General features: G+C 41.6%; 2 protein-coding genes across 2 annotated transcripts in view; both read right to left on the bottom strand.

Moving 5' to 3' along the window:
* The window catches only part of LOC144604482 (uncharacterized), a 14,155-nt gene extending 8,035 nt beyond the window's left edge, over nt 1–6,120 (bottom strand). Inside the window, exons 1-2 of the mRNA XM_078418955.1 lie at nt 6,015–6,120; nt 4,703–4,798 (exon numbers count right to left, since the gene is read on the bottom strand). Coding sequence (XP_078275081.1) covers nt 4,703–4,798; nt 6,015–6,039 — 121 coding nt within the window. The 5' untranslated portion in view covers nt 6,040–6,120. The remainder of the gene's footprint in view (nt 1–4,702; nt 4,799–6,014) is intronic.
* Nucleotides 6,121–12,448: 6,328 nt separating this feature from the next.
* LOC144604678 (ankyrin repeat domain-containing protein SOWAHC-like) lies at nt 12,449–66,567 on the bottom strand. The gene is made up of 8 exons (XM_078419321.1): nt 66,291–66,567; nt 49,376–49,437; nt 47,345–47,662; nt 41,844–41,987; nt 32,729–32,791; nt 25,422–25,523; nt 24,305–24,316; nt 12,449–12,604 (listed from the first exon to the last, which is right to left on the bottom strand). The coding sequence occupies exons 1-8, from the start codon at nt 66,430–66,432 to the stop codon at nt 12,464–12,466; spliced, it is 984 nt and encodes a 327-aa protein (XP_078275447.1). The 5' UTR covers nt 66,433–66,567; the 3' UTR covers nt 12,449–12,463.
* Between the last annotated feature and the right edge of the window lie 5,522 nt (nt 66,568–72,089).

The raw sequence follows: 72,089 nt of genomic DNA, 5'->3' as shown, positions 1-72,089 counted from the left end.
CCGGACCGATACCCGATTCCGCACATTCAGGACTTCTCAGCTAGCCTGGAGGGGGCTACAATATTTTCAAAAATTGATTTGGTGCGGGGATACCATCAGATCCCGGTCCACCCGCCGGACATTCCAAAAACGGCTACCATTACTCCGTTCGGGTTGTTTGAGTGGTTGCGTATGCCTTTCGGCCTTAAAAATGCAGCTCAGGCATTCCAGCGTCTGATGGACCGGGTGGGTCGAGGGTTGCCGTTTGTGTTTATTTACCTTGATGATATTTTGATTGCCAGCCGTTCGGTACAGGAGCACTTGGTCCACCTCCGCACGGTGTTCCAGAGGCTGCAAGACCATGGCCTGATTCTCCATCCGGACAAATGCCAATTCGGCCTGTCAGCGGTGGATTTTTTGGGTCACCGGGTTACTCCGGCCGGTGCCACTCCTTTGCCAGCTAAAGTGGACGCGGTCCGCTCTTTCCCTCGCCCGACTACCATCAAGGGCTTGCAGGAATTCGTGGGCATGGTGAACTTCTATCATCGGTTCGTGCCTGCAGCAGCTCGGGTCATGCGCCCCCTTTTTCAATGTCTCGCGGGTAACCCCGCTGAGTTGGTATGGTCCGTAGCTGCAGAGACGGCTTTTGTCGCGGTCAAACAGGCCCTCGCCAACGCCACCATGCTGGTGCACCCGCGCTCCTCCGCCCCCACGGCTCTGACGGTGGACGCCTCAGACGTGGCGGTGGGTGGGGTTTTGGAGCAGCAGGTCGACGGTAATTGGCAGCCCCTGGCGTTTTTCAGCAGGCAGCTCTCTCGAGCGGAGCTCAAGTACAGTGCGTTTGATAGGGAGCTCCTGGCCCTTTATTTAGCAGTCCGCCACTTCCGTTATTTTTTGGAAGGCCGTTCTTTCGTGGCCTACACGGATCACAAACCTCTGACATTCGCTTTTGCTAAGGTTTCTGATCCGTGGTCGGCTCGCCAGCAGCGGCACCTCACCCTGATTTCGGAGTTTACCACCGATGTCCGTCATATTGCGGGTAGGCTGAATGTCGTTGCTGATGCCCTGTCCCGGCCGGCCATTCCCTCCGTAGCCGTGGTGGGTAAACAGGTGGATTTCCAGGAGCTAGCGGAGGCTCAGCGCCTGGAAGGGACTGCCGCGGTGTACGCCTCCACAGCCTCGGGACTGCGTTTGGAGCAGGTGGCGTGTGGCCCCACAGGTACCAAGTTGTGGTGTGACGTTTCCCTCCCACGCCCTCGCCCGGTGGTGCCTGCCGCTCTGCGGCGTAAGGTTTTTGAGGCCATTCATGGCCTGGCACATCCGTCCATCAGGGCGACTTCAGCCATGGTGGCTGACCGGTTTGTCTGGCACGGCCTGCGGAAGCAGGTGGCAGCCTGGGCACGCGCCTGCATTCCGTGCCAGACCTCCAAAGTTCATCGCCATGTCCAGCCCCCATACCAGAGATTCGCGGTTCCCCTCGTCCGTTTTTTCCACATCCATGTGGATTTGGTGGGTCCATTGCCCTATTCTAGGGGTTATACTCATCTACTGACGGTGGTTGATCGGTTCACTCGTTGGCCGGAGGCGCTCCCATTGTCGGACACCTCGGCGGCCTCCTGTGCACGGGCCCTGGCGTTGCATTGGGTGGCCCGCTTCGGTGTCCCGGCTATCATTACCACAGATCGAGGAGCACAGTTCACCTCGTCCCTCTGGGCCGCGCTGGCACAGCTGTATGGTTCTCGCTTACAGCAGACCACCGCCTATCATCCCCAAGCCAACGGGATGGTTGAGCGCTTCCATCGTCAGCTGAAGGCGTCCCTCTGTGCTCGCCTGACCGGCTACGATTGGGCTGACCAGCTGCCTTGGGTCCTCCTCGGCATTCGTACGGCCCCGCGGGCTGAGCTGGGCACATCCTCGGCCGAGCTCGTCTACGGTTCGCCCCTGCGGGTGCCGGGTGACATTCTCCCTTCCACTCCCGCCTTGCCGCCATCCGTCAAGTCAGTCTTGGGCTCCCTCCGGGCACGGGTGGGTTCTCTGGCTCCAGTCCCGACCTCCAGTCACGGAAGCACAGCAGTTCACGTTCCGTCGGACTTGCGGGGCTGTGATTTCGTGTTTCTTCGGAAAGATTCCCACCGCCCCCCTCTTCGGCCGGTTTACCAGGGCCCGTTCCAGGTGCTCAAAAGAGGGACTGTCACCTTCACCTTGCAGGTGGGAAATCGCCAGGAGCTTGTTTCAGTGTCCCGTCTCAAGCCGGCCCATTTGGACCAGGACCTCCCCGTGTCGGTGGCTCAGCCGCCGCGCCGGGGCCGGCCTGTGGCCGCTCGACTGGTCCTGCCAGCGGCTCCCTGTTTACCACCTCTCGGGCCTCCGCCGCCTATGGTTGGGCCCGGGCCGCCGTTGCCGATCAAGTGCCCCCCGTCACCTACACCCTCCGCTCCAGTGGACCCCCCATCGCCTCCAGCGGCGGCGTCCACCTCGCCTCCTGTCACGCTGGGGGTATCAGTTTCCCCCCTCCGTACACGTTCTGGGCGGGAGGTTCGGGCGCCCGTGAGGTATGGTTTCGAGGGTTCTGGGGGGGTCATGTAGGGACATACGGATTGGCCAGGTAGTCTAGAACCCTCGGTTGGTTTACGGTCACGGGGTGAGGGAGCGCGAGGTATTTAAATGCCTGGCGCCAAACTAGAGTTAGAGATTAGATTAGGGAGCGAAGTTAGTGTTAGTCCAAGAGTAAGTGCGTTGCGTTTGCCACGGGTTTTACCGACAATAAAGTATTTGAATAATACCGCTCGTTTGGACTCACTACAGCTACTTATTTTAGTGATCCCTAAAGCTATAAACAAGGTTTAAAGTCACTCAATGTAAATTAAATCAACACAGAGGTGCAAGAGAATAATTTGACAAGTCTACTCTAGTGAACAAAAAAAGATTGATATAGTGTCCTTCACGTCCCATTCATTGCGTTCCTAAACTCTTGTAGGAGCCATTTTGCATTTATTAGTTATTTTAGTATATTATTACATTGGTTTGTATCCTGCTATATTTTTGGACACTAAGAGGTTAATGTTATGCTTACGTATGGGCTGGGAGGAGCCAGAGAGCCTCCAGCTTCGACATTGATCAGCAGTTCAAGCCAAGAAGCGGCTGATAGAAATTCAGCCGAAAGTAGCTGATGTGAATCGGCTAAAAAGCCTACTGACAAGAAATCAATGAAATCTGAGCTGGAGATAAGATCTGGCAGTTTGTATAAGTTACGTAGATTACGGTAGGATAATAGATTTTTACCAAGCTAATCAATAACAAGTCGATGACAAGAGATATGCCAATATGTTATATTGCAACTTCAAATAAACAACTAACTGATTTAAATGTCATGGAGATCTCTGTTGTTTTGCTTGCGTCAAGAAATTATCGTTCCAACTAACCTATGTCAAAATGGCAGCTTGGAGCTAGATAAGATAGACGAGAAGCTGGCCATAATATCTCTTAACACCACCGGGTCAGACATTAATTTAACACCAGAAACACAACAAAAATGTCCATGAGGTTCCACAAACTCAGATTTGATTTGGTTATATTATCTGAAGGACAAGTATTCTGTTCCTTAAGGTCACATAAATGAATTTAGACTTCATTAAAAAAAATTGGCTTTTGGGACATGGGAGGAAACCAAAATAACTAAAGGAAACCAACATATAAACTCTCTTCACACAACACTCATACCCAGGTCGGTGGAGCCATGAGGCAGTACCATCTGTTGTACCATAACAATATTGGCTGAAAAGTACATTTGGGCCTGGAAGTTGGGGATAACGCGACACTTTTCTAAGAAATAGTACCATTGAAAGTTTACATCCATTTACGAGTTCAGACGGGAACTTGAATTAACATAACCTCTGACAGTACTGTAGCCTCTCAATATTGTAATTACTCATCAAATTAATTTTTTGTGCTCAAGTATTTTGAGTGAAATTTGAACGCCCAGCTTTCTGATTGAGGCAAGAGTCTCACCAGCTAAGTCACAGGTGTCATTTGGCACCTTTTACTTAACTGGCAAGTAGGAAGGTGGGGTGTCTGTTTAATTTCCCCATGAGATAAACAACAATTTTAACATGCAGAATTCTAGCACTGGCAGGTGAATTTCATACCAAGTGCTTGGGTTGGGTACTGAACATACAACATAAACAAGAACGTACATCTGTTTCACAACCGACACAAACTTTTAAAATGCTCCCGAATGCAACATGTATTTTTTAAGAAAAGCTGATAGTACAAAATGTCACTTAATTAGAGGCAAATTCAATCAATTTTATACCAAAATAAACTCTGAAACAAGCCAACCAATGTAGGCTTGAACATTACGTATGCTTGTGCTGACTTGAAATTGTTTTCCAAAGCATCCAGCACATAATTTACTTGTAAACAAACTGCAAGTCAAGAGGTGAAAAAAAAAGGGGATAACAGGGTCAAAGACCTCTTCTGGGGCTTTGCTTCTTCAGCCACTAGTTTTTCCTGGGGGTCATAAGAATTGTTTTCTTACCCATTCCACAACCTTAATGGTGGGAATGATCAGTAAAGTAATCAGGAATTTGGTCTTGGCAGCAGAGCAGTAAAGTATTTTGTCTGCATTTTTAAAAAATGGAAGCACATTATGAAATGAAGCACACACCCAACAAACACAAAGGATCCAGTAATTATCAGCAATATTACGAGAAGTAAAGCTTACTTGAAGAGATGTTAGAACAATCTGTAGGATCATCGCTGTCTTTTAGATAGTGGGATGCAAACCGTCCACTATAGTCTCTTACATTTGTTTTTGCACCTGTTGAAAAATTAAGAAATAATTATTATACTGGTTATTTTATCTAAATTATATTTGCATTAGATTTTACCCGTAGATAGTTATAGCATCAACATATTTTAACATGCTAAACAAATTTGAATCCGTTGATAATGAAAGAAGTCAAGACACGACAGAACAGTAGGACAGATGGCATCTGAAAGAAGAGGAACAGTTAACATTTCAAGTTTGAGATCCTTTATCTGATGTCCTGACATTCATAAACTTGATAAAATGTGAAAACACAAACAATAAAACACATTTAAGCTAACTTACCCCAAACCACCCCCCTCCTGTGCAGCCATCTAAGTTCCTCCTTCTATTTTGCTCAATTAATCTATTAGAATGTCTTTGACATAGAGGAATCCCAAGCCAGTCAGAGGAAGTATTTGTAAACTCCACACAGATAATAAGGTCAAGATTGAACCAGGTTTTTGGAGCTCAAAGGCAGCAACACCAACTGCTGCATCACCATGGGACAACAAAGTCCATGGTCAGAATAGAAATACAGCAGAGTGGTGAAACAGAACTCAGAACCTAAACAAGTCATTTTAATAAAGCAAATGGCTCTACAAAACAGGATCCATCCTCAACTCCCACTTCATCTCCCGAATAATAAGAGTCTGAATTACCCAGTTGTCTGGTTGTAATTAGGGGCATTTCAATTGACTATAGAGCCCTTAGCTCAAGGAGGGGCAAAACAGACAAATACAATTGTTAACTATATCCTTTAAGCTTTGCATAGAGGTTAATCTTAGACTACATTAGAATCAGGCTCAATTTTAATTTTGAACAATAAGCTCAATCCTCATACTTACCTCCACTTCTGGATACATGAATACAAAAATTATTACTTCAGTCTTCCAAAACCAATGCAATATTTTATTTTATATTTATACTCAATTAGTTTCACACCCTTTATATAAATCCATTGTTCACAATATATTAACAACATTATTCTTGTTACTACTAAACTTATACAGTCCACAAAAGCTGTCCATACTTTAATTTAAATACTGCAAGATTCCAGTTCTTAATCAATAAATTTTGCGCCGTTTGTTTACCAGCTTTAAAGATTTTTCCACTTCAGAATTTGGGATTAAATGAACAGTTTTTACATGCACATTTTTGAATATCTATCAATGAATACGGCAATGAAATATTACTTGAAAAGCATTCAATTCATCAGGCATCTCACCATAGTCATGAATAAGAAGATCCATAATGTCTATGTGGGAGTGGAGTGCTGCTATGTGCAACGGTGTGTACCCCTGAGAAAACAGTTAACCAGTCTTACTTTAAAATAAGATGAAGCTTTGTGGGAAGAAATACCAAAAACTTGATACAACTGTTAAGCAGATGTTTTTGTCTCATCTATTGAATATAATAATAAATCAAGGAACTAAATAATACCATCTAAAAGCATTGTGTTCAACATTTTATCAACATTTAACAATATATACAGAAAATAGCTATGAGATATTAATTTCTCAAAAGCAATTGCTTCATCACACAGTCAACTTAACACATATTGCAATTTCTATACCATTCAATTTCAAATAGATTAAAACCCATTAAGGGTTGTTTGTTTTCTATCACAGATCTTGCCAAATCAAAATAACAATATATTTGTTTTTAACTCAGTTCTGGATTATTTCACTTGTGTACTTCAGTGGGAAAACAGACTACCGTGTTACAACAAACTTTTGGATGATTAAAGAGACTATCTGCATGTATTTTCATAATATCGCTACAAACATTTAAGAATAAATTGTTCATTTATTTAGGGTTACAAAATAATTAAAAAAGATTATCCCTTAGAGAAATGATCACTGATGGAAGAATAAACTTAATTCTACCAACTGAGAGTCAAGGTTGAATTTTGTTACTGAAGTGCTAATTGGACTACTAAAGATATATCATCTTTGTTGTGGTGTTTGGTAATCCTCTCAATTGCTTACATTACAACAAAGCAGTATTGAACTATGTTAACTTTTAAGCAACACATATTAGACATTTTGTCTGTTTCTGCCCCCACCCCAAGGTTCTGACATACTTCAGTGCATAATAAAGTTAAAGATTGAAAATAACTACTTTTTTGTCCTAAACAATGTAACTATTTAAAAAAAATCCTGAACAATGTACAGCCTCACTTTTATAGGTAGGTATAAAGCTTTAAGATACCGATAGTGTGCTACTTGCACATAGCATCATCAGTATTAGATCATAAAAAGCAAATTAAAGCCACAAACCAATGCATATAACTTATCAGGCAAAGGAAAATAATTAAGAAGACACGCAATACTCACTCCCTGGAGCAGAAGGCAATCACCAAAAGCAGAGAGGAAAAAAAAGTTTAATCAAGCAATGATTATTCAAGGATTTCATTTACAAAAAATATTATTTTTAATTGTCCCACCTCCAAATCTCAGAATTTGCCACCTATCAGAATCATTCTACTGTACTGACTGATAATCTTCATCTTTACTTGAATTCTATAATCTGTCTCAATTAATAAATAATATTGATAGAAGATGGATGGAAAGTACACATAACTGAATTTAAACAATTGGTTGTACTAATTCTAACAGTAGGGTACCAATTTAAAAAGAAATGAAGAATGGTGAAGAATAGGGATAAAAGTATCTGGAGTATCAAACCCTTGCCACAAAAAAAAAGACTGGATTTCTGATATCTCTAAACAAAACTATTGTCATTTAACTGTTCAAACTGCAGCAAGACCTGCATGTGCATGCATTGCTATCAAATATGCATCCAAAATTTACAGACTGATTTAATGTTACAACTGATAAAAGAGCTGCCATTGGAAATCCAGGATGGGTTCCTCAGCATTATACTTGAGCCCGACCACTAGGGTGTCCTTGTTGCAGAATCCAAGACTTAAAAAATATATATACTTAATTGTTTAAAATTGTGTATAGATCATTTCAATTTTTAAATTTATATTAATCTGCCATTTTTAAATGTCTCCAAACATCAAAAGCATCACAAATATATTACAGCTTTTGAAGCCCACAAGGCTTTATCAGTTGTGAAACCTTTCATGGGTATCGAGAAATATTAAAAGTGACCATCAGTAACCAGGAAGTTACAATCTTTTGTGCAGATATTGTAATATTGCATGATTTTACAATACAAAAAGATTTTTTGATATTTTAATTTTCTTAAAATGTGAAATTGAAAGATCCTAAATATTTGAGGCAATTTTGGGGGAATTTTGATAATGCTTTTTGACATAAGAACAGGATAAACTTGGGAGAGAGGAATGTAGCTGCTCACAATTATCTTCACAACACTGCCAATGTTGCTTTCTAGGCAAACAGGTGCTTGAATACAATGGAAAATGTATCTTTACCTAATTTTTATTCAATTAACAAAAGTGATTTGAGGTATGATTCAATTAAAAAATCAGAACCATATTTTTCTTCTAAGTGAATAAGTAATCAGCTTGTTTAAACAATATTCCGTGCCACCAGTATATTCCGTGACAGCACTATAACTGTGGTAAAATCTGAGCAGAGATGGCTGTAGTTGAGTGCTTAAATTGACTCAATTTGCTAGGACCCAAAAACAAAACAATGTTAGTCATCCTAAATTCCAGAGTCTTGCTAGTACAAATAGCAGAAAAGCAAAGTTCCTCATTCAATACTGCCAAAGAGGTTTTTGACACTGCTTGTAAGAATAGAAAAATGAAGTTGATATGTATAAGTGTGTTGACCAAAGACAAAGTCATGGTCGACAAGGAGTCAATGCTTTTAAGGAGAGGAAAGGAAAACGAACAGAAAAATGGCAATTAAAAAAATGAAAATACACCTTTCAATAATAGCATGTCCAGATTAACAGATTTAAATTTGGAATTAACTAAACTCTGCAAAGTTGTAATCAAGCCTCCAGTGGCCATTTATTTGCGCCTTTGCTGAATCATCTGAAATGTAGTTTCATCTAACAGAACACAATTGCTCAAAACAAATGTTAAAACAGCTTGAACTTACATGCTATGTTTATCCATCAGTTGGCGAAAAATAGTGAAAGAGGAAACAAAAAAAAAAAATAATCTTTAGTTACAACTTACTTCAATTTTACTAGATGAAAATTTAGTTAACAAAAGAGGTTTGAATATCCAAAGTCAGATGATCATATCTACATGTTGCACTTATTCAAGAGTTCAATATGTAATACTGTTGTTCACTCTGGATCGGCCTCCATAAAAGAGGCAATAGTACAACTAATTAACCATCCTCCTTTGAGTTTGCCATGCCACTTGAATTTTCTTTTTTGGAACATGTAAAGCAGCTGTAAAACAAAGGCAGTGGTTCAAACCAGCCAGATTTTTGCAAGGCAGTAAGAAAAATAAAGAATTAAGTATAATTCTCATCAGAATAAATGATGAGCTAAAACACAATTCTACCTTTTGTTCTCAGCAAACTTAATTGTGCTCTATAACGAGGAACAATGACAGAAATTATTGTTTCTTTGTACAAGAAATAGATTAACCTGTAAATTCACTTTTAGATCTTCTATTCCACAGAGCAGTTTCAGCAACAAAATATCAGCTATTACGTGAACGCATGAACAATGAGACAAAACAGATATGTTCAGAGTCACTACCCATGCACTATCATGAGCAACAATGTGGTCTGGTACAATGTCAGTGAAAGCATGGGCCAATTTGTGATTCAAACTAGAGATTTTCCTCATCATTTTGTGTTTATATAGTACGATACGCAATTGTGGAATAATGTTTTAAAATGCAGATTTATCATTTATCACATAGGGCTATTATGGTTTTAACTCAATGTTTTTTCTTGCACTCAACTATTTTCTGCACCTGCCTAATTGTCCAAGTATGAATTCTTTGCCTTGTCCATTCTCTTCCTCCAGGTGCCTGTCATATGCACTGCTATCTAATACCCAAAGGACCACTGTATTACTCCAGACTATGACAAGCTAGCCACCTAATAGTGACCTCTATAATTAGCTTTGTACATTTGTTAACCTTTTTCCACTTCCACTGCTGGTTTTATACTCCGGTGCCTACAAGTGCATTTAGTTGTTTCTTGATTGTGTATTCTACAAATGACAACTTTTCCCAGATAATGTGTTTGTGCTTCAGAACACATGTAAATGATTAAAATGAATTCCACAAGTGTGTAATTATATATTATGTAAATAATCATGTCATGTTGGGGATATATAGTAATATACTATTTCCCTGAATCAGGTTATTAGGATTGTAATTTGAAATATGTTTCAAATATTAAGAATGTAGTAAATAGAGATGTAGTTTCATACAATGGATAGATTCATAAGGTTGTAAACTAGAATCATATAGCTTGGAAATGGGCCTTTTGGCCCAACTCGTCTATGTCGACCATGACTCCCATCTAAGCACGTCCCTTTTCCTATGCTTGGTCCATATCCCTCTAAACCTTTCCTATCTATGCACCTGTCCAAGTGTCTTTTAAATGCTGTTAAAGTACCTGCCTAAACTACCTTCTCTGGCAGCTCGTTCCATATACCTACCAGACTCTGAGTGGAAATAGTTGCCCCTCAGGTTCGTATTAAATTTTGTCCCTCTCACCATAAATCTGTGTCTTTGGTTTTTCTGATTACCCCTACCCTGGGTAAAAGAGTCTGCATTCACCCTATCTATTCCCCTCATGATTTTAAACACCTCTATAAGATCACCTCTCAGCCTCCTGTGCTCCAAGGAATAAACAAAAGCAAATTTTGGATACTACACGTTTTCACAATGCACAATACCAACAACCTCGTAACTCTTCACTGCACTTTTTTCAGCTTAATAATAATAATAATGCATTACATTTATATAGCGCTTTTCATATACTCAAAGACGCTTTACAGGGATTTAGAGAACATAGGGAAGTGAATAAATAGATAAATAAGTAAACGAACAGAGAAAGGAGACAAAAGGTGAGGTGACCTTCAGTGGTTGAAGACAGTACTGAACAGGTGAGACTTCAGTGATGTTTTGAATGTGATGACGTGGAGGAGTCTCTGACGGTTTGGGGTAGTGAGTTCCATAGGGTGGGAGCAGCGATGGAGAAAGCCCTGTCCCCCCAGGATCTGAGTTTGGTCCGGATGTGGGGGGGATAGGAGATTGGCAGCAGCAGAGCGGAGGGTGCAGGTGGGAGTGTGCCTGTGGAGGTCGGTCAGGTAGGATGGGGCCAGGTTATGGAGGGCTTTGTAGGTCATGAGGAGGATTTTGTACTGGATTCTCTGGGGGATGGGGAGCCAGTGGAGTTTGTAAAGGACGGGGGTGATATGGTCACGGATCGGGGTGTGGGTGAGTAGACGGGCAGCGGAGTTTTGAATGTATTGAAGTTTACTGATGATTTTTGAGGGTGCGCCATAGAGGAGGCTGTTGCAGTAGTCCAGACGGGAGGTGATGAAGGCGTGGATGAAGGTTTCTGCAGCTGTGAGGAGAGGCATGGACGGAGACGGGCAATGTTTTTGAGGTGGAAGAAGGCTGTCTTTGTGATGTGTTTGATATGTTTGTCGAAGGAGAGGGTTTGATCAAAGATGATTCCAAGATTCCGGATGTGAGGGGAGGTGGATACTGGGAGACCATCAATATTGAGGATGGAGTTTTGGGTGGATTTGGTGAGCGTTTTTGGACCAATGATGATGATTTCAGATTTGTTGCAGTTGAGTTTGAGGAAATTTGATTGAAGCCAAGATTTTATTTCAGTGATGCAGTTTGTCAGTGTAGAGTGTGTGGTGGTGGAGATTGACTTGGTGGAGATCCTTCCTACAGCAGAGTAACCAAAACTGAACACGGTGCTTCAAATGTGGCCTCACCACATCTACAACAAATGTTACATAACGTCTTCTCCGTTCAATATGCTCCGTTCAAACAGCAATGGGCCCAGCACTGAACTCTGAGGCACACTAGTCACAGGCTCCAGTCCTTAAAACTACCTTCCAACACCACCCCTTTCATGAAGCCAACCTTCTATCCATTCATAGACACAAAATGCTGGAGTAACTCAGCGGGCCAGGCAGTATCTCTGGAGAGAAGGAATGAGTGACGTTTTAGGTCGCGACTCTTCTTTTCTCAACCCGAAACGTCACCCATTCCTTCTCTCCAGAGATGCTGCCTGTCCCCGCTGAGTTACTCCAGCATTTTGTGTCTGTCTTCAGTTTAAACCAGCATCACCAGGTCCTTCCTACACACTTCTTTCCATTCAGCTATCTTTTCTTGGATCACATGCCATCTCACCTTCCAGAACAGACTACCATGCAGAACCTTGTCAAATGTCTTGCTGAAATCCATGTATATGTCTACAGCTCTGCCCTCAACCGCCTTTTTGGACACATCTTTAAAAAAAACCTCAAGAAACATGATCTCCCACGTACAAAACTGTGCAGACTATCCCTAATCAGCCCATCATCTAAATGCATGTGTATCTTATCCCTCAGAATACTCTCTAGTAACTTTGCGACCGCAGATGTGAGGCTGTCTGAACTTTAAACAAAATTACTCTGAAGGAAAATAAAATGCCTCCTCTTCATTATAATTAGCAATGCAGCAAAAAAATTCATAAGTTCTAGGCTGCTGTTCCAATGGTATCAATTGCAGATTGTTAAAAATGGAAATATATTTTAAGATATTTTGGACCGCCTTCTGCAGTATAGTGAATTTAAAAAGGAACTTACAGCTCTGAGATTGATGTCCACTCCTGCATTTATTAACATTCGTGCCATATTTTCTTTGCCGTGTTTTGCTGCCCAGTGTAAAGCAGTCTGGAAGCAAAATAAATTCATTAACTTGAAAATTTAACAAATATTTTAGTTGAAAAGCAAGGACAGGTTAAAATGTTATATAATGCCATGACAGCTCCTTTGGCTTCTCTGACAACACAGAGTTATTACAGATGGAAATATGGAAAACAGGTGTTGGGTCATCTGTCAATATCTACTTATCTGGGTGCCACACATTTATTCAAAAATAGCAAAGTGAAAAAAACAGAATGGGACAAGCTGCTACATTCAATACACTATTCTATGAGTTTTCATTATTAGATTTATGAGATGCAGAGAGCTCTGCAGTGTCGTGTCTTGAGCTACAATCCCTGCACCTCTTCCAAAAGATATTTTGTTGGGGTTTTTTTTTTTTAACATTCACATTTCAAAATCTTTTCAATGCATGCCTTAAATCATTAGAGTTCTTTTTCTTCATCGATATTAAACAGAAATTGCAGGAAAGTCTCAGGTTAAGCAGCATCAGTGGAAGGAGAAAGTTAATACTTCATGTCTGGGAGCCTTTATTACAACAGAGAAAGAGAAACAAGTTAGTCTGGGCAGCAGAGGAAAAAAAGGGAGGGCAATGGGAGGAACAATGAGAATTTCTCGGATGGGTTGAAATAAAGGGACCAACCTTTGAGGCTGGAAAATAGCTCGGATTAATTGATCTTGTCCTTAGACATCAATTATTTATCTCCACAGACACTGTGCGAACTGCTGAGTTTTTTTCCCTCCAGTATTATCTCCCCATTTTACAGATTTCGAGCACATGTATTTTTTGACTTTCACTCCCTTTGTTCACCCCAGAACAAATCTGAATTTGTCAATCTGATTACCAGCATTATTTTACCTCAGCATAAAGAGTCAAATTCCACTCTAAAACCCAAGGCTATAATCTGGGTTCAAAATTTGGTGCAGCACTGTGGGAGCACCAGACTACAGGAGATGCCATCTTTTATACAAAGTCAAATTGCTCTCTCGAGTAAATATAGAAAATGACAAAGCAGTATTCAAAGTTGAGCAGGGAAGCTTTCCCAGCGTCCTGGTAAATATTAATGTCTCAGCTATCACCATCAAAATATACTGAGGAAAATCTTGCTGGTAAATTCCAGCAATGCCATGGAGTCTTGCCAACATTTATCTCCATAACCAAATTTTGGAAGACTGGCTCATGAAAATCCAAATTGAGAAGCACTAAAATTGCAGAGGCATTCTGGGCAGCAAATCTGTCCATTCACTCCACTGCTAGGATCTCCATGAAATTCAATTGTTGGACATGAACTCACTGAAATTCCCCAGCCACTTACACAGGAAGTCTGCTCATGGGTCCCATGCCAGGTTCCAAGAGACCACTCGTATCAAATCAGATTTTACAGCTGCAAGGACGAAATATGATAAAAAATAAGGCTCACCACCCCCCATTGTTTGAGATTGCAAGAACTTTTGATTTTATTATGTTTTGTGATATTTTAGTTTTTTAATAATACATTTTACCTTTAAAAATAGTTGTGCATTTCATCTTTTAAGTTTTTAAATACTATTAAATGGGGACATAAAGGCATTGTAAAAACCTGACATCTTTGATAAGAGGATATAGAGGAACAGATATGCAAAGAGATTATAGAAGATGCAAAAGCACCAGGGTTGACATAGTAGATAACTTTAACTTCCCCAATATTGATCGCATTTGCTCAGTACAAAAGTTTAGATGGGGCAGAACTTGTTAGATGCATCCAAGTGTTTCCTGAAACAGTATGTGGAAAGTCTAACTTAAGGAGGGGATCATACTGGACCTTTAACTGGTCAGGTGACTAGTGTTTCAATGAAAGATTATATTGGGAACAGTGATCACAACTCCATAAGTTTCAAGATGTTTATGAATAAGTCTGGACATTGGGGAAGGAATTAAATTGGGTTAGGCAGTTTACAGCATTATTAGGCAGGAGCTGGGGACAGTAAATTAGGAGCAATTGATATTGGGCAAGTCCACATCTGACATGCGAGTCATTTAAAGGCCAGCTGATCAGAGTTCAGGGCTGGCATGTTCCAGCAAGGAGGAAGGATAAGAATAGCAAGGGCATGTTACATGACCAAAAAGGTTTTAAATTTGGTCAAAAAGAAAACATATGCAAGGTTTGGAAAGATGAAATCAAACAGGTCTGATGAATATAAAGCAAGCAAGAAAGAACTCAAGTGGGCAATTAGAAGGGACAAAAGGGACATTGGCGAATGCCACTGGCAAATCTAATTGAAGAATTTTTTTTCAATTAAAAAGGTTTATAAACAAGCAGATAATCAAGAATAATGGAGGGAATTTATGCTTGGTGTCAGAGGATATAGGCAAGGTACCGAACAAGTTCTATGCGTATATATTCACCAAGAAGAACAACATAGAGGACAGTGAGGGGAATACCAATGTGCGAGGGCTACTTGAGATTAAGAAGGTGGTGATATTGGGACTCTTGGAGTATTAAGGTGAATAAATTCCCAGGCCCTGATGGAACCTATCCCAGGTTATGAAGAGGCAAGAGAGGAGATTATCATCATCTTGAGGAAGAACTTTGTTTATTTTCTAGCCACAAGCGACGTCCTGCACGACTGGACAGTAGCCAAAGGTGTTCCTTTGTTTAAGAAGCGAAATAATCCAGGAAATTTAGGCCCGTGAGCCTCACATCAATGGTTGGGAAACTGTTGGAGAGGATTCTTCAGGATAAGATTTCTTCCCATTTGGAAGTGAATGGGTTCATTAGGTACAGTGTGCATGGCATTGTCTACAACAGATCTTGTCTTACAAACAATTGAATTTTTGAGATGACCGATGGGAGTAGGACATGTAAGTGTCTACATAGATTTCAGTAAGGCACTTGATAAAAGTCCCTCATGATAAGCTGATCCAGAAGATTAAGATGCACGAGGTCTATGGTGACCTGGTCATTTTTGGCAAATGTGCTGTTAAATATGTTTAAATTGTTCTCATTTTTATATATTAAAATATTTTCTACAATCTTCAAAAATATATTGCTAAATATTTATTGGTATATTTTCAGAATATGCCAAAAGTTTAAAACAATTTAGAATTAACGTGTTTTTCAATCATGGATAAAAGATCTCTCCTAAATTAGCCAAAGAAATGTCAGGCTGTTGCTACCTGATGATCATCTTCCCTCTTTGGAGGCCCAGTGTTTGTAGTTCACCGTCTGTTTCATGCTGGAAAATTCCTTGAATTTGCCAGCTGCTCACGAGTGTATGTACAACATTTCCTGCCCGCTCGGCCAAGCTAATTACAAAACAACAAACCAAGCGTGCCTCAAATGAAGCCAAGGTGTAAGTGCTTGACAGGACCGATGATTAATGATGCTTGCTGCAACCCATTGGCTGTGCTGAACAGGGGCCTAGTTATGCCCTCACCAACATCCTGCTCACTGGGAATGTCACAACTGAAGCTTAATATTTATGTTAGATTTTAGTGAAAGAAAGAAAACTTGAGTAATTGCAATGGGCTCATTAGACACCTGGGAGAAGAAACTTCCTCTAGATGTATTTTAATGAGACAGTATTATTACCATCTCATTAAAACTGAACAGCTTTGCCGATCATCTCTTGGTAATCTAAACATTCAATTCAGACAATACATGCCTAATTTTAAAGTGTAATTTATAGCAGCACGCACAGAGCTTTCATGTGTGTGGCAAAGACATTTCTGCGATTTTACTGACTAATGTATAGATTTACTTTCTATAGACTTTAATTATCTACATAAAAGGTGTAATCAGATCTAAAAGCAAGCTTCTCTTTTGAGTGGATTATTTAAGGCATACCAAGGACTTTCAGTTACAACCAAACATTCATCAGTCCATAAACCAAAGATGATAGCAGGGACAGTGGTGAGATGGTGATTAAAAATGAAATTGACCATGGGCCACCTCTTGGTTAAATGCACACTAGCACTTAGAAATTTATATAATCTAAAGAGGTGACAGGGGCATTGTACTTGCAAGAGTGGGGTCATCCCAGTGGTCCTCAACAATCCATAATGACTACAAGCAAAGCTTCCCTACTATATGCAACAGCAAGGCCAAACACACTATTATTGTTTTCCCTCTGATCATCGTTCTTCATTAAATCAAAACAAAAAGACCAGAAGGCAATAAAATTAATATGTACAAATTTAGCAAAAATAAACATTCTTTAGCTGTATTTCTTAACATGATACAAAAGAGACTTACAAACTATCGTGAAGATCATTTCCAATGTTGAAAAGATAATCCACAATTCAAAGACAAGAAACAAATTGGGAAGAGATAAAGAGAAAAATGTCAGAGAAAAACTTGAACATTAAAATATTTCAACAAATCTATTCTACATTCCAAACAGTGGAAAGTAGTTTTGTACTGCATAAAACATGGAAAATTCACAACCTATAATTGCATGCAGACCCCAAGTCATAGAGCAATTATAGGCAAGGTTATTTGTTTGTACCTTCATTTTTGGTAAGGGATAATTTCAAACATTATTTTATGCAAACAAAAACTTATTATTTCTCTTTATGCAAGTTTTAAAAAAGCACGTTATTTCTTTTGCATCTTCCCATTCAATTTCCCAGAAAATTTGGTGATATTTCGTTATTTATTTTGATTCATTTTCAAGTTTTATCTCTCTCCTTCCATGTTCTTTTTCTTGGTAGTTTCTTATCTATAGGTCATCCTCCCATCTGTGCATATCAGTATCAGCCTGTACATTTTCTGCTCAGCCTCCCTGCAAAGTTGATTGACTTTATTCTCATCATACACTATTCTTTCCCAACTTGAAATTGTACCTTTTGAATTTGTTTCACTTTATTTCAACTGGATATTCTGAATGAAGAAAACAGTACATGGTCATCCTGGGATGGGGATTTGAGTCAAGCTAGTGGCAGCAGGAATGAGCGGTTGGAAGGGAAAATTGGATGCAATTGTGCAGAAAATATGGAAACAATATGAAAAAGTCAAAAAATTGAAAACAATAAAAAAAAAAAAAAAATGACAGCCATGGTTTTATAAGGTGAAGATCTAAGGACGATTTTGAAAAATCTGCATTGGAAGGAAATAGATTAGTTAATTTTCTAATATTCTAAGGCAGCCAGTAACATACAGTATTTGAAAATGTAGTCAAAATAAACCTTTTATAGATGTACACAAGAAAGGATTAGACAAGGATAATGAAGGCCCTTACAGTCCAACACAGAACTACAACGATGAAAAAGGAAATTGAGGAGAAAATAGTGTCAACCTGCATACAAGATATAAAAAATCTCCCAGAATTGGTGGTGGTTAATTGGTTTAGACAGAAGAAACTGAAAGAAATTAGCACTAATAAAAAGATGAGAAATGAATGGGACAGAAATATAATAGATCCCCAGCTTGTGATGAACTGCTTCTCAAATTAATGAATGAGCTTCGCTTGCCATCTTCCAAATTTCCAGAGATTCCAGAGCAGTTCCTAGACGGAAAAGGAATGTAGCCCCACTTTTTGCCGAGGGAAATAATATGAAAAATGCTAAAAGCTACAACTAAGATAGTGGTAACAAGGCACTCAGAAGAAAAAAGTCAACATGGATTTTTGAAAGAAGTCATGTTTAACAAATTTGCTAAGATATTGCAGCTAGCAAGGCAGAATCAGATGTGTGTTTGAACTTCAGAAGACCTTCAATAAGGTATCGCACAAGTATAATTAAGTGATGCATTTTAGTGCTTCAGGTTGTGAAATGTTGGTGCTCAGAGTTTTAATTATCTCTAAACTAAACATTAAAAAAGTGATTATTAAACAAAGATAGAAAACAGGTGATTGAGAGACTAACCAGTTGAATACCACAGGGCTTAAGAGTTGGGGTGTTCATATTCTCTACTTTTGTTGGGGGAAAAAAGCGGAATATTTGTAAATGAAGAGAAACGGTATTCAGGAGGGTTTTAAGTGTCCAAATGTTAATATGCAGGATGAGCAAGCAATTTGGAATGAGAATGGCAAGAGAATTTGAGTATGACAATGAAAGTGTCAACTGCAATTAACATGTTAGTATATTTGGAATATTATGTGGAGATGTTTTCTCCTTTCCCCAAGGACAGAAACAGTTGTATTCCCTCCAATACAAGCAAGATTTACCAGATTGATTCTTGGTAGGGGTGGGGTATGGGCAAAAATATGGAGAAAGAAACCCAAGAGATTACGCAAACTAGAGACTATATCTTACAGATTAGGTGAATGAGAAGCAATAGCATTCAAATATACAAAATTCTTAAAGGACTTAACAAGACAGTTGGAGGGATCATCCTCCCCCTTTTTGGAGACTATCTACAACCTGTCTCAAAACAAGAGTTCATTCATCGAGTCAGAGAGAGTTTGAGAGAATTTAGGATATTAAGGGAATAAAAAGGTGTGATAGAATAGGAATGGGGCAAAGAAGTAAAGATCAACCATGATCTTACTAAATGGCAAAGCAGGCACAGAGTTAAATGTAACATCTATTTTGCATGTTCTTATAAGGAAAAATGGCTATGCCATTCCTTTTAGTGTCATTTCCATCAATAACAATGTATATCAGAACTACAGTAGACCATTCAGCAAAACCATTGCTGATCTTAAATCATTTCCTGTCCATTTCCCACATCTGTTGTTCTAAGAGTCAGTGACCTTTGGCCTTACTTGTCTATGTTGACCACATTGCTGAACTGAGCTCTCAACTTTTAGATTCTCCTACCCAGAGAGAAACACAATGGCTATTCACTTTATCTCATGATTTTATATAGCTCTACAATGTCACCCTCAGACCCCTTGTTCAATATATCACTCAGTTTTGGATGAAATCAACGATGGAGCAATGATAATCTCTACTGTGAAGAATTGAGAAGATTCACCACCCTTTAACAAAATAATTTCTCATTTCAGTCCTAAATGCCCTCTCATTTCAAGACTTGTATCTCCTGGTCTCCGACTTCTCAACCAAATGAAACATCCTCTCCATGATTACCTTGTTGGGCATTCCAAGACTTTGCACATTTCAGGGAGGTCACGCAGTCTTCTGAAGAGTAAAGAAAACCTACTCGATCTCTCCTATGACAAACCTGCCATTCCTTGGAACATTAATTGTTTCTCTATCCACAGATGCTCCATGACCCAAGTTCGACATTATCTGTTTTTACATCATCTTGTCCTTATTCTTACGCTGAACTCCTCTACCAATAAAGGCCAACATAAAATTTGACTTCCTATCTGCCCACTGTATATGTGCATTAACCATCAGTGATATCTGTACAACTTCAACTTTTCTCAACCTTGCCCCATTTAAAAATCAACTTTTCTGCCATTGTGAATAACTTAATATTTTAATCTTCAATTCCAGCTGTAATGCTGTTCCCACTCATTCAGCTTGGCTGTATTCGTCTTTGCACCCTCATCACTACTCACACTCATGATTTGTTGGTTTTTAAGTGTTTTAGGATGTTTGGAAACCACAAAAGACCTAATGTAAAAAACTGGTCTCTCTTTTGATAGTTCACATCAAACACACAAATCATGAAGCATCATAAGGTCATTCAGTCGATTAAAATTCATCAATCCTTAAGTTTGTCTGGTACAATAGCCATTTTGTTCCAGGGCTTTTCTCTTCATCACTTTACAGAAAGTCAATTTGTTATGTTCGTCACATCTTCAAGCTGAAAATCTCAGAGCACCAACATTTCACAACCTGAGGCACTAAAATGCAACACTTAATTATACTTTCTTGATAAAAGTGGTTGAATGGCAGTCATTAACAATAAATACATTGTTAAAAGGGTATTTTTGCTGTTAATTACCAGACGACTTTCAGTGGCAAGTTTAATGGCCAATTCATGTGCAAATGCGAGTACATTAAAAATTACAAGCAAGCTGACATTTTCACAAAGAAACTGGAGAGCAGTACAAATTAACTAGCAACTTATGTCATTTCCAATTCAAGTGGGATTTTTGCAGTGTTACAGGGGGCCATATGCGCATTAATATTACTGTGTATTGCCACAGGCTTCTAACTTTTCCACATGATTTAGACCTTGAACAAAATACAAATTGATATATCTGGAGTGTTACGAGGATGTGGCTAGGACTCGAGGGTCTGAGCTATAGGCAGAGGTTGAGTAGGTTGGGACTCTATTCCTTGGTGTGCAGGAGAATGTTCGGTGATCTTTCGAGGAGTAGATCGGGTAGATGCACAGAGTCTCTTGCCCAGAATAGGTGAATCGAGGACCAGACGATTCGGGTTTAAGGTAAAGGGGAAAAGATTTAATAGGAATCTGAGGGGTAACATTTTCACACAAAGGGTGGTGGATGTATGGAACAAGCTGCCAGAGGAGGTAGTTGAGGCAGGGACTATCCCAACATTTAAGAAGCAGTTAGACAGGTACATGGATAGGATAGGTTTGGAGGGATATGGACCAAATGCTGGCAGGTGGGACTAGTGCACCTGGGACATGTTGGCCGATGTGGGGAAGTTGGTTCGAAGGGCCTGTTCCCACACTGCATCACTCTATGACTCAACGGAGTGAATGCAAGGTTTACTGGTATGAGGTTGGTGACCAGAGAATTTAAAAAATAATTCTCATTGCTTGGAAATCTGGGGTATGGTTCAAAAAGACAGTATTTATAGTTTATCCCGCCTTTCTGAAATGCCAACGTCATTCTGGTGAACGTAATCTCAGCGCATTTGCATGGAGATTGTCAAGATTCAGACCCAAATCATGATAAAGGACCAGTGTTACATTTTGCAGTCAGGATAATGAGCGACAGCAAAGGGAATATTAAGTTCCAAATGTATACAGCGTTTGTTCCAAGACACATGAGTTGATGGCACAAATTTAAGTAAGTTTTGTTTTAATAGTCGTTACCGAGATATGGCTATATGTGACCAGGACTGAGAATGATATTCACATTATTTGATATTCCAAAAGAATAAAAATGGAAGGGAACAGTAGCATTATTAATCAAAATATCATTGCAGTAATGGGTATTTACGTGGGTGCAGTTGTTTGTGATGTGGAATCAATTTAGTGCAAATAAGAAATAGCAGAGGAAAGGTTGGGGATGGGGGGAGGGATGAGTCTATGGGCCCCAGAGTTGCCCAATAGTAGGACAAAGCATAAATAGGGAAACATAAAATGTAGGACAGAATTATCTTGGATGATTTTAATTTGTATGCTCGATTAAATTAATCAAACTAGAAAGAGATACCCAAATTAGAAAGATTATTCCTGATTAACAAAAGATCAAAGAAAAAACAAAAACTGAAAGCATACAAAGTGGCAAAATGCACAAGGTTGACCACAGGACTGGACTTTTTTCTAGAACCAGCAATGCAGGTCTTAAAAGCTAATACGGAAAATTGATTACAAGAGTACACTGGCAAGTAATTATTAAAAGAAACCTCATGAGCTTCTAAGGATATTCAAAGGAAAATGGTAGCTAAGCATGGCACACCTGGAGTGAGTGTTTAGTTAATGAACAAGAGAAACATGGCAATACTTTAGAGCATGGCAGATAATTTAAATCAATAGTTTGCATTAAGGCAACACAAACATCTCCTGGATAACAGATGACTTGTCTCAAATAAGAGGGAAGAATGTAACAATCCGATCACAAGGCTCAATGTATTCGAAAATGGGATAAAAGACAGACAAATCAACAAGAACCAATGTTCAGTAACCATGGGTTTTAAAGAACGTGGATGTAGAGATAGCAGAGATGTTGGTTATAACTTTTCAAAACTAAGCAACCTACAGGAAGGTACATGTAGATTCGAAAGCTGTGCAGATGCCTATCTAATTAAAAAACTACAGGTCAGTTAGTTTAACATCTAAAGTCAGAGAGATGCTGGAGCATATCATCAAGTAAAACACAGCTTGCCCTAAGAAAAAGCTTAATGCAATCAAACCAAGTCATTGTGGTTTCATGAAAACTGCCCACATAGATTTCTCTTGTCCTAGCATTTTAACAAATCATTGCTACCACAATTAATTGAACAATTTCTACATGTTAATGACCAGAGGGAATTATTCTTTAAAAATTCAGTTATTCACAAGATGTTGAAGTGTTAGAAATTTAGTTTAGAGACACAGCGCGGAAACAGATCCTTCGGCCTACTGAGTCCGCACCGACCAGCGATCCCCACGGAGAAAACCCACGCGGTCACGGGGAGAATGTACAAACTCCGTAAAGACAGCACCCGTAGTCAGGATCGAACCCGTAATCGCTGTAAGGCAGCAACTCAATCGCTGCGCCATCGTGTCACCCCAAATGAGAAAATCTACTTATTCTTCAAGTATTAGTGTCAGGATTGGATACAAGTACACTTACTACAAAGCGCCACTTTTTACAAATAAGTTCTGTTGTTTGAAAAGGGCCACAATGGCATTCCATAGTATGTTTTAAAAAGCATCAACTTCCAATGATAATTCACACATAATCTGAAAGGTGAAATTTCATTCTCTTGACCTACAAATCCTGGGGTTAGCAGCATTTGGAAAATTATGAGATAAATAGAATTGCCATCAATTTATTCCCCACATTAGCACATGCCAATTAGAATGCTCTGCCCCTAATAACTGTGTGGGGATTACATACATCATGGACTAAACATAGATCTTCCTTGATCACCTACAAACAACACACTTTGGCGTATGACTAAAATAATTTCATTTGCGGTCAAGTACTTACCCCCTATCATCACAGATTGTTTTTGAAGTTGATTGAATCAATAGGAGTATCAATCACAAAGGAGTTGAGGGGAAAAAAGAAACATTATTTCAGTCATGAATGGAAACTTCCAAAGTATCAGCAAAATGAACTGAGATCTATTAGCAGATGGAATGTCGTGCAAAATAATATTTGGTCAATTTGGATCTGTACCTATTCAATATTTAAAATAATTATTAATATTTAAGCAGTATTACAGGCTATAATTACTAAGTTAAGAGAATTAGATATGCATTGCTATAGGAAAAAAGAAGCAAGAGTTTACATGAAATTATCACAATCTTTAACAGTGGTCAGTATCAAAGATTAAGATTAAATCATTGGGACAGATATTTCTAAAAATCTTTAGTCATTTACAAAGCATTCAGGCAGAGGCATATCAACAGTTAAGTGAATTAATTCCACATTACAATGCAGTAAATATTTACATGAATCTTAAGAACTTGGGATCTTCAAAAGTGTTTTTACAATCAGGTATTTTAGAAGTTTACTTAGAAAAATCCCCAAAACAGCAATAATATAATGGCTAATTATTTTCTGAAAATGCTGTTGGGTTTGAGGGATAAATATTAGATAGACATCAGGGATAAATTGTTTTTCTTTGTAATAGGGCCATGAAATCTTTGATGACTACCACTGATCACAGAGGGTCAGGTAAATGTCTCATCCAAAAGATAGTATGCCAGTTAAATATCCATCCTGATATTTTGCTCATCACTGAATCACTGAAGCAGCATGAATCCACAATCTTTTCATTCAAGCGAGTGCACTGTGGTTGTCAGCATTGTCAGATCATCTGACGTTTTGTGCAAATGTTGCCCGATATTGAATAGCCCAATAGGGAATGAGCCTAACACGTATTGATAAAGTTTTAAATACTATAACTTTAAAATGTATTAAAAGATACAAATAAAACCTGGAAGTGGTAAGAATGATACTTACAGATGTGAAGTCCTTCAGAATTTCATGGAAGTTTACATGGAAGAGAAAATTATTTAATACATTTTCTTGGAGCTTTTACAGAACTGACAAAGAACAGATCTTTAATAACCTGAAATTGTCTTAAGTACATTGCATAATACATCCAATAGATGGTGAATTTGCATGTTGATCCTGATGAGCCAGATTTCCTTTTGGAATTCTGAATTTTTTCTTCAATTCAGAATTTCCATCCTAACTTTCAATCAATCAAAACAAAAAAAATTAATATTTTATTTCCACAAAGGCCTCTAGAACCAGGGGAAGTGGACCCCACCAGAAGCTGATCGCCAAGGAGTTCGAGCAATTTTTTTTTTGAAAGCTATGATTTAGTTGCAGTTCTGATCTGTCACTTCGAGTGAAATTGTTTCACTATTTATAAAGGCAATCATTCAAGTCTGCACAAGATAAACAGCTCTGACTGGAAACTCCAATCACAGTTCCTGATTACTTGATAAGAATTGATATTTGTGCCAAATGTTACATTAAATATTCAGTAAAACTAATATGCGTGGCGAATAGGTGCAACTCTTATGAGTAAAAATCCCCTAACTTTATGATTTAACATTTTTTGATTATTCGGAAATATTTGTAACATTGTTGGGCAATGCAAGCTGAAACTGTGATGCCTGGGAGACCCATACCCTTTTAATGACCTAGGTTGTTACCTATCTGTTACTTAAGTTGCAAGCAACTGCACACTAGGGGCTTAAATTCCTGATATCTGGGGAATTGCCCTGGATTTAGAGCAGTTACAGGAAACTAGAAACTCCAAGTGTGGAGTAATAACTGAAGGCTGAACATTTCAGTAAGAAAATGTAGTTTCTGCATATATGAATCGGATAACTCAAGTGTGCAAGCCATAGTGTGCAGTTTAAATTTCTTTGATCAATATTGATTGGAAAAGTTGGCAGAATATTCTATGCTAAAAAAATGCTTGAATGAAGCTTCTTTTAAGTTAATGCACGAAGAAACTATTGCATTTATCTTTTTTTTAAACTATGATATTTTGGTTGCATTTATTTCTCCATGCAATTTTTCAGTATAACATGTAAATGAATTAAACTGTGGCAATGTTTACCTTTTTTATTGCCAGAGATGGATCCTGCCTGAGAAGATCACACAAAGCGGTTAAATGTCCAATGGCAGCACACTTCAGCCACTCCTTCTCTAAAGGATCCAACTTTAAGAAACAGAAGATTGAGAATTGTCCATTAAACAAATACATTTTCATTCAACAATAGGTTTACTTTCTGTACAGATCTTCCATTGTTCGATCCGAAGGGACAATATGTCAGAATCATCCAATTATCAGGTATGGTGATAAAAACATGGTGTGGTTCCACCATTCCACTTCCACTTAGAATTCCATACAAGTTATAATTATAATTATAAATAACTTATAATTATATAATTCCACTTCCAGCACAAGATAGAACTTTGCAAATGAAGACATCCATTTTATGGGATGCAATCGAATAACAACTAGGATATACAGAATCATCCTCTCATGAAAGGTCACATCTTTTAATATGTTACAATAAAATTACCTACGATGATAGGAGTTTCTTGCAGCTGGTCTTAACTGATCAGAAACATAACTTTTTGTGGAGAGAAATCCTGCAAAGTCTATTCTTGATTCCCATTGCAAATGTGACACAAGTTCAGTTACACCCATCTTTTATTACTACCAATAAGTGCAAATTTGAATATACAATTAAAGCAAATAATCAAAGTCAACGCAAAGTTTGAATCCAACTTCAACTTAAGTATTCACTGTATTTTATCTGCAAGTCCCTTATGACGAATCTAAACAATTACATCCAATTCACAATGACAGTAATTCCACACCACAAAGCAGCTTCAACTACATCTACGACACATGAATTGAATGGGGGAGGGATGTGTCAAGGCTGAAAGCAATTACTGACAAAATAAAACAATCTGGTTTCTATGTGTGTTTGATATCTTCAGAGAATAAACTGTAACAGAAATGTCAAGGAGCCCTTGTGTACGGTCTGAGGCAAACAAACATTTATTACACTGGTAAAAAATTAGCATGTACTAATGGAAGATGTGCTATTGAAGACTAAACAAAATTGTACTCCTCTTCCAAAATTCAGTTCTATGGAAGTTTGTGGGATGAACATTGCTGGTTGGAGTTAGTCTGAAACTATGCACTGCCGAGTGTGGAAATCTGTGATTACTAACTGACAGAATGAATGCATCTGTAATCACATGGAGTCCAGCAGCAAGACAGCCTTGTTGGGATCTAACACTATACGAGGGATATCACCTCTTAAAGCAGACATACTTGGTATATATTTATAGGCGCCATTGATTTTGATCAAAATCTGTCAACTAGGAAGCAAAAGGGAAGGTAATTTAAAGTCACACGACTTGGTTTTTATTTTAATTAATTCTTTAGATGGTTCTGAAGACCCAGGACATTTAAACACAAAAACCTTTTAACAGCTTTGACAGGGAATAGCTCATCTCCAAGTCTCCCTTCACACAAGCTGATCAGGGACATTCTGAGCACTTGACTTCTGCACAACCCTACCCAAGGTTTAATTGCCATTGGGGTCTTGGAGAACAACTGTTCACCAAATCCTGGTCAGATGAGTACAGATGGATGGGAAACATGGACAGTGGCCAGGGCATGTTTCCTTCAGGCGACTATCACCCCAACCTGTCATAAAGTGCTGGAATAACTTAGCAGGTCAGGCAGCATGGATAGGGTGACGTTTCAGATCAAGATGTTATTTCCGCGCTGTATCTCGAAAGTCTAAAGTTGATGCCCATGAAAGAAAGAAGCTTATGGGGGAACATGACAGTGCAGATTGTATGAGGAATGTTTCACTTAGCACAACGAATAGCACAAGATAAAGTCCTCGGGTCTACAATGAGATAGATTGTAGTTCAAGACCGCTCCCTAGTTCTTGATAGGATGGTTCAGTTGCCTGATGGGAAGAAACTGTCCCTGAATCTGGAGATATGTTTTCTGGAGAATCTGGAGAAGAGGGAGTGAAACTCATCCTTGATTATGCTGGTGTCCTTGCAGAGGCAGTATGGCGAGGAATGGGATTGTTCCCTTTGAAATAAAGGCTTATTGGAAGGATTTGACCTAAATAGATTTCAAAGTTGTGGCCATTAACACATTTTTCAAGGACCAGGAGTACTGATGCAATATCATTGCCAAAAGCTACAAGGATTTTTTTTTTTTTTTTAAACACCCAGGTTGTTATGCCTTGTGGAACTCAAGACATATAGTGATGGTGAAAACAAAATGGGCACTTTCAAAAACATACTGAATAGGCACTTATTGGGAAGAGCAGGAAAGAGGTCGGAAAATTAAAAACAGGAACAAATTCAATGGACCAAATGGCCATTCTAATATAAAGGCTAATAGATGGGTAATCAAGGGCTGCAGGCTTCTGTCTGAAAAACTGAGTGACGCCCACAGATTTGACCAGCCATGACCTTAGTGAAATGCTGAGCAGCCACAAGTTCACTGTAAACCTTTTTAAACTGTAACAGAATAAAAATCTTCTTTGAAAAATATATCAGTATCAGAAAGGAGAATATAGTAAAAAGAATTACATTTGTAGTTTATTACAAATCTTTGTACAAAATTATTTGCAATCATTCAAATCTGTCAACTATTATCTGTCAATATTAATTATTTCATTTGAATTATTGCAAATTGAAACAATGATTAAAAAGTCTGGAAAGAAAATAATAGTTACTAAAATATAGATCTTTGGCAGTATCCCAGTCAGATCTAGGCTGTATCTGTCTGATAGATGATTACACAACATTATTACTGACAGAGTTAAAGTATTAAGGCTAGTTTTTGATGTGCCCAGTAATAAGATCTAATTTGCTGATCATTTTCTGCAATCACAGTTGCTTTAATGTCACCACTTTAGTGTAATTACTTGTTGGAATAATACACAGTGCACATCCATAAGACGGCTTTACACATTCCTAGAATAAAATTCACAGTATCAAGGGATTACGCACTGCTTATTCACTGCATCCCTTCCAATGAAGAGTGACCCAAGGCAAATAAAAACAGATCCTGACAGACTATTTAACTGGGCTTAAGCTTTCATGATGGATGATCTCTCAACAACTGCAATCACTCAAATCTGGCACTTACTGTTGGAAATATGCTTCACAATCGATGTAATAAATTAATATTTCCAAAACTACCTTTATACAAGCACCTACAGCAGTCCATTATTAGTATCAAAATTCTATGATGCCACTGTCTATCTGTCTGCATACTTCTATAACAGAGTGAATGGGTCTAGATCACCTTTTATAAACATCTCAACATACGCCAACTTGCATTGAAATATCTCCTTCCATTCCTTTAAGTGTTCTCAGATGTTTACAGTATCGCATACATTACTTGCTTAGTCAGTACATTTATAAAGGAGCTCTGCAGGCTGAATAAAATTACACCTAAATATTTCAGTAGACATAACACACAACATACTGAGAATAGGTGTGTTAAAATTATAAATCAATGACAGAAATAGTTATAGAGGACAAAAGGTTTGCACAGATCATGTATATTCACACAATTTCCAGATAATGCAGAAAGGTAGCAGTCTGTTGAAGCTCCAACAAATCTGTCAAGAGGAAGAGATCACAGATGGTGCCACTTTCATGCAGCTGGCTATTACCTAAATATGTTGGAGGAGGCATTAGCGGAAGGGAGAAAGGTACACTGTGGAAGAGTCAACTTGTGCTTGACTTGAACATCTTTCCACAGCTGATTGAAGAATGGTATTGGTAGTAAGTCACTTAGCCAGATGAAACTTTGTACATGTTGTCCCACTTTAACAGTTTGCTCACTATTCTTATTTTTGGTCTTCTAGTTTAATTATTTTATTAATGCTATATCGTACCTTGTAGCAACCTTGCCCATATGAGAAATTGGTATGCTCTCTGCATATTCATTTGTTTTAGAACCATTTTTAATACTTCTTTCTCCCCCCAAAAAATAAATACTCTCCCCACTTATTTATTCAAAATTCTTTTGCTCACCATGCTCATCCCCTCTGCTATGACCCCGTCGGGTTCATTCCTTCTTATCCCAGTACTGTGCAAATGTCAATGAAATAGGAAGGTCTTTGCACACTCTTCCATGATGTGACCTCCCCAGTCCTCTTATGTAGCACAATTTGTACACCACTTAGGTAATAATCCAGTGATTATAACCCCTGAGGTCCTGTTTAAGTTAGCTCCTGGCATTTGGCAGATTTCAAATAGGACCTCTCGTCCACTCCACCCTGCATTGTTAAATCAAAGTGTGATGCAGGCCTCAATTGTTCGGGATTGCACAGCACATTGTTCTGCTGCCGAGGTAGTCCAGTCAACAAATGGTCCTTTGCCTGTAAGTCAAATTTACTATAGGCTGAGACATGAGAGGGTGATTGTCGGCTACAAAGACTGTGGAATGAAGATGCAGATCAGCTTTGATTTAATTGCAGACAGATCTGAGATGCTGAGTGGTTTACTCCTGTTGCAATGTTCATACTTTTTTGAACTAAATTATGAGCCCCATGAGAGAAAATTGGATTAGAACATGCATCAAGAAAGAAATCGGGACAAAAAGTAGATGCGGGGCTGGAGGATCAGAAAAAGCAGCGAAAAGACAAAACACAAAAGACAAGACAAAACCATAAATTAAATCCAATAAGAAATTCAAGAAAAAAATTACTATCTGAAGAATACTTAAAATTTGGAACTTACTTCCAATGGAGTGACGGAGACAAATGACAAATGCCCTTGAAGTAGAGACTAAATAATTAAAGTGAAAAACAGAAGGATAACGCAAAAAGGCTAGATGAAGACGAGGTAGGAGACAGTATGAAACAAACATTAAGGAAAATACAATTTCATCGCAACGACTGCCAAGTAAAGAAATCTAAGCAACATGGAAAGTATTTCATAGATGAAGATAAAATGAATAAAGAAAATTCAAACAGATTATATCACCCATGTGAAATAAAGAATCTTGACATAGGATTACTTTATTGAACCTCTTCATAATATCAAATTCTTACTGAAGTAAAATAGTCTTTCAATACTAGTTTTGTCTATCATTGATAGAAGAGACAATTGCATTAATTGAGGAAATAAATTGTGGAATAGCCCACAGTTCTAATCTTGGAGAACACCAGATGTATGTATATATCATTTGAAATATCCAGCAATGTTTCAAGGCAAAGCAGTTTAAAGCAATGAAAATAACATTAACAACAGGTAAATGATGTCACTAATTGGCAGATTAATGAACATAAGCAATATGATCAAATTGCCAACTGCATACAGCATTACAAATTGAGACAGATTTTATAGACAATGCCACTTGTTGTTTTATACTTGTAACTGATGAAGCAATTTCAGGTATGGAGTCAAAGCAGAGTGAAAGAAAATGAACCAGTTCCACGACCAGTTTTGCTGATGTCTGGTATCGCATTGAGAAATACCAAATACAGGTATCAAACCTGGTGCAGGTATTTAAGGCATAACCATCCTTTTAGCAATGCCATGTGTTAAATATTCTGAATCAATCTTTCTCACATTGGATTCGTTTGAATTTTGGGCTGTGGTTGGATGTTCACATTGTTGTAATTTTATTTGTGTATTTCTTTCCATCTTTGATTTTGCCCGTTTATTTCTCTCTAAAGCTTTAATGCTGAATTAATTTTCTTTATTTCGACTTGCAGATCAACAGTCTGTGTTTATTTGTCAATCTTTTTGGTCAATTGGTTAAAGAGACATACTGCTAGTTCATCTTCTCATTCGGGACCCAAATACCTATTACCATGACTGTAGAGTTATCAGTTCATATTTGCAATAGTTTTGTAGGCACTAAATGTTGTAGCAATGAACCAAACTAATAGCAGATGTCATTTGATACAGCCGGATGGCCTTTAATCCCCCACTGAGATGCATGTCAAAATCATGAGAAGCACCCATTTGCATTCATAGGTAAACAATCTAAGAATATTTCAGTTTACACTTCACAATTTAACTTATTTTGATATTTCATGACAACTGATAAATATCTCATGAAAAAAGTGAGTAGTCCTTAATCGGTGCCTCACCAACTTAATTTACAGTTTTTTTTAGCCTGACTGAGCAGAGATATTAGTCTCCAATTATTGGAGTGGATTCTTGCATATTTCAGCACCTTGGTTGTTCCATAAACTTACAACAGAAAGTGCATAAAAGCTAGACGAGTAAACTGCATTAAAAAAAATCAAATTTATAAAATTTTCACCTATTTGAAATGGTCAGCTTTTATTTGGTGGTGATGTTATTGTCACATGTGCGAAGTGCAAACGCACAGTGAAATTATTTTCTCACAGTCCAGTATTATTTGCCATACCCAAGCATATACCCAATTAGCAAATTGTACAGAAATGGTCCGTTGATCCAGCATGCAGGAGGTGCCATATTTTGGCGCTTCTTATTATAACATTAAATTTAATCTACAAATATTATTTTGTTTGTATTATGTTATACAAGTTTTAGTTTTCTGATTGAAATCTAAAAATACAAGTCAGTGACAAATGAAATTATGCAAAAGAATTTAATTGAAAAGCATTACTAATGTCATATATAATTCAATACTTCTCCTCAACGGAGATGCGACCTTTACCGTGTCGTATCTCCGTCGCGCTACGGCCTAACACCGTGGAGTCGGCGGCCTCCAGCTGGGATCGACCTTGAAGACTCCGGTCGCAGGGCCCGGACTTACCATCTCGGAGACTTCGGCCGTGGGCCCTGCAGACCGCAACATCGGGAGCTCACAGGTCCCTGGCTGGCGACCGGCTTTCGGGAGCTCCAGCCGTAGCAGCTTCGACCGCCCCGGAGCGCGAGGTACGATTGACCCGCCCGCAGGCCCTTCATCGCCCTGCGTGGCCTGGCCGCGGCACTTTCCATCGCCCGGTGGGGGCTCAGGACCTTCATCGGCCTGCTCGGCTCGGCTCGGCCCTGGGACTTTCCATCGCCCGGTGGGGGCTTCAAAAGTTGGGAGCCTCGATCGCCTCGTGGCGCCACGGGAGAAGAATGAGGAGGAGATAATGACTTTTCTTTGCCTTCCATCACAGTGAGGGTGTGCCTGGAGCAATCACTGTGATGGCTGTTTGTGTTCAAATTGTATCTGTGTGTCCTGTGCTTTTTGTTGTCTACTGCCGGACCCTGACGTGAGAGGACGCTGGCGCTGTTTGTTCGCCGCTTCTCCGTCAGGATAGTTTGTCTGTTTGTTTTTATGTTATGACTGTTTTTGTAAAGCGCTTTGAGCACCTGGTAAAGCGCTATATAAAATAAATGCTTATTATTATTATTATTAATACTTACCGCAACAGATGGTGATCCCATACTTCCGCTGCCATCCTCAAATACATTTTGTTCCAGGTCCTCCTGAAAAACAAAACATGATACCTCATGGACAAAAGCATAGAACATAGAACAGTACAGCACAACAACAGGCCCTTCAGCCCACAATGTTTGTGTCGAACACGATGCCAAGGCCATCACTTATCTGCCTGCATGTAAACCATTTCCCCCCATTCCTTGTATATCCATGTTCCCATCCAAACGTCTCTTAAATACCACCATCATATTAGACTACACCACCACTCCCAACAGCATATTTTAGGTACTGGCCACCCTCTATGTAATAAAACTTGTTAGACCTTAAAGCTATGACTTTTAGCATTTGTTTTTTTAATCCTGGGAAAAAGATTCTGACCATCTACCTTATCTATGCTGCTCACAATTTTATATACTTCTATAAGGTCTCCCTGCAACCTGAGGGAATGCAGAGGAAAACATCCAAATCTGTCCAACCTCTTCCTATAGCTAATACCCTTTAATCCAGGCATCATTCTGGTAAACCTCCTCTGCACCCTTTCCAAAGCCTCCACATCCTTCCTGTAATTGGGCAACCAGAACTGCACATAATACTCCAAATGTGGCCCAACCAAAGTCCTATAAAGCAGTATTTTGACTTCCTGAGAATATTGAAGCATGCCCCGATCCACAAATGCAAACATATCGTATATGTTTTCCTTGCTTTAATTTAGCATCTTCCTTCAAGGCCCAGTCTTCGCTTTAATCAAAACAATCTTAAAACTTGGGAGTTGTGATCACTATGCCTAAAATGTTTTTCCAATGAAACACCAGCTGCCTGGCCAAACTAATTTCCCAACACATAGTCCAGTATGGTCCCTTTTCAGGTTGGACTATCCACATATTATTTCAGGAAACCCTCGTGGTTATACCTCACAAATTCTGCCTCGTCTAAGCCTTTGGCACAAACAAGCCCCAGGCAATACTGGGAAAGTTAAAAGTCACCCACTGAGACAACCTGTTGCTTCGGCATCTTTCAGTAATCTGTCTAAATATCTGTTCCTCTATCTCCTATTACTATTGGGGGTTTTAATAGTACAATCCCATTACAGTGCTTGCACAGTCTTACTTCTAACCATGCTGCCTCAGTGGAGGAACCCTCCTGTATATCATCTGAGCTGCTCTAAGTCTCCCCAATCAGTAATGCAACTCCTCCACCTCCTTTGCCTGTCCCGATTACATTTGAAACATCAAAACCCCGGAACATTGAGCTGCCAGTTATGTCCCTCCCTCACGCACATTTTCACAATGGCTACAACATTATAGTCCAAACCATCAAGCCAGGCTCCAAGTTCATCTACTTTCTCCACAATACTTGCATTCAAATAAACATACTTCAGCCCAGCAGTGTCACCCTATTCCTTCACCTCTCTCTGCTTGTCCTTCTTTTGAGACTTACTGGTCCTGATGTCTACCTTCCTGTAACAAACTACTTAAGTACACGCTAAGATGCAACGCATCATTTTATTGAAGCACTTACAGCATAGGACCTGCAGCACATTACAGCTCCAAGCTGCTAATCTACTGCCTGACGTAGGCGAGTTCTTAAAATTATAAAGCACGCACTAGGCAGGACTACTACTAACAAGCACTACAATTGGCTAGCATGCAATAGCCCATCTACATCTCTTCTTGTAGAAATAAAGGAACAACGGTAGCTTAAGCAATGAAAAAAAAATGTGAAGAACATACCAGTAAAGTTACACAAAATCGCCATATCTAACGGGTGGCCTACAAACCCGTCCGCATCTGCATCAATCCCAGAGATCTTAATACTGCTATCAAGCGCCCTCACTACCCTCACTACCCTATGCCAACCACAGAAGATGTCGCTGCATAGATTGGTAATGCAGCAGTGTTTTCCGTCCTGGATACCAAAAGCTCCTTTTGGCAGATTCCACTTGACCTGGACTCATCCAACCTCACTACTTTCGCCACACCCTTTGGCCATTTCAAATTTCTGAGGTTGCCCTTCGACATCAACTCCGCCAGCGAAATTTTCCAACGTACTATGGAACAGTTGTTTGCAGAGTACCTGTGCGCCATCATCGTTGATGATATTCTTGTCTACGGTCGCCACCTAGCGGAACACGAGGCTAATCTGAAGAGAGTACTCGACTGCGCCATGGACATTAATCTCAAACTGAATCCACTAAAGTGCAGGTCTCGCGTTCCTGGGGTCACTTACGTCCGACATGTTTTCACCAGCAGCGGTCTCCGACCAGATCCACTGAAAACTGCAGCCATCAATGAACTGCTGGTTCCTAATGACGTAGTTCCTACTCTGGTTGCCACCCCATGCTTCTCTAATTTAAACGCTTCTGAGTAGCACTAGCAAACCTCGCTAAAAGGATACTGGACCCCCTTCAGTTCAGATGCAACCTGTCCCCCTTAAAGAGGACAACTGCCCCAGAAGAGATCCCAACGATCTAAAAGTCTGAATACCTGGCCCCTGCACCAACTCCTGGTGCATTCATCTGTCCGACTGTCCTATATCTACCTTCACTAGCATGTGGCAGCAGAAATAATCCTGATTACTACCCTCAGGATTCTTTTTTTTTTAATCTTCACCAAACTCCTTATATTCAGGGATCTCATCCCATTTCCTACCCATGTCATTTATGCCAACGTGCATAATGACTTCTGGCTGCTTGCAGGTTACACATTACAAATGATTAATTTTCAATATTACTTTTCTCTTTCAATTTATGTCACAATCAATATTAGGCATGTCCAGTTTTAAAACAAAATGATCTAAAAATTCAAGTGTGCAGCATAATTTTATTCAATTCACAAAATGCTGGAGTAACTCAGCAGGTCAGGCAGCATCTCGGGAGAGAAGGAATGGGTGACGTTTCGGGTCGAGACCCTTCTTCGGACATATAATTTTATTCAATACCAATCAAGTCATTTTCAGGGTGGAACTCTATTAACAGTATTTGCAACGCAATTTGTGCCTCTTCAATAATTTAGTAAGCCACTTCCATATTCAAATCACACCAATTCCAATGATGTGATTTACATGTCAGATGGGAATTGACATTACTGAGGTGGCACAGTGTCAGCAGTTGGTACTATTGCCTCTCAGCTTCAGGGATTTGCAATCAATCGTGACCAAAGGTGCTGTCTGTATGGACTTGCACATTTCACCCATGATTACCTGGGTTTCCACCAGATGTGTCACTTTTATTCTGTATCTCAAACACATGCTGGGATTGTTAGGAAAATTTGCTACTGTGAATTGTTGGGAGATGGAAAGATCAGGAGTTGTTTGAGGGCATGTGTAAGACAACAGCATGTAGCAAATTAAGTGGGGGAATGGCATCACTCCTAGTGCCATCACAGGTTAGTTGGACTGAATAAGCAAATATGATGAAAGAAAAATGAAAAATTCAGAATACTTGAAGAGTTTTTCTTTCCCTTTCAAATTACAAGGCTCTGTAGTTTAAATTCATATTCAAAGTCCGTGGTTTACACTTAATTACAGGAATAATATATATTCAATGAAAACCTCTAAAAACTGTCATCAAATAAGTCACACAAAATTATCACACCTATTTTAAACAGCTTAATAAAAATGTGGTAATTAAACGTTACAATTCAAACATATTTTCAGTACTGGCTTTTGCCGATTATAGATATACAAATTATTAAGATCGAATCACATGGAAGTAGAATTTAGATTAAAATGTCAAACAATAAATTAAGTTACTATCAATCCATTAATATTTGGGATTATTCATTTATGGATCGGATGTTACAGTGCAGTGAAAAGCGCAAAATTATTCCTTTTGTAATTTACTAACCTCTGTTGAATCACAGAGCCATTCGGCACAGAAACAGGCCCCTTGGCTCAACTCGTTCTTGCCGACCAAGATGCCCTAAGCTAGTCCCGTTTGCCTTCCTTTGACCCATATCCCTCAACATTTGCCTTCCTTTGACCCAGCTCCCTCTACACTATATATCCATCCAAGTGTCTTTTGAATGCCTTAATGGTACCTTTCTCAATCACCTTCTCTAGCAGCTCGTTCCATGTACGTAGGGCTACCACTCCAAGTAAAAAAGCTGCTTCTTGGGTTCTATTAAATCCTTCCCCTTTCACCTTAAATCTACGTCGTCTGGTTTAGTTTAGTTTAGTTTAGAGATACAGCATGGTAACAGGCCCTGCAGCCACAACAACCATTGATCACCCATTCACACTCGTTCTGTTATCCCACTTTCTCATCCTACACATTAGGGGCAATTTACAGTGGCCTATTAACCAACAAACCTGCATGTCTTTGAGATGTGGGAGGAAACCAGAGCACCCAGAGGAAACCCACATTGTCATGGGGAGAACGTGCACACTCCACACAGACAGCACCCGAGGTCATGATTGAACTCCAGTGGCACTGTGAGGCAGTTGCTCCACCAGCTGTGCAACTGTGCTGCTGTCTAGTTCTTGATTCACTTACCCTGGGTAAAGACTCTTTTCGCCCTATCAATTCCTGACATCATTTTATACACCTCTATAAGATCACTCCTCAGACTCCTTCATTCGGAGGATTAAAGTCTAGCCTGCCCAACCTCTCCCTATAGCTCAGCAAGTCCTGACAGCATCCTAGTATATCTTCTCTGCACTCTTTCCAGCTTAATGACATGCTTCCTATAGCAGGGGAACCAAAACTGAATGCAATATTTCAAATGTGGCATCACCAATGTCTTCTTCAACTTCTATATTCAATATCCTGACTAATGAAAGCCAATATACCAAGAGCCTTCTTGACCACTCTATCTACTTGTGATGCCACTTTCAGGGAACTATGGGTTGCCAGATAAAACTGAATTTATTTTTGCACATTTACCAAAAGAGTGTGAAATGACAGAGAAACATTTTAAAATGTTAAGATTAGTAAATTTTATAAATATTTATTTAGGACTGAACAACATCCTTAAAAAATTGAAATCACTCATTCCCTTCTTTCTACCTCCTTTCATTTTGCCGCATTGTTGGAACATAGTTCCATAGTGCAAGCAATTTTCTGCTCTGTTCAAGTGACTTATTTCATAAGCAAGTAAATGCATGTCTGCAAGCTGTTTGCGGAGAAATCCTGTCCCTTTTCTAGCCACCCAATCAAAAAATATTAAGACTTTAAAAAGCTGTAACTTAAATTGATACTTTACTGCTTCCTCCAAAAATATTGGCTTACTTTTAAAAATCATGTAAACAAAGTTATTGGTTTGCAAATGAGAAACAAAGGGAACATTTTCTTGGTTTTGCAAAGGCCAAGGATCTTTTCCTTACTCATGACAGTAATTTTTCTCCATTAATACATTTTGCCTCTTTTTATACTGATAAAGCAGTAATAGAACAGTTACCAATATAGATTTAGCAAAGGAAACGTTATGATATACTGTAATTGCTTGCCTCAGGGATGTAGATGTCACCAGCAATGCCAGCATTTGTTCCCCATCCCTAATTGCCACTGGACCATCGGCCGTTGCAAATCAGCCACATTGGTGTCAGGTGTCGCACACAGGACAGATTAAGGATGGCACATTCTTGGATTTTCACAAGAATATTGTAGTGTAATTCTAAAACCAAAACCAGATTTTTAAAATTTAATTATTTACATTTAAAATCCCCAACTGTTATGATGTAATTTAAACTAGGTTGGAGCATGATCCAAAAATCCTGCTGCTAAACCACGATATTACTGCACTAACCAAAAACACCAGATTGCCAAATGCCAAATATTTGCATTATTTTGTAACCTTGTACTCCATGCATCAATAACCCTATTCTGGGGGAAATTAAAACTGGAAAAACATCCCAAATTAAACAAGTAAACTCAAAATCATGTAATATCAAAAATTATAGCACCAGGAATTTTCACAAACAGAATTCTGAATCATCTAAATTATGTTGAGAAATTATAATTTTACATTAATTGTATCAAGCAAGTACAAGTTATTATTGCTGTTGCGGTTTGTAAAGTTATCACTAACCTTCACATCATTAAACTCTTCTATCAGAAACGTTAAATATGAATTACAAGATATTATCGGAATGGCTGTGTTATTCTTCATACAGACTCAGTGATGACCACCTATTTACCCATATGCAATGCAGATTAATTTTTACATGAGTTTTATAACTCCTTTGCATGTGAAAAGAAAATAGGTTTAATATCCGTTATTAACTGTCACTCAAAATATCTGGTTATTTAAGTGCACAATAAATCTTTTCCTTCGTCTTCCAGTTCTATTTTGTGAACTGCCACATTAAAGTAATTTTATGAAAGGAACTTAGTATATCTTTTAAATTCAAGTAGAATGCCATGATTGGTATCAATGCTAGATTTGTACATTAGCTTTACAGCCAAAGTACACACACTGAAATCAGTCATTAATATATTATGCTCCTTTGGGAAAATCACTAAGAGGAAACTTCCACCTACTGTAGACTTTGAATATTTTTGAAACTTCTCGTACTAACTTTGGAATTAACTTTGTGAACATTGCATATAATGATCAGCATTGTATTCAACTCTCAATGCTTTAGAAAATGACACCAAAACAGCACTTCTCACAGCAGTGACAAACTTCAGAGCTGAAATCCTAATCACCCCAGTAATAATGCCAATGCATTGCTAGCTTTTCCTCAGAATTGAGATATGATATTTTTGTGTCATAGTCTTCATTCATCATGAAATTTAACTAACTCGACCCTGTGGTTCATCAGGCAGGAAAGAGCACAAATGTGGAGCACTGAAGATAAAACTGCATATGAAGTACAAGTATAAAAATAACCCAACCTCTTTGAAAAATGTTTGTTGAAAATAAACAAAATTTTGAATGGCCTGGCAATCAAAATGGAAGCTAGGTAGCCTGGAGCTGACTGAAACTTTTATGTTGAATTATTTTGCTCTCCTCTTCGTTGACCCTTGGCAATGTTATCCAAAGATCCATCGAGTTCCCTATATTTTCTAATAATGTCAACAACTCCAAGTTCAAATATTTCTCCAATTCACAGGCTGTCTCATTGCCGCACTACCACAGTCCTGGATTTTACTCAGTTAAACATCTAGGGGTAGGCAAATAATTGCCTTTGGCCCTTACAGTAAATTCTGTTCATTAGCATCAATCCCATTCTGCTCCCTGATCACAGTCTCCGATTGCAGCAGACTATGTACAACCATGTCACACTTGACTCCATGCCAAGCTTCAAATCCAATGCCCTCTCCATCATAAGGACAACATACCTCCACTTCTCTAAAACTGTTCAACCTCAAAACTGGAAGGGTCAGATATCTCCAAATGTGCTGTTTGGCTAGATGTAATCACTGAATAACTAGAGAAAAGAATATCTGTATCAAACATGACTAGGTCCACTTGTCACCATCTCCATTGCTGTAGAGATTCATTATCTGAGTTCACAAAATAACAGGGCATTTTGGCAAGATCGAGTAGGGAAAAGGGCACTTGAAAAACCAAACCAGTAAGGATTAACCTTCAAATCTGGTAGGGATATATAGGTTGTACAATGATTGCGGCTTTGAAGTGTGGACCAACATTATGTCGTAGACAATTGATCGTGGCACCAATGGTGGTGTTAAACTCACAGTATACTTTGAAAATTATGAAACAAAAAAAACTATCATGAGTGACTGTGAATGACAATGACAAATTACAATTTTCACAGCAACAAGCTATAACTCAGCATTATCAGCTTCGAACAACCTTGGACCTGTTCAAGCAAAAATACAATTATAATTCATGAAATTCAGGGGCTCTCCACACTCCACCCGTACTACTGCAATTTTCACAAAGCATAGAGAACTTATGTTAATTACAAAAATAACCAGATGGTAGAGATTAGAAGACTTTTATGGTGAGGAATGAATAATTAACATTTATAAATAAAATTAGTTGTCCTATTAGTCTTTCTGACAAGTGAGATAGTTAAGTTGTTCCATACAGTAGTATCTGTAATAGTGTAACAAAGGTAAAACAATCTGATTGCAATTAGCTTTGAAACTATGTTGTAATAAATGGCAATTTCCATGTCAGTTTTATCAGACAGAATTGACTTTGCTTCAAATGTTATAATTCTGACCCGCAGTCAAGCATAACTTGCCTTTAAAAAAAATAGTGGTCAGATCTGAAATTATTCTGGGCTACATAAACAAACCTCTGCCAAAATGCTAAATCCTGAAGCAATTATCATTCCTTCTAATTTGCTGCAATTTTATACAATTTCATTTAATGTTTGACTATTACAGATTCTTTACCAAATTGTAGTTTCCATGATCCAGCATTTGAAATGTGTATCCAATGATCCTTACCAAAAAAAACAGCATCACCATACAATTTGTCAATTCAAACAAATTGTTTTTATCTCTTCAAAACCTGCTCCAATTTAAAACTTTTTTCTGTGATGATCTTTCCCAAAACATTTATATTCTTCCGTGATGATAATGAACTTGATGCTATCTTTAAACAGTCACTTTTATCGTGCAGTTCAAAAGTGACAATTTAAATCTAATTCGCAATAAGACAATCTTTGGCTATTTGCAACTCAGCTAGAAGGCACCTGCTTTCCATCATACAACAGCTGCAAAAACAAATAGTGGGGAAATTCAAGAAACATGTAGGGTCAACAGAATGTTTCTTTGTCCATAACACTACCTTCAACATTGTAACACCTTTCTTTTACTGCTCATCTCTCCCCAAAACAGTGGCCATTCTCTATCATGTAATATGTGATCCAAAAATATACAATCTAAACAAAATATACAATGAATACAATATACAATGCATGTAAAATATAAATTTGGAAAGTCATCCTTAAATTACATTTCAATTTACTATTCATTTGTTTGCTAAACTTTTAATGACAACTCATACTACTTGTAATTCAGGTACATACTTTCCCTCAGTTGTAGCATATTTTGGTAAGTTGAACTCTACATTATCAAATAGCCTTTACATTTTTGTATTAAGTTCATTATTCCCTCAGGATGCTTTTCTTTTTTCTAACTTCCCCAACAATTGGAGGGACATAGATTTAAAAGAATACCTTGATCACAGAGTCAAATTCTTCTTCTTGAGCTTCTTCCACCTTTATTTCAATATTCACTGAATTTGTTGCATTGTTTTTAGACTCAAATCTTTCATCTTGCTTTTCTTCAGATGCTTCATTGTAGCCAATTCTGGGATTTCCCTGCAATTTAAATCAATAAAAATATCAACAGCCTGTGCAAGCCAGAAGTGGGTGGCTTCAGTTTAATGTTCCATCTGATGCATGTTGGCTGTGCCCTAGGAGCATTTTGCCAGTATTACAATGAATGGATGAAGATTAACATGTGGACAAAAGAACATATGAAATTTAATACAATGCAACATACACCAGGGAGGGAAAAAATAAGAATAATAGTCATGAGATATGCAAAACTCCATATAGATAAAACAAAAGATTTCAATGAAAACCTGGTAATTTTTTTAACCGGGGAAACACAAGTTCAAATGTTCCTATCGATATCTGCTTCAGCTTGAAAATATTCAATTGCAATGGTGATACATGGGGGCACAGGTTAGAACAAAAATGTTAGTTAACATCAAATTTATCTGCAGAGCAATTTTTTCATCTCATTGAACGACTTATTAGACATTTCCTGTCCAACAAGAGGCCCAAACACCTTTGAACGTTGCTACACAACCAAAGATGCATATTGCTCCTTCCTCTGGCCAGACTTTGGTAAATTTGTCCACCTGCCTGCGTTTCTACTACCTGCTCACAAGGATTCTGCAGCTAACCTAGATGAGTACACCATTGCTTTCACGGACTTCATCAACAAGTGTATAGAGGAATGTATACCAAAGACATTCCCCATGTATCGACAGCAAAGTCCACTTTCAGGTGAAGTCCAAATCTGTAACACTCAAATCAAACAATCCCAAAATCTATCCGATCCCAATCTAACCTGATCCAAGAAATCCATCTACAACCTAAATTTATCTAAATCCATTAAGGATGTTAACTGGGAATCCAGAAGCAATGACAGGGACCCCGTCGATTGTGGGAATGCTTGCATATTATAATGGTTACAAAGGTGGGCAGTATTGCTGCAATAACAGGTCATAACACATAATGCACTCTCTGCTCATTCTGAACGAAAGGTTGGAGGGATAACATCACCTGCCCCATCAGCCTCGGGTGCGCCTGTACTAACGATCACTGTGGCAGATTGCAAGATCAACTTTCTTGAGAGTGAATACGCAGTAAACAACTAGTCTAGATGGAGTCTCTGGCCTCATTCTCAGGACCAGTGGCAGAGATATTCAGAGGCATCTTTTACCATCCACCATTCTTATGTCTCCACCTGCTTTACGACAATCCTGATGCCAAAGAAAATCAAGGTCTTAATGATTACTGTCCAGTGGCTTTGACATTCGCCATCATGAAGTGCTTTGAGAGACTGATGATGGTACACATTAATTCCCGCCTCCCAGACAGTCTCGATCCACTGCTTTTGCCTACCATTGCAACAGGTCCACAGCAGATATCATCTCCTTGGTCTTAAACTCATCTCTGGAACACTGAAGCAACAGCCAAAAATTACACCAATGTACTTCTTCAGGAGACCGAGGAAAATCAGCATGTCTCCAAAGACTTACAAACTTTTATAGATGAACCATGGAAAGCACATTGTTAGGTTGCATCACAGCTTGGTTTGGGAACAGCTCAGCCCAAAACTGCAAGAAATTGCAGAGAGTTGTGAATGTAGTCAAGTCCATCATACAGACTAGATTCCCCACCATTAACTCTATTTACACTGAGTTGCTTCAGGAAAACAGCCAACATAATTCAGGACCTTTCCCACCCCAGACATCCCTTCTTCGCCCAGCTCCTGTCATGCAGAAGGTACAGAAGCTTGAATGCATGTACCACTAGACTCAGGAACAGCTTCCATCCCTCTGTTATTAGTCTTCTGAACAGTCCTTCAACTTCATAATTAACCGCATGTCAAACAGACTCAGGCTAATGACTTGGATTCAAACTGTCTGGAAGCCTTAGCATGCAGCAAATCTTGTATAAATACAGTATATACAATGCTCAAAGATTGGCCTGCAAGATCGAGGAAGCTTTGTAAGTGACACAAAGAGAGGTAAACATGGAATAGTTTCTGAGCTATCGACCCATCTCATTGAGACGGTGCCAAATAATATTGAAATTACTCGAAAAGTTTATTCCTAAGTAATGCCCAACATATGTATTTAAAAAAAGGTTTTGCACCCATTTGCGACAGCAAAAACAGCGTAATGATTATCACCCTATTTAATCCTTGTGAACGGCTTGCAAATATTTTTCCCTCACCATACATGGAATTAGATGGAGATAATAAAAGTATTGAATTAACTGTAGAGCAGTCAAATTTTGGATAGAAAATAAAAGGCACCTCAGTGCTATTGCCGTGACTTAATCTAATGCTTGGGAGAGTTATCAAGGTCTTCAATGTGCCATTTCCAAATTGCAATATTGTGAAAATCCAATTATGTCATTTGGTGCATTCAAATTGTTACTTTAAATATTACTTTAAATTTTCAGGGGGTATGGGGAAAAGGCAGGAACGGGGTACTGATTGAGAATGATCAGCCATGATCACATTGAATGGCGGTGCTGGCTCGAAGGGCCAAATGGCCTCCTCCTGCACCTATTGTCTATTGTCTAAATAATGTAGAGTACTTTCAAAGTTTGAGCAACTTGTGAGCTAGATGTTTTATAGTAGAAACATATTTTCCAATATTGTATACTAATATGTTATTGAGTCTGAGTTGATGATGTATGCAAGTGCCACTTCACGACTCTGTATACTCGTGTCGCTACTTTCAGGGAACTATGTGTCTCTAACCCGGAGTTTCTCTGTTCCACAACAGAGTCCTACCATTTATGGTTTAATTTACCAAAATACTACACCTCACATTTGTCAAGTGTTAAATTCCATCTACCGTTTCTTAGCCCACTTCCCCAGCAAGTTCATAGAGATTTTGTTATCTCAGTTAAGCTCCATCACTACAACACCAATGTCGGTGTCATCTGCAAACTTACTACCCATCTAACGATATTACCTTCCAACTTGTTAATATAGGATGACAAAACTGTGGATCCCATATTAATTTATGTGGCACACTACTAGTCACAGGCCTCCAATCTGAATAATAATTCCCCATTACCACCCTCTGACTCCTTCCACTGCCAACTTTGTGTTTGATTGACTAGTTTACCTTGGATTTTATGAGATCTAATTTCTCAAAATCATATACCATGTGGATCATTAAATCCTTGCTGATGTCCACATCGGTAACATCTAATACCCTGCCCTCGTCAATCCTCTTGAAAAACTCTTCCAAAAAAATCAAATTCGCAGGACATGATTTCCCATGCACAAAGCATGCTGACAATCCAAAATTAGTCCTTGCCTTTCCAAATGCTGATAGATCCTGTCCCTCAGAATGCCCACCAGTAACTTTCTCACCACTGATCTTAGATTTTCCAACTATAGTTCCATGGTTTGTAGTTGCATCTCTTCTTAAAAAAGGCAAAACTATGACCACTCTCTAGCATTCTGGTACTTCACCCATGGCTAAAGCTGCTGCAAATATCTCTGCCAGGGCCCCTGTGATTTTTTTCCCTAGCTTCCCACCATGTCCAATGATACACTTGATCAAGCCCCAGGGATACTACTTTACCTCATCTGCCAAAGCATAAGGCCCTCTTTTTTCCCTCCCAATTTCTCTCTGAAGTGCACTTCAACATTTCTTATATTCCAGGGGATTTGCTTGATTCCAGCCGGCTCTACCAGACATACACCTCTTCTGATTTCCTGCTTCAAAATCGACATAGAAAATAAAAAGCTGGATTTAAATTTGGATTCAAATAGGTTTTAGATTTTTTGTTTATAATTAAACTTTCAAAAACTAATAATTAAAGACACGACAAACAACAGTTGGTACTGCTGCTGCACAGTTCCAGCATACTGATTCTGATGTGCTGTTTGTATATTTACCCTGCAACCACATGGATTTCCCCCAGGTATTCCCATCTTCCCAAATCTCAAAGACTTGCTGGTGAGACAACTGGCTACTGTAAGTTGCCCATACAGTAACAAGGCATCAGGAGAATCGAGGTCATATAGTTCTAGTGTAGAAACAGGCCTTTCTGCCCACTGTACCAATGTAAACCATCATGTTACCCAAAGGAAACTTTGTAATTGCATTTCTCAGACTCTGTTCCACCACACTCCCCAGGGCCCAACCATTCACAGTGGATGCCCTGCCCTTGTTTAACTTCCCAAAATGCATCACATTGTACTTCTGAATTAAATTCCATCTGCCATTTGTTTGTCCACTTTACCCATTGATCCTATTGTCCTATTGTAATATTAAACATGACTGTAATATTAAATTTATCTTTTTCACTGTCCACAATAACACCAATTTTTATGTCATCTGCAAATTTACTAATTATGTCACCTATGTTATAATCAAAATCATTATCATAAATGACAAGCAATAGGGAACTCAGCACGTGCTCTGTGGCACAAGATTGCTGCAATTCATTTTTGAGTGTCTCCAAACTGAAAAACAACTCTCTGCCACAACCCTCTACCACAGCCTACCAAGCTCATTTTATATCCAACTGGCAAGCTCCCCCAAGATCTCACATCTTCTAACACTCAGGAATAGCCTGAATATGGGATCTCGGCAAAGCCATAGACAATCTTCTTGGTTACTTCAAAAACCTTCATTATATTTGTGATACAATTCCCTACACGCAAAGCCATGTAGTATATCCCTAAACAAGTGCAAATAAATCCCATCTCTCATAATCCCTTCTAATAACATTCCAACATTGATACAAGGAAGCGTTGATGGTTAGCAAAGAAAACAGCATATAGGGAAATAAAAAGGGGAACAAAACCGATGGAAATGCTCAGAGCCAACATAGAAAGTACGAGGAATTTTATTTGAAATAAGAAAACACGACAAACATTTATGGTTCAAACAGAGCTTTTATATTCTGAATACTCCTGAATAATCTGAATTTTGCATCAGATTAAAGTCAGAAGTGCTAGACAACTGGCATGTGAAATAATATTTGTAGTAGTGTTGCCCCTTTCCTAAAATATTTTAAATAAATTAAACTCTATGTTTTGAATTGTGCTATACCAAGCCAATTAAGACAGTAAATTGCTGAGTCACACAATTCAGGATTTGTCAAATCCATAACTTTGGGAAAAATAGTAGAGATTGGCATAGTGTCTTCAGTTTCAAAGTTACTGAGAGAAAGATCATTCAAATTTCTATCAATGCTTTTCATCTCCTGGAAATGTGCATATGGATTCTGCACCACACAGTGTGCGAGAATTGTCCAGATTTGCTAACGGAAAATGGTTGAGCAGGCACAGGACTCTCTGGATGCTGACAGAGTTGAATCTCAGTTAGAACTCCTTGTCTTCTTTAGGGAGGCGGACAAAAGAACAAAAAATATGGCAAAAACTAAGATAGTGCATACCATACCTGGTTGTCATTTGTTATTTCCAAAGGTACTTTAGATATTGTATCAGATGTTGGTAAATTTTGTGTAATCCATTCACATAAATTCACTTTTGAAGGTGTTGAGATTTCTGATGCTTCATTTTGAGACATTTGCTTAAATTGATGGACATCTGAGAGAGAGCTAGTTTGCTTCTCTTTTCCAAAACACACAGGTTGGTCATTCTCTAACATTTTTTCAAATGTTGCTTGCACAGATGTATTTTTTACTTTGCTGCTGCTGCTATCTTTATCATGCACAAGATGCCGATATTTCTTTTTAAGAACAATGTATTTTTCACCCTGAAAATGTAAACAAAACAAATGGATTACTAATAGTTATTATATCCCATTTTTTTAAAAATATCAACAATATTTAAAGGACCAAAAAAAGATATCCAAGAGCCCAGACTGAAACAAAAGCTTGGACTAATCGAATAACGATTCACTGCATCTATATTTTCAAACATCTTGTGGTGATTAATAAAATACACATCATTTTGTGACTCTCTCGCTTTCAGATTGCATTCTTCTAAGAGATAAGCACTCAGATATGAATGCAAGTGATGCTGCAAAGGCTATTGAGACTAGTCAGAGAGAAAGGGTGCTCATGATTCATGAGAGTAGGAAATGTTTTCACTTGTTTTTTTAAAATTTAGCTTTATTTTTTTCTAAATGGACTGAATTGCTTCTTTTAGAATTTAACTCAGATTCTAATCATTCATACTTTGAGGGCTGCAGTGGTTCCAAAAGAAAAATGAACTGGAGTATATTCTGTTTTATATATATTCCATCATCCCTTTCCCTTTTCTAAAATCATTTCATATCACATCAATAGCCAAACAATCTTCTTCAATCATAGTGCCCCTGCTGCCCCACAGAATTTTGTTGGAGCCCTGCCCTGCCCACTAGCAGTCTCTTCCTATCATCCCTAATAATACCCCTAGCTATTGAGAGTGAGGTCACATGCAAATTGGAGGAAACTATTCAATCCAAGGACTGAATAGATTTAATGGAGTGCTGCTTAGGGATTTCAGTTATACGGTTAGAGTCCAGAAGTTGGAGCCTCTTTTGAGGAAAGATTGAGAGAAATTTGAGCAAAAATGTACAAAATCATGACTGTTTTAAACAGGATACAGAACAATTTGTGTATAATCTCACTCTGGCAATGGGGGAGGCCCAGGACAAAAATGTTAGTATGGGTATGGGAAGGGGAGTTAAAATGGCTAACAACAGGGTGATCCAGTAGGCCTTGGCAGACCAAGCACAAGCATTCTGCGAAACACCTCCAATTTGTAGGTGCCCGCAGCACCTCATATAATTGATAACACGACTGTGACTAGCAATGGAACATTTATGATACTGGAAGTATGTACAACCATTATTGTAAAGCTATCAGCAGTCGAGGTAGAGAAGCCCATGGCAATAAAACTATGTTTTTAAAAAGTTGACCAACAATTCAAAAAAATTACTGTGTCAAAGCTGATAGGAAATGGTACAAATTTAGACAGTTTTCTAACTGAGTTCAGTAGAGGAGACAAGATTGGTTCGAAGAGTACTGCAATAGGCAAGTTGAAATATAATCCAAGGTTCTTGCTTCTTGTATTTACCTATTAAAATTATCTAGCTTTATAGATGAGAAGTGATGAGAAATGAAATCTGCATTAGTCAGTTTTTGGCTCTCAGTAGTGAACTTAGTAGTAAACTCACATGTAAATTTCAAACTTTGAAAGGTAAAACCACTTTTGAATTTAGATTAAAAAGGAATTAATATAGAGCATAGTGGTTTGCCAGCACCAACTAATCAAAAATTGCAGCAATTTTTGTTTGGTTGTGCCTGCTACTCCTCACAATAACATAATGACACACTGAATATTTTTATTGACTCCCCTGTACTACTATCTCATAATTGGTCACCTAGGAGTAACAGTAAAATTCAGCTACAAAGCAAAAGCAAGCTGTATAACTGGGAAAGGAGAGCATGGAAGAGAAGTATAAAATATAGTTAATACTCACATCTTCATGTTTCACCACTGCAATCCGGTTGACAATATCTTTGAAGATGTCACGATATTTAGCTGCGGAAAATACAATTTTAGTGGTTTCGCATTTTAACACCACTCGGAGACTGCATTTTCTGTATAGGTAAGTTTGACTAAAATAAATACAATACATGCATCATGCAAATGACCAGAGTCTGCAACAATATTTCTACAGTATTTGTAGGCAGAGTAGCCGATGGAGCCTGCGGCGGGGGCCCCAGAGGCCTCAGGCAAGGACCTGCCAGCGTTGTGGTGAGGTTGGTGCGGCGACCGATGATGGCGCTGAACGACCAACAATCGAGACGGACACATGAAGTGGGGCTTCGGCCGCGGTGGGGCCTCGGCGGCAGTGAAGCCTTGCAGCGATGGGGCCTCAATGGTGGTGAAGCCTCGCTGCCGCGGCGAGGCCTCGCAGGTCGACCCACAGGAGGGAAGGGGAAGAACAATGGAGGACGCTGCTTGGGGGAACTACTGTGTTGGGGAGGGGGAGAGAACAAAGGAGGAGCCGGCATACTTTGTAACTCTGTCCGCGTCGTAGGTGGCTGCTATTTGTAGACATTGGGTATGCAAGCAAATAAATTCACTGTGCCTTGTCACATGTGAGAATAAAGTATTTCATTCCATTCCCAGGAAGAGCACAATGTGAATTACTACTTAATATATTTAATGGTTCTCAAAAAATATAAAATATAATGTAGGATAACTTCTAAATGGTAAAAAAGAGGCAAGGGCACATAAAGCAAACACCCAAATCTCATTGATGATTTTAAAGAACTCTCAAACTTCACGAAATTTCCAGCATCCAATTTTTTTCCACTTTATATCAACCTTTCTGGCTGATTTATTCAACAATAATGAATTAGCAGAAGGATTTCTTATTATAAAATGTACATTTGCAGTGCAACTATAATTCTGCACAAATGACCCTCAAACTTCTTTTTAAACATTTGTGGATGAAAGACGTCATCACAATTGAGATTAATGGTTCAGTACAGTTCAGAGGAAGCACTGCCTTAAATAATCATTTTATAGCCATGAAATATTTTGTTTTAACCACACAACAGATAACAATCACAATCACAATCATATTTTATTAGCCAAATATGTTTTGCAACATGTGAGGGACTTCATTTGCCATACAGTCATAACAATAAAAAGCAACAGGACACACTAAATACATTTTAACATGAACATTCACCACAGTGAATCCTCCACATTCCTCACTGTGATGGAAGGCGAAAAAAAGTTAAATCTCTCCCTTCTTTGCCCTCCAGCAGTCTGGGGCCTCTAACCTTCCGTTGACGGGACGATCTTGACTTCCGTAGCCGGCGGCGGCCCTTCCTCGTCAGGGCGATCAAGCTCCTGCATCCGGGGGGGGGGGGGGGGGGGGGGGGGGGAAAGAGTCTCATCTCCCCGCACCGGCGAGCTACCCCGGGTCGGGGCTTGTCGAACTTCGTGCAGCTTGGAGCTCCCAACCGGTCCCAACCCAAGACTGCGAGCTCCTTGATGTTAGGTTCGCAGGCCGCGTTGGAGCGTCGATCCCAGGCAAGGGATCGCACACTCAGATGTTAAGTCCACACCTCGCAGGGGCTCAAAGTCAGTCCCAGGCAAGGCAACCAGCACCATGATGTTAGGCCACAGAGCGACCGGAGATACGACCCGCAAAATAATCGCATTTCCGGAACGGTATTTCATTCGTCACACACAAAGGGAAATGCTAAAGTTTGTTAGCCGTCTACTTAATGGTGAAATGGTTTCCAAACGGCAAGCCAGGAATGGTGTAATGAATTAAAAACATTGCCTTTGAGATTGAAATAATCATTTCAAATAATCACTTTTAGAGCCCTTTAAGTTGAAGACATTCAACAGCAGTCTGCGATATCAATCCAACATGTTATTGAATTTAATATTTAATTTGTTAACACTGTTGGAAAGTAAACTTTTGAAGTTGGCATTGTTTACTTTCATTTGTTTAAAAAAAACATCCTGCAGTTCTCTCAACACCCCACCTCCAAATTCTGTCTGTTTATTCTTAACTAAATAATTAATCCAAGATAAAATCAACTTCCTTTCGTGGCAAATTGTTCCAGGAGTTTATGATTATATGTTAGATAAATATTCTAATGCTCTCCAGTGCCTGTAGAGTGTTTGAACTTCAATTCCAATGTAAATATTACCTATTTACTGCAAATTTCATACAGGTTCAGACTGTACCTAATAGAATACACTTTTGTATTTTGTATGTAACCCATTCCTTCTCTCCAGAGATGCTGCCTGACCCGCTGAGTTACTCCAGCTTTTTGTGTCTACCTTCGATTTAAACCAGCATCGGCAGTTCTTTTCTACACTGTATGTAACTAACATGGTTTCTAAATTGATGCAAGTTAGGTTGTACATTTTGCACTAATGGTTAGTGTGAATTAAAAAAGATACTGTAGCGACCATAGAGAATGGTCCAGGTCGTCGAACCCTCGGATTGGCCAGCGAGGTCACGTGGGAGCGCGACCGTGGGGATTGGTCCAGGGAACGACATCGCTGATTGGCCAGCGATGTCAGGTGCGCGTTTGGCGCCCGATTTAGCCAGTTCGGCGAAGTCTTCAAGGAAGACAGTAAGTTTATATTGGTTGTCCTGTAACTTGTTGTTTTGGCTTTGTATTCGTGTATTGCGGCTGCAATAAACTTCGTCTACAACTTACAAGTTTCGGACTCGCCATATTGGTGACCCCGAACGTGATCTGGACGATCACCGACTGAGAGGAACCCGACGCCTCGTTGACGATGACCGAGCAGGGCACACCGGAGTCAGCGCGGCAGGCGTTCATCTTCCGTTATTTTGGACGTACGCACCGCAAGCTTGGTTTATCCACGCCGAGGCCCAATTCCATATAAAGAAGGTGTCGGACGATTCCACGAAGTACTTCTACCTCGTCAGCGCTCTATCGCCGGACACAACCAAGCGCGTGATGCGGTTCATCGTAAATTCACCTGCGGAAGACAAGTATGAAACCATGAAGAAGGTATTACTGCGAACCTTCGGGTTAAATAAGCATGGTGGTGCGGCAAAACTTCTGCACCTACCGGAGCTTGGAGACAAACTGCCTTCCGTCCTCATGGCCGAAATGATGGTGCTAGCCGGTGAGCATACGGATTGCCCGATGTTTGAACAGGCATTCCGCGAGAAACTTCCCGAGGATGTCCGACTGCTGCTTACGGATTGTTCTTTTAAGGACCCCGAAGCATATGCAGCGAAAGCGGACGCGCTCATGGCGGCAAAAAACAAGGCAAGTGGTTCGATCAACAAAGTCTCGACATCGGTGACCACGCCACAGCGACAGCAAGATGGCGCCACGTCTCCCGCCAATTCTCCGAAAGCCCGCCAAAAAGATCCGCACAAGCGCGGCTGGTGCTATTATCACCTACGATGGGGTAACGAATCCCGCAACTGTCGTTTGCCTTGTACCTTCGCGGGAAATGCCTCGGCCGATCGTACATAGGGGCAGTTACGATTGGCCAGAACCGGCGCCTCTATGTCCATGATCGATTCACGGACACAGAATTTTTGGTCGACACGGGAGCCATCGTCAGCATAGTGCCGCCGACCGACCTCGAAACCAGATCGGGTAAGACAGGTCCCACCCTCATCGCGGTTAATGGCAGCCCAATTCGCACTTTCGGTACACGGAAGATGTCCCTTGTGTTAGGCCTCCGCACGTACGAATGGCCATTCATCATAGCCGACGTCAAACAAGCGATCCTGGGCGCAGATTTTCTCTGGGCTTTTTCACTGGTTCCTGATGTCCGCGGTAACGACCTCCGACCCTCTGCCGAAGATGAGCACGTCGCTCCGACAATCGCCTCCTCACCCAGCCCTACTGTCCAGGCCGTCGTCACGGCCCCCGACTCGTATGCTGCGATTCTGGCAGAGTTCCCAGAGCTGCTCGTCCAACGTTTCGACGCACCTTCGGCTAAGCACGGTGTGGTCCATCACATCCGCACCGAAGGCCCTCCCGTTTTCGCTCGGGCCAGGAGACTACCGCCAGACAAACTGGTGGTGGCAAGGGCGGAGTTCCGGAAGATGGAGGAAATGGGAATTGTCCGTCAGTCTGACAGCCCGTGGGCCTCGCCGTTACACATGGTCTCCAAGGCATCTGGGGGGTGGAGGCCATGTGGCGATTATCGGCGTCTCAATGCTATCACCACGGCTGATCGCTACCCCATACCGCACCTACAGGACTTTTCATCTGGCCTGGAAGGAGCGGTGGTGTTTTCCAAAATCGATTTGGTGCGAGGATACCATCAGATTCCGGTGCGACCGGAGGACATACAAAAAACTGCAACTATTACTCCGTTCGGGTTGTTTGAATGGTTGCGTATGCCTTTCGGTTTAAAGAACGCGGCACAGGCTTTCCAGCGACTGATGGACCGCGTGGGCCGGGGTTTACCCTTTTTGTTTATTTATTTGGACGACATCCTGGTAGCCAGCCCCTCAGTGCAGGAACACCAGGCCCATTTGCGGACCGTGTTCCAGCGGCTCCAAGACCACGGGCTCATTATCCAACCCTCCAAATGTCAATTCGGCCTGCCCGCTCTCGATTTTCTAGGGCACAGAATTACTCCTGCCGGCGCCGTCCCTTTACCCGAGAAGGTGGAGGCTATCCGGGCTTTTCCCAGGCCCACCACAGTTAAAGGTCTGCAGGAGTTCGTAGGCATGGTTAATTTCTACCATAGATTCGTTCCGGCAGCGGCGCGAGTTCTGCGCCCGCTTTTCCAATGCCTTGCAGGGAATCCGGTAGAGTTGTTGTGGTCCCCGGCCGCAGAGTCGGCTTTTACGGCAGCTAAGGCAGCCTTGGCAGACGCCACCATGTTGGTCCATCCGAGCCCCTCCGCCCCCACGGCCCTGACGGTTGACGCCTCTGACGTGGCGGTGGGTGGGGTTCTGGAGCAGCAGGTTGGTGGCCGTTGGCAGCCTTTAGCGTTTTTCAGCCGGCAACTAAATTCGGCCGAGCTGAAATATAGCGCATTTGACCGGGAGCTTCTAGCTCTCTATTTAGCTGTCCGTCATTTCAGGTATTTCCTCGAGGGCCGCCCATTTGTGGCCTTTACGGACCACAAGCCATTAACATTTGTTTTTTTGAAATTGTCTGACCCATGGTTGGCCCGCCAGCAGCGGCACCTGACTGCTATCTCCGAATTTACCACAGATGTCCGTCATATCGCAGGTAGGCTTAATGCCGTTGCGGACGCCCTATCTAGACCTGCTTTTCCCCCTATTTCGGCGGTGGACTGCGAAGTGGATCCCCAGGAGCTCGCGGAGGCACAGCTCCTGGCGGATACCGTTTCGACGTACCAGTCCACCACTTCGGGATTGAAGTTGGCCCAGGTAGCTTGTGGGTCGGAGGGCACGAAAGTCTGGTGCGATGTTTCTCTTCCTCGTCCCAGGCCGGTAGTACCGCCCTCCCTTCAGCGCCGGGTTTTCGATGCCATTCATGGGCTGGCGCACCCGTCCATCCGCTCCACCTCTGCCTTGGTGGCAGCGAGGTTTGTCTGGCATGGCCTGCGGAAACAGGTAGCGGGGTGGGCACGTTCCTGCGTGCCCTGTCAGACCGCTAAAGTCCAGCGCCACGTCCAGCCCCCCGTACAGGATTTCAAAGTCCCGGCTTTTCGTTTTTTCCACATCCACGTGGATTTGGTCGGGCCTTTGCCTTCCTCCCGGGGCTACACCCACCTCCTCACGGTGGTGGATCGGTTCACCCGGTGGCCAGAGGCTTTCCCATTGTTTGATATTTCGTCCGCGTCTTGTGCTAGGGCTTTGGCCCTTCATTGGGTAGCTCGTTTCGGGGTCCCGGCAGTTATTACAACTGACAGAGGGCCACAGTTCACTTCGTCCCTCTGGGCCGCGCTGGCGGAACTGTACGGGTCCAAATTACAACCCACAACTGCATATCACCCCCAGGCAAATGGACTCGTAGAAAGGTTCCACCGCCAACTTAAGGCGTCCCTCAGTGCAAGGCTTGAAGGCCCGGACTGGGTAGACCAACTCCCTTGGGTTCTTTTGGGCATCCGGACTGCTCCTAAGCCAGATCTCGGTGCGTCGTCCGCAGAGCTGGTATATGGCTCGACCCTTCGAGTACCCGGAGATCTGTTTCCGGACCCTTCAGCCCTGCTCCCTACAGTCCCAGCAGCGTTAGCATCTCTCCGGGAACGGGTGGGCTCCCTGGCTCCAGTACCAACTTCACGTCATGGGTGTCCTATGGTACATGAACCGTCTTCCCTGAAGGACTGTGAGTTTGTTTTTTTGCGTAAAGATGCCCATCGCGCCCCGTTGCAGAGAGTCTATCAAGGGCCGTTCCGGGTTTTACGTAAGGGAACGGCTACTTTCACCTTAGACATGGGCGGCAAGAGTGAACTCGTCTCGGTGTCCCGGCTCAAACCTGCCCATTTGGACCCGGATCAACCAGTCCTGGTCGGTCAAACCCCTAGAAGAGGCCGACCTCCGTTAGTCCCGCCCAGTCCACAAACCCCCGTTCCGACAGTTCCTCCAGGACCCCCCGTTTCGGCAGTTCCCCTAGGACCCCCCGTTTCGGCAGTTCCTCTAGGACCCCCTGTGCCGGTAGTTCCTCCAGAACCTCTCGTGCCGGCTGTTCCACCAAGTCCGGAACCTCCGGCTCCTGTGGTTCAGGCTGTCCCTCTCCGTACTCGTTATGGTCGCGAAATCCGGCTCCCTGCTAGGTTCCGCACCTCGGGTTCTGGGGGGGGTCATGTAGCGACCATAGAGAATGGTCCAGGTCGTCGAACCCTCGGATTGGCCAGCGAGGTCACGTGGGAGCGCGACCGTGGGGATTGGTCCAGGGAACGACATCGCTGATTGGCCAGCGATGTCAGGTGCGCGTTTGGCGCCCGATTTAGCCAGTTCGGCGAAGTCTTCAAGGAAGACAGTAAGTTTATATTGGTTGTCCTGTAACTTGTTGTTTTGGCTTTGTATTCGTGTATTGCGGCTGCAATAAACTTCGTCTACAACTTACAAGTTTCGGACTCGCCATAATACTACACATTCTCCCATTTTCATTTACTTTCAGTAGGTTAATCGGCTGACTACAATGACGGCCATTTTCATAAGCTCAGAAGTTGCTACAGAGTTCCAGTTTGCCTGGCATGTTGCTGTATCTTATCTTCCGAGGACCATTAGACGTAAACTTCCATTCAGTTTTCAGAACTTCATCCAGCGTATATATTTAGGCTTCCATAAGAATGACAGATAAGCAGGTCGTTGATCTGGTTAACCAAAACTAACAGAAGAAACCCCAGCAGAAACCTTCCAGCTCATTGTCTAGCAGAATCATCAATCTATCTGGCCTATATTGGTCTTTCAGAGGAGGAGGTCAGATGATATGGTATGGTATGAAGAAAGAAACATCTACTGGCATTAGCAAGGCCTACAAATCGAATGTTGGATACCTGCATTTAGCCAATATTTCACATAAATGTTCAGATCAGTGCTCTCCTGACATGCTAAATAATATTTTTTTGCTTAACCATTAACTCATTCAATTGCTGTGTGGAACTCAGTGTTTGAAAGGATGCCATTAATAGTGATTAAGTTGTGAATTCCATGCAAATGAAGCATTGTGAAAGTGTTAAGTATATAAATGAACATATGGAAATATTCATCAGTAAATGAAAGTTTTAAAAAAATTGCAGATGTTGGCAATCTTAAATAAAAAACAAAATTGCTGGAGAAACTCTGATCAGACAGTATCTATGAAAACAAACTTAACATTTCAGGTCTGACAACCAAGAGAAGAAAGAAAGAAAACAGTTCAGATAGCAAAGAAAGTGGATGAAGGCTATGGCAAAGGGAAATTCTTTGATAGGGGCAAGTAATACAGCAGTTAAAAAACAAGTGTAATGTGTTGCTGAAGTTATTAAGTCTAATTATTGTTGTATAGTCTGGACATGCCCAGCAGGCCATAACATAAAATGTAAGTAAAAGAAGATGGCAGACAAAATGACCATTCCTAATATAAACTGGAAGGTTTAAGGCCTTTTAAAATATTGTTATAGAGCTGTACAGCACACAAACAGGTTCTTTAGTTCATCATATGTAGAAAAGAACTGCAGATGCTGGTTTAAATCGAAGGTAGACACAAAATGATGGCGTAACTCAGCCGAACAGGCAGCATCTCTGGAGAGAAGGAATGGATGAAGTTTCAGGTCGAGACTCTTCTTCAGATTTTAGTTCATCATGTATATACCGATCTTTTTGACCATCTACACTGCCCCAATTGGCTTCCATGTTAAGCAGTCCCTGCGGTACACCACTGGCTAGAGACTTTCAATCAGAAAAGCAACCATCCTCAACCACCTTCTGCCTTATATCCCAGGTCAATTTTGCCAATACCTTGGATTGCATGTGCCTCAACTTTCTAAACTAGATTGTCGCGCAGGACCTTATTAAATGCTTACTAAGGTCCATATAGACAACGTCTATCTCTCTGCCTTCAATCATCTTATTTATTAATTGTTCTTTGTTACTTCCACAAAAAGCACATTTAAATTAGCAAGACATGATTTCCCTAGCACAAACTCATGCCAACCATTCCGGATCAGCCCCTGCCTTTCCAAGTGCACATAAATTTTAGAAACAAGGAACAGCAGATGCTGGTTCACAAAAAAGACAAAGTACTGGAGTAATTCAGCAACTCGGGCAACAATCTGGAGACCATGGAGATAAGAAAGATGACATTTCAGGTCAGGACACTTCTTTGGTGCATAAATTCTACACCTTTTACTTTTCTTCAATAATATCCTTACCACTGGCACAAGGCTGTATAGGAAAATAACTGCATGTGCTGGTACAAATCGAAGGTATTTATTCACAAAATGCTGGAGTAAATCAGCAGGTCAGGCAGCATCTCAGGAGAGAAGGAATGGGTGACGTTTCAGGTCGAGACCCTTCTTCAGACTGATGTCAGGGGGGTGGGACAAAGGAAGGATATAGGTGGAGACAGGAAGATAGAGGGAGAACTCAGAAGGGGGAGGGGAAGAGAGTGACAGAGGAACTATCTAAAGTTGGAGAAGTCAATGTTCATACCACCGGCCTGCAAGCTGCCTAAGCGAAATATGAGGTGCTGTTCCTCCAATTTCCGGTGGGCCTCACTATGGCACTGGAGGAGGCACATGACAGAAAGGTCAGACTAGGGTGGGGAGGGGGAGTTGAAGTGCTCAGCCACCGGGAGATCAAGTTGGTTAAGGTGCACTGAGCGAAGGTGTTGAGCGAAACGATCGCCGAGCCTGCGTTTGGTTTCGTCAATGTAAAGAAGTTGACATCGAGAGCAGCGGATACAATAGATGAGGTTGGAGGAGGTGCAGGTGGACCTGTCTCACCTGGGAAGACTGTTTGGGTCCTTGGATGGAGTTAAGGGGGGAGGTAAAGGGACAGGTGTTGCATCTCCTGCGGTTGCAGGGGAAAGTGCCCGAGGATGGGATGGTTTGGGTAGGAAGGGACGAGTGGACCAGGGAGTTACGGAGAGAACGGTCTCTGCAGAACGCAGAAAGGGGAGGGGATGGGAAGATGTGGCCAGTAGTGGGGTCCCGTTGGAGGTGACGGAAATGTTGGAGGATGATTTGTTATATATGCTGGCTGATGGGGTGGAAGGTGAGAACGAGGGGGATTCTGGCCTTGTTACGAATGGGGGGAGGGGGAGCAAGAGCGGAGCTGTGGGATATAGAAGAGGCCCGAGTGAGAGCCTCATCTATAATGGAAGAGGGGAAGCCCCGTTTCCTGAAGAATGAGGACATTCCTGATGCCCTAGTGTGAAACATCTCATCCCGGGCGCAGATGCAGCGTAGACGGAGTAATTGGGAGTAGGGGATAGACTCTTTGCAGGAGACAGGGTGGGAAGAAGTGTAGTCCAGATAGTTGTGCGAGTCAGTGGGTTTATAGTAGATGTCAGTCACTAGTCTGTCTCCTGTGATGGAGATGGTGAGGTCCAGAAATGGTAGGGAGATGTCAGAGATAGTCCAAGTATATTTAAGAGCAGAATGGAAATTGGTAGTGAAGTGTATGAAGTCAGTGAGTTCTGCATGGGTACAAGAGGTAGCACCAATGCAGTCGTCGATGTAGCGGAGGTAGAGTTCGGGGATGGGGCCAGTGTACGTCCGGAACAGGGATTGTTCGACGTACCCGACAAAGAGGCAGGCATAGCTAGGGCCCATGCGAGTGCCCATAGCTACGCCTCTGGTTTGGAGGAAGTGGGAGGAGTCAAATAAGTTGTTACGGGTAAGAACCAGCTCTGCTAGGCGGAGGAGAGTGTTAGTAGATGGGGATTGGCTGGTTCTACGGTCGAGGAAGAAACAGAGGGCTTCAAGACCATCCTTGTGGGGGATGGAAGTGTAGAGTAACTGGACATCCATGGTAAAGATGAGGGAGTGGGGGCCTGGAAACCAGAAGTTATCGAGGAGACGGAGAGCATGTGAGGTGTCTTGGACGTAGGTGGGGAGGCAGAACAGGCAGAAACAATGGGTCTGCCGGGACAGTTCTGTTTATGGATTTTACGTAGAAGGTAAAATCGAGCCGTGCGAGGCTGGGGAACGATAAGTTTGGAGGCATTAGAGGGAAGAGCGCCGGAAATGGCGAGGTCCGTGATGGTGTTGATGATTAAGGTCTGGTGTTCGTCGGTGGGGTCATGGTCCAAGGATAAGTAGGAGGAGGTGTCAGAGAGTTGTCGGCTGGCCTCGGTCCGGTAGAGGTCAGCATGCCAGACTACCACAGAACCTCCCTTGTCAGCGGGTTTGATGATTAAGTCAGGGTTGTTGCAGAGTGAGTGGAGAGCTGCACGTTCAGAAGGGGAGAGGTTAGAGTGAGTCAGGGGAGTGGAGAATTTGAGGCGGTTAATGTCACGCCGGCAGTTGGAGATGAAAAGTTCTAGTGAGGGTAGTTGGCCAACCGGGGGGTCCAAGGGTCCACTGGAGACGGGAGAAGGGGTCATCACTGGGGGGTGAGGACTTCCCATGGAAAAAGGTTTGGAGGCGGAGGCGACGGAAGAAGAGCTCCAAATCATAGCGGACCCGGAACTCGTTGATGTGGGGGCGTAGGGGAATAAAGATAAGGCCTCTGTTGAGGACGACCGTTCGATGTCTGAAAGGGGGAGGTCAGGGGGGATGGTGAACACCTGGCAAGTGTGGGGGTTGGGGTCGGATGAAGGCAGGGGGGCAGGCAGAGGTGGAGGGGATGTATGGTGAGGGAGTGGTGGGTTGACAGAGCAGAGGGAGGCATGAGGACCGATGTGGGGAGTGGTTAGGGTCGCATGCCTAGAGGGGGAAGGGGAAGACACAGTGGAAACCTTGCTGTGGTTCCCTGCAGTAGGGGGTGGGCAGTTGGACCCAACGGCGCTGTGGGACTCTGCCTGGTGGGGACCGTGGGCCCAGCGCGGTGTCTGTGAGCCGGGTGAAGCTGCGACCTGCTGCTGTGACTGGGAGCCCAGTACAGCGACGGCTGCAACCTGCTGCTGGGCGGTGGAGCGGTGCGGGTCGACACAGTTGCTGGTGGAGGCCCACGGGGAACTGGAGCCCGGGAAAGCAGCGGTCAGCACAGTCAGCGGATGGTCGGGAAGGACGTCGGCAGCGAAGAGGTCTGAAAGGTCGGCGGCAGCGGCGAAGAGGTCTGGAAGGTCGGCGGCAGCGGCGGTGAAGAGGCCTTGGACGTCGGCGGTAGCGGCCCCGGGGAGGTGGTGGAGGTCGGTGGCAGCAGCAGTGGAAGCCTCAGGTAGGCCTTGGACGTCGGCGGCAATGGCCCCGGGGAGGCGGTGGAGGTCGGCGGCGGCAGAAGCCTCAGGTAGGCCTAGGGAGTCAGTGGTGGCAGCCCCAGGGAGGCGGTGGAGGTCGGCGGCTGCAGCGAAGAGGTCTAGGAAACAGAAGGCAGCGGCCCCCGGCTTTACCAGCATCTGCAGTTATTTTCCTACACTATCTGTTGCTTTGGAGAAGTTCTCCTCCTCTCTTTGACGAGAGTTTAGCAACATGCTCTCTCGCTGCTCCCCCTCTGTGATTTCTCTTGATCTACAACCACATTTTGACAGACTCGCTACCACAGCCACGTCTGCTTTCTTGGAACTTGCCTGCGCCTCCATCTTCTGCCTCGGGGCTTCCAGCTCCTGTTCCAGACCTCCCAATTTGGACTACAGGTTCCAACAGTCTATCCGCCGCTTTTCCCTACAATTCTCCTTCCGTGCCCTGCGTTGTACTCTGACTGCGATGCGCCGGCACCAGCAGGTCCTCGCTTTGAGTCTCCCGCAGCTCCAGGCCTCACTAACCCACATCTGCAACAGGCCCCAACTATACTTCATTCTTTGCCGGATCCACGCCCTCAACACTCGATTCCTCGCCTACCTGGACTCCACCAAGGCTCGCAAACTCTCCCACTCCCTCATCGAACAATCCCTGTTCCGGACGAACACTGGCCCCATCCCCGAACTCTACCTCCGCTACATCGACGACTGCATTGGTGCTACCTCTTGTACCCATGCGGAACTCACTGACTTCATACACTTCACTACCAATTTCCATTCTGCTCTTAAATATACTTGGACTATCTCTGACATCTCCCTACCATTTCTGGACCTCACCATCTCCATCACAGGAGACAGACTAGTGACTGACATCTACTATAAACCCACTGACTCGCACAACTATCTGGACTACACTTCTTCCCACCCTGTCTCCTGCAAAAAGTCTATCCCCTACTCCCAATTCCTCCGTTTACGCCGCATCTGCGCCAGGGATGAGGTGTTTCACACTAGTGCATCAGAGATGTCCTCAGGAAACAGGGCTTCCCCTCTTCCATCATAGATGAGGCTCTCACTAGGGCCTCTTCTATATCCCGCAGCTCTGCTCTTGCTCCCCCTCCCCCCATTCGTAACAAGGACAGAATCCCCCTCGTTCTCACCTTCCACCCCATCAGCCAGCGTATCCAACAATCATGCTCCAACATTTCCGTCACCTCCAACGGGACCCCACTACTGGCCACATCTTCCCATCCCCTCCCCTTTCTGCGTTCTGCAGAGACCGTTCTCTCCGTAACTCCCTGGTCCACTCGTCCCTTTCTACCCAAACCATCCCATCCTCGGGCACTTTCCCCTGCAACCGCAGGAGATGCAACACCTGTCCCTTTACCTCCCCCCTCAACTCCATCCAAGGATCCAAACAGTCTTTCCAGGTGAGACAGAGGTTCACCTGCACCTCCTCCAACCCTCATCTGTTGTATCCGCTGCTCTAGATGTCAACTTCTTTACATCGGTGAAACCAAATGCAGGCTCGCCGATCGTTTCACTTAACACCTTCGCTCAGTCCGCCTTAACCAACCTGATCTCCCGGTGGCTGAGCACTTCAACTTCCCCTCCCACTCCCAGTCTGACCTTTCTGTCATGGGCCTCCTCCAGTGCCATAGTGAGGCACACCGGAAATTGGAGGAACAGCACCTCATATTTCGCGTTGGCAGCTTGCAGCCCAGCGGTATGAACATTGACTTCTCCAACTTTAGATAGTTCCTCTGTCGCTCTCTTCCCCTCCCCAGTTCTCCCTCTATCTTCCTGTCTCCACCTATATCCTTCCTTTGTCCCGCCCCCCTGACATCAGTCTGAAGAAGGGTCTCGACCCGAAACATCACCCATTCCTTCTCTCCTGAGATGCTGCCTGACCTGCTGAGTTACTCCAGCATTTTGTGAATAAATACCTTCGACTGGCACAAGGCTCACCGACCTGGCTAATCTCTGCTGCCTTCCTTAAAGGAACAAGATTAGCTATCCTCCAGTGTACTGATAGCTCACTTGCAGCAAACAATGATGCAAAATCTCTTTCAGGGACCCAGCCATGAAACATTCTGGGATATATCTTATCTGGCTTTGGGAATTCTTCAATGCTTCAACATTCTATGACATCTAACACCCCGCCGCCTTCTTCATACTGACTCACTCCAGATGTACTCCTACATAAATGTACTATTTCTTACTTCTTCGTGAATATAGCCGGGAAGTAATCATTTAGGACCTCACTCACATCACTATATGGTTGATAATGTAACAATAATTGATAATTTAAATACATTGTTTGCTATATTAACACTCAACACTTTAAAGGATAAGACTAGTACAATGTAGCAGTCATTACCACAGACTAAACAGGCAATTGTTCCACAATTTAATATATTAAATATATTATTATTAATTTGTGGATTGGCAATACATTTTTCTGCAGCATTGCTGGTAGATTTGTTAACCAAAACAAAGATTATAACATGCTTTAAGGTTCAACTCTAAGTTTTGTATAATCTTTCAAAAAAATCTCAACTGAATTCTGGGCCAAAATGCAGAAAAATATTTCATGAACACTGGCTCCTTTCCATGTGAATTACATACAGCAAACTAAAAATACAAATCATATAATGTGCCCAATTTTTTAAATTAAATCTTTCCTAGACTTTTCCCATCAACTAACATTTCTGCAAAAAGGATGACCAATAGAAATATCTTACAACTATATTTCTTTCAAGAGTGAGAAATGCTGCCTGTAGGCAACAAGTTTCATGAATTCATTGGGAACCAATATATCTTGAAACAAACACGGTTACAATAGGTGAATATTCTTTTGAAACAGCCACATAGATACACTTTATCCAGCAAAAGTACAGAACTCAGTTCTTATGGAAATAAATAGTTGGGTTTTCCATGATCATATCTCAACGTATTTGGCTTTACATCAGTTATTACACACAAAAACTAGGCTTGGTGCTTAAAGCATTTGTTTTCCCTAATCTTTTCCTATATTCTGTCCTCGGTTATCAGAGTGCAATTGTGCGAACAATGGTCCAACATCTACTCCTCAACGTTGACAAAACCGATCCAATGTGAATTAATGATAAATATTTTTTCCAACTGAATACTGAGAAAGTCATAGTGTTGTTTTCAATCCCACCCATAAATTGCATTTATACCTCTGTACCATCACCCCACACTGGTATTGATTTACTGGTGATCTGTAGACTTGACTATTTCAATACACTTATACTTAGGTCTTCCAAGTTCCACAAACGCATGTCACCCAAATGTCCACACACGATGTCATACCAAGTCATATCAAATCAATTTCACCTTTACCATGCTCTCCAACTAACAATGAAGGATTTACTATAAAATAAGAGATTTTAAAATGACATCCATAATACCAATACATAAAGCAAATTAACCAATGCCACTGCTTCCTTGTGATTCAGTATGTAGCTAAATACTCCATCAAAAGTCTATAGGTGTATGGTGGAGAACATACTGTCTGGTTGCATCACATTCTGGTTCAGTAACTCGAATATCTAAGAACCAAGGAGGTTGCAGAAAGTGGTGAACATTGACCTATCCATCATGGGTATTTACCTCCCCACCAAAGGGATCTACAGGAGGTTCTGCCTCAAAAAGGCTGCGAATATCAAAGACACACACCATCCTGGCCATATTCTCAACTTGCTGCTACATTGGGACAAAGGTTCCAGAGTTCCAAGTCCAATGAACCCATGACTCATTTGCATTGTTTTTTTCAAGTACAACATATTCAATGTCAGAAGACTATAATGGTCATCCTGACAACCCCCAATTAGAACCACAATCAAATTATCAGCATTGGGTAGTAACTACAACTAGACAACTAGTAAACACACTATAATGAAGCCAGCCTAGCAAAATTGATCATTGTGATCTGGATTTATATTGACCCTTGGCAGCAGCACTCATCCAGTGGCCAGCCTGCCTCTCTTCAAATAGCCAATATTATGAGTGCACCTATGAGTTTATATGCCCCAGTATAAGGCTGTAGGATCTTGACCAAATCACAATGGTCCTTTTCAGAAATCGACAAGTCATTGAACTTTACTGTGTAGGTTGACAACAGAGTAATTATTTTTATTGTAGACACAAAATGCTGAAGTAACTCAGTAGGACACTGGGGATGACTCAGCCTGTGAGTCAGGAGAGAGGGAGTCTAGAAATATGAACGGGTAAGGCATAGATAGAGTAGATATAACCTCAGAATTAAAGGGTGTTCTTTTAGAAAGGGGGCAAGGAGGAACTTTAGTCAGAGGGCAGCTAATCTGTGGAACTCAATGCCACAGAGGGCTATGGAAGCCAAGTCAGTGGATATTTTTAAGGTAGAAATAGACACATTCTTGATTAGAACAGGTGGCAAGGGTCATGGGGAACAGGCAGGAAAATGGGATTAGGAGGAAAGATCAGCCATGATTGAATGGCAGAGATGACTCGATGGGCCAAATCGCCTAATTCTACTCCTATAACTTGTGAATTTATGCCAGTGTGAAAGGGACAGATCAAAGCAGATGATGACAAGGAAATGTAGAATGGTTCACTGTCAGATATGGGGAAGATGACAAGGAGGCAAACAATCAGTAAAATTAATCAGGACCGTGATTGCTCATCTTGCCACAACCACATGGCCATGCCTTTCACGCCCCCTCCTCCCCGTTACCTTCCAATTCACCCCACACCTCCTGGAGTAAACCTGACGCCTCCAGGACCATCCACGCCCCACATGGTCAATCCGGCCAGTTCAGGTCGTCCTCCGGTGGCTGGCGCTCGGGTTGACCATTCACACCGCCATCAAAACCCTGACATGCGCGGCATAAACTCCGCCACAAACCACCATCGAGGTGTTGGGTAGGAAGAAACTGCAGATGCTGGTTTACACCGAAGGCAGACACAAAATGCTGGAGTAACTCAGCGGGGCTGGCAGCATCTCTGGAGAGAAGGAACGGGTGACGTTTTTCGGGTCTCCAGCATTTTCTTGTGACTGACTAACCAGGTGGTGCTTGACCAGCGGAAGCTCGGCCGCTCTCTCACCTTTCAGCTGCGGCTCGGGGGCGTTGATAAACGTCTTGAACCTCTCCACCAGCTCCTTGTCTTGGACACGGCCGCCGTTTTTTGCCAAGAAGTCGACCAAAGCTTCTTCTTGCAGCTGCTGGCCAGACCCGCACGCCGCCATCGCTGTGTGTGTGCGTGTGTGTGAGGCAAGTAGACGCCGGCTGTCCGCCCGCCCGCGCGCTGCTAACGGACTCGCTCCGAGCCCGGGTGGATCGCGCGCCGCCCGCGTCCCGGCTTCAAATCGCAGCTGCCTGACTCACCGCGCATGCGCACTCTGCAGCCACGCGTGCCAATCGGCGCCTGCGCAGAAGCGTATATTACCATGCTCATCCCACACTGCTGAGTTCTCACCCAGGGATATTATCATATCATATATATACAGCCGGAAACAGGCCTTTTCGGCCCTCCAAGTCCGTGCCGCCCAGCGATCCCCGTACATTAACACTATCCTACACCCACTAGGGACAATTTTTACATTTACCCAGCCAATTAACCTACATAGATACAGCGTGGAAACAGGCCGTTTGCCCACACCGGCCAACATGTCCCAGCTACACTAGTCCTGCCTGCCCGAGTTTGGTCCATATCCCTCCAAACCTGTCCTATCCATGTACCTGTCTAACCGTTTCTTAAACGTTGAGATAGTGCCAGCCACAACTACCTCCTCTGGCAGCTTGTTCCATACTCCCACCACCCTTTGTGTGAAAAAGTTACCCCTCAGATTCCTATTAAATCTTTTTGCCTTCACCTTAAACCTATGTCCTCTGGTCCTTGATTTACCTAGTTTGGGCAGGTGACTGTTCATTTACCAGATCTATTCCTCTCATGATTTTATGCACCTCTACAAGATCACCCCTCATCCTCCTGCATTCGAAGGAATAGAGTCCCAACCTACCCAACCTCCCTTTAGTTAGTGAGTTATCCCCCCCCCCACCCGTCCAGTTCCTTCCAACCAACATCCGAGAAACCTCACACACCCTTCAACTCTTCAATGACTTATTTTTAGGCTCCCATTGCCTCATCTTTACTATGGATGTCCACTACCTTTGCACTTCCATCCCCCACCAGGAAGATTTCAAGGCCCTCCAGTTCTTCCTTGCACAGAGACCCAAACAATTTCCTCTGCCTGGCAGAACTTGTCCTTGCCCTCAACAACTTCTCTTTTGACTCCTGTCAATTTCTTCATTTCTGCTGTATCTATTCCCAAGATAAGGCTTTGCATTCTAGGACATCTGAGATGTCGTGTTTTGACAGTAAATGTGGTTTCCCCCCTGCTGTCATCAATGGATCCCTCACCCTCATGTCCTCTGTGTCCTGTAGTTCTACCCTCACACCCCCTTCCCCCAGACAGAACAAGGATAGAGTTCCCCTAGTCCTCACCTTTCACCCCACCAGTCTTCACATCCAACATGTCACCCTCCTACATTTCCATCACCTCCAACATGTTCCCACCACTCGTTATCTGCTTCTGCATCGTTGGGGGCTGCGTCCATCAGCAGCCTGCGTGTGTGGAGCAGACCAGCAAACAGCGCAGCACGTCATTTTCGACCGCACTGTCCTCCGTTCCCCTGGTAGAGGGGTAGACCTTACGGCCCTTGACAACAGCACATTGGACTGGAGGGCGTTACATAATTTCTGCTGCCTCAAACGCAAGAAGAAGAAGAAGACCACTAGCTATATCTTCCGAACCTCACCCACCTTCTGCAGATACCACTCCTTCCGCAACTCCTTGGTTCATTCATCTCCTCCCATTCATACCGATTCCTCTCTGGGTACTTTCCCGTTCAACCTCAGGATATGTAACTCCTATCCCTGTACCTCCTCCCTGACCATCCAGGGACCCCAGCAGTCCTTCCAGGTGATATAGAGGTTCACGTGCACCTCCTCTATCCTCAGCTTTCTGCATCTAGTGTTCCCAATGTGGCCTCCTGTACATTGGCAAAACCAAGTATAGGTTCCATGACCGTTTCACCCAATGCACTGTTCGCCGGGTCCTACTAGACTTCCTGGTTGCAAATCATTTTAACTCCTCTTCCCATTCCCATACTTACCTTGCTGTCCTGGGCCTCCTCCATGGCCAGAGTGAGGCCACATGCATTCCTTCCTCAAGCTTCACAATTCACAACTCTTCTATCCTATTGTCTGACAACTCAAGAACCAGAGGACATAGATTTGAGGGGAAAGATTTAGTAGGAACCTGAGGGGCACCTTTTTCATAACTCATTCTAAATAAGTGGACAACAACATGGCAGATGGAGAAACATGTCAAGATGGAGAGTGTCATAAGTACTGACAATGGAACAAAGAAATTCTTACTTGCAGCAGCATTACAGGCCTGCAAACACAGTACACAGAGATAACATAACAAACAAAAAATATCAATAAATTAAAAACCCCAATATTCGTGCAAAACCCTAAGATTCTTAGTGCAACCAAGACAGTTAATAGTTTATTAGTATTTGGTCGTGTTCAAGAGCTTGATGGTTGTTGGGAAGAAGCTATGAACCTGGAAGTCACGGTTTTCTGACTCGCATACCTTCTTCCCAATGGTACGAGTGAAATAGGACCCTGGCCTGGGTGATGTGCTTCTTTGATGATGCCGGATGCCGTTTTGGGGCAGCTCCTTCTATAGATTCCTACGATGATGGGGAAATCAGTACCCCTGATGGACTGGGTGGTGTCCACCACTTTTTGATATCACTTTGATTCCAGGACCATATAATTCAGTGTGAAGGTCCTGCCCCAGTGAGACTTCCCAAAGCACACCATTCACATTTATCTGAAGTAAACTCCATTAACCATTCCTCGACCTACTTGCCCACCTGTAGTTTTTGATAACCATCTTCACTGTCTACGATACCACTTACTTTAGTGTCATCTGCAAACTTACTAATCATGCCTTGTACATTCTCATCTAAATTGGTGATATAGATGTCAAACAGCACCAGGCCTCACACCAATTCCTGACGCACAGCAATAATTACAGGCCTCTAGTCTGAAAAACAACATTCCACCACTATCCACTGCTCTCCTATATTATTTCCCCTGCCAACCTTGTCTTGGGAGAACCGCCTTTTTGATCATGATGTAAACTGGCAACCATTCCTCCCCCCCCCCCCCCACTGCAGATACATTTTGCACCACATCGAACCATATGAATCATCGTTAGACAGGGGTGAGATGCCGGAAGACTGGTTTACATGAACTTCATCTGGACATTTGATAAGGTTCTGCATGGCAAGCTGCTCTGGAAGATTAGGTCATATGGGTTTAAGGGAAATTTAGCACAAAAAATCTGTGGTGCAAAATGTATCTGCAGTGGGGGGGAAGGAATGGTTGCCAGTTTACATCATGATCAAAAAGGCGGTTCTCCCAAGACAAGGTTGGCAGAGGAGAGACTGTGATCAAAAAGACGGTGATGATGACATTTTTCTAAGGACTATACCTTCAAGGCTACGATCTGTTCTTATCAGTTTGCTGAGTTAGAGGTGGATCCCTGCTGGTTGGGTGACCAAACCTAACGCCTTTTTTGTAGACAGAGTTGAGACACTTCCTCGTGCACACTCGATTATCATTGCTTATCATTCCGGTTGCACACAGCATTCATATAAAACATGTATCATGACATGGGCAGATAAAGTGAAGAAGGTTGACTGAATATCTTTCAAGTATAACCAGCCAGAATACTCTGTGTGATACTATGCTTTGAATTTAATAATAGTTTGCTTCAGAGGCGGCACAGTGGCACAACGGTTGAGTTGCTGTCTTACAGTACCAGAAATTGGACAGATTTATTTTCTTGGAAGTTTTCACACTTTTTTGCTTTCCTTCCTCACTGCCCACTTCTTTCCATCATTTTTAAATGAAACAATCTACAGCAAGAAAATGCATATATTATCAATGAATCAGAGAAAGGGACTCTACCCAAAATGTGAATTGTCCATTGCCCTCCACAGATGTTGCCTGACCCGCTGAGTTCCCCCAACAGTTTCATTTTTGCTCCGGATTCCACCAAATGCAATCTTTTGTGTCTCCAACAATGTGTATTCAACTTGTCAGAGATACCTTTCTTTCAAGTTAGATTCTTAATTTGTGTCAATTCAGCTGATCTGCTGCAGTAATGTTACATCTTAGTCATAGAGTCGTGCAGCACAGAAACTTTCCCAACTTGCCCATGCCGACCACTAGACTAGTCCCACTTGCCCGCATTTGGCCTATTTCCCTTTAAACCTTTCCTGTACCTGTCCAAATGTCTTTTAAATATTTTTATAGTATTTGGTTCAACAGTTTGTTCCATATACCCATCACCCAGTGTGTCAAAAACTTGCCCTTAAGGTTCCTATTACATTTTTCCCTTCTCACCTTATGTCCCCTAGTTCTTGATCATTTACTCTATCTATTCCCCTCACGATACTATACACCTCTGTAAGATCACCCCTCAACCTCTTGCGCTCCTAGGAATAAAGTCCAAACCTCTCCCGACAGCTCAAGTTCTGGCAACATTCTCATAAATCTTCTCTGCACTCTCTTCAGCTTAACAATATCCTTCCTATGGTGTCCAAAACGGAACCCAATTCTCCAAATTTGGCCTCTCCAACATCTTATACAATCTTATCTCTGGTCCTTTGGAGAATTACTGTCTGAGATCCGAGTCCTAATTACTGTTAATTTCCTGCTAGAAACCCCAAATATGTATAGTTTGCCTGAGGGTTAAATCAACATTTCCTATGATATTCTACATTATTTAATATTCCCATTAATGGAAGAAGAATTATGGGAGGGTAACTGACATAGAGAATCACAGAACGGTTACATCATGGAAGGAGACCATGTAGCTTGCTGAGTCTTTCCTGGACTCATGCAAGAGTATCCAGGCAATCCAACTGTTCGTCCTCTTTCCTAGCTCTGCATTTTTTTTTCTTTTTCACTTGAGTATCAAGCTCACATCCAAGCTCTGTAATTAAATCTGACTTCACTACTACCTCCTAACAGTGCATTCCAAAACACAACAATTATTGCACAAAAAAAAACATTCCAATGGCACTGTTAGTTCTTATCCAAATCACCATTGTTCCATGTCTCCTAGTTTTCGTCTCCTTTGCCAATGAGAGAAATTATTTCCTGTCTACTGTCTATTGCAAATATTCATTTTAAATATTCATAGAAAATGGTAGAAGCAATCAACAATTCAGGGAACATCAGCAGGAAGGAAACAGAGTTGATGTTTTAGGTTGAAAACTTTTTGACTCTTCTGATGAATCATCTTTGACCTAAAATGTTTATTTTGTGCCCCTTTTCGCAATGCTAAGTAGTGTTTCCAGTCATTTCTATGTTTATATCAGATTTTCAGATTTTAATTTTTTTCTCACAATTAATGTATAGGCAGGAAGAATGCTGTCATCAAGGCAACAGTTATCATGGGTAAATATTGTTATCAAGAAAATTTGTAACCTCTTCTGTTCCAGGGAGAATATTTCCAGCTTTTTCATTCTATCCAGATAACTAATATCTCTCAAGCCTGGAATTACTTTTGTGTATCCCTGCAGCACCTCCTTCAAAAGCTTTCACATTTTGTTGTAAAGTGTACCACCCAGTACTTTGGTTACTGCTGTACCATGTAGTCTATCATGAATTCCTTGTTCTTGTGCACTATGCTTTATAATGCCCAGGATCTTGTATGCTTTTTAAAAATTATATTCACAACCTGCCCTATTACTTCAAAAATAAACTATGCACATATACCTACACATATCTGTCTATCCCTTTTAAAATTATTTA

This window comes from Rhinoraja longicauda, chromosome 22 (assembly GCF_053455715.1).
Source record: "Rhinoraja longicauda isolate Sanriku21f chromosome 22, sRhiLon1.1, whole genome shotgun sequence".
NCBI classification, from domain to species: Eukaryota; Metazoa; Chordata; class Chondrichthyes; order Rajiformes; family Arhynchobatidae; genus Rhinoraja; species Rhinoraja longicauda.
The sequence above is the reverse complement of the archived record's forward strand: the minus strand, read 5'-3'. Positions and strand labels throughout refer to the sequence as shown.

Bases quoted from the DNA above. Each gene is read 5' to 3' on its own strand.
- LOC144604678 (XM_078419321.1), bottom strand. From the start codon at position 66,432: ATGGCGGCGTGCGGGTCTGGCCAGCAGCTGCAAGAAGAAGCTTTGGTC. The intron at 47,663-49,375 runs GTGAGTATTAAC...TTACATTTTCAG, and splicing joins CAGTGGTGAAACATGAAGAT to GGTGAAAAATACATTGTTCT. The intron at 25,524-32,728 runs GTAAGTATTAAT...TGTTTCTTAAAG, and splicing joins TGGGATCACCATCTGTTGCG to TTGGATCCTTTAGAGAAGGA.